Source organism: Girardinichthys multiradiatus, chromosome 6 (assembly GCF_021462225.1).
Source record: "Girardinichthys multiradiatus isolate DD_20200921_A chromosome 6, DD_fGirMul_XY1, whole genome shotgun sequence".
In the NCBI taxonomy this organism is placed as follows: domain Eukaryota; kingdom Metazoa; phylum Chordata; class Actinopteri; order Cyprinodontiformes; family Goodeidae; genus Girardinichthys; species Girardinichthys multiradiatus.
Genome location: NC_061799.1, coordinates 45,970,449 through 46,041,798, shown reverse-complemented (window position 1 = coordinate 46,041,798; position 71,350 = coordinate 45,970,449). Strand labels below are relative to the sequence as shown.

Here is a 71,350-nt window from a genome sequence, read left to right as displayed (position 1 = left end):
CTTTTCATTGGCTGTCAGCCACAGCCACTTGTAGTTGGGTCAGTGATCCCAGAGTGGGCTGTTTGACTGTGACTGAGGTTGGGTCGTGTTGGGTCGGGTGCCCTCTCTCACCTACAGAGTTTGGGGCCAACTCGCCGTGCAGACTCTGTGACAACAGAGAAATGAGCTGGGTGCGGCGCTGATAGTGTAGGGGTTAAAGCGCGCGACCATCTGCAGAGGCCGCAGTCCTCGAAGCGGCTGTCCTGGGTTTGAGTCCCGGGTTCGAGTCCCGGACGCAGTGACATTTTCTGAATGTCTCCCCCTCTCTCTACCCCTCTTTTCTGTCTGCCTACTGTCAAAAAAGAAATAAAAAAGGGCACTAGTGCTGAAGAAATATCTTTAAAAAAAGAAGAAACGAGCTGCACCAGATTTACTGAATGAGCAACTAATAAGATTTGATAAAGAACTGATTTGTTCTTAGCAGTAACAGGGTCAGGAGGTTCTGCCTGTTGCCTTTTCCTCAACTTCTACTTTATTCTGTAACAGAGAAGAAAAATGCAGTTTTTCCTCCAGGTGACAGATTTTCCTGATGAGAAGCAGTCAGTGGGACCCTGGATCAGACTGCTCCAATCTCTGCCAGCAGCATAGAAATATTGTCAGACACATAATCAGGTTTTATTATTGATAATAACAAACTTTATTTTTATTATAATCTTGGATACAATAAAATGTTGGCAACTGGACAGGTGTGTTTTTTGCGTTTCTCATTTCGTTGCGGATGTATTTATAATCACGCTGCGCGTGTTTCTGCGGACGCTGTCAGGTTTCAAGAGACACAAACGTTTGTTTGTGACTCTGTCTCTAGACAGCGAGAGATCCGTCACAGCCTCTCAGCGCAATCGGGTCAAGCCCACGTAAATTTTTGTTGGGACCAGATCACGGCCTGCCAGGGCCATAAAGTGAGGGGCCAATGGCCCCCTGCCCCCCCCCTATTCCAGCGCCACTGTGACAGACACTTCAAATAATCACAGCTGGCTGATGATACAACTATATTTATTTCTAATGTACATGAGTTGAGTAATGCTATTGATTGTATCCAAAAATTCTCCGCAGTGTCCGGCTTAAAAATGAACATTAAGAAGTCTGTTTTATTCCCACTTAAAGATTCCATTCTGACTGAAGTTAATGGCATCAAAAATGTACTAACTTAGGAGTGATTATTGAAGAAAAAGAAGATTTACGTAGCACTTCAAATTTTGACCCCATTATAGAACAAATAACTAAATTGAACATGTGGCTGATGAGAGACCTGTCATTAAATGGTAGAATACTACTGTCCAAAGCTGAGGGAATCTCCAGATCTGTATATACATCCTTATCATTAGAAATGCCATGGGAAGTGTGCAAAAAGTTAGATAAAATTCTATTTGACTTTATATGGAAACATAAATGTCATTACTTAAAAAGAGATATTCTTTGCAATGACAAATTTTTTGGTGGATTAGATGTTCAGAAATTTGAAATGCAAAATAATTCCTTTAAAATTAAATGGTTAACCAACCTACTTAAAAGGGATTGATATGGTTTTGGAATATTTTCCCCAACTATATTTTTAATCAGGAGGGTGGACTCCAATTCTTATGAAAATGTGATTATAAAACTGAAAAGTTACCTGTTAAGTTATCCAGGTTTCACCAACAAGCTCTCCTTGCTTGGAAACTCGCTTACAAGCATAACTTCTCACCAACTACTTATTACATTTGGAACAATGGGAATATTTTGTATAAGAACAAGTCACTTTACTATAAAAACTGGATGGGTAATGGAATTGCGCTTGTCCAACAACTCTTAAATGATAATGGAACGTTTTTGTCATACACTGAATTTCTGACCAGATTTAATATACCCACAACAGCTAAAGAGTACGCTGTAGTTTTTGATGCGCTACCCAACACTTTGAAACAGCTATTTAAAGGAACCAAACCTGTTGTTTTAGCTGGAGATAAACTTAGAAACCTTATAATGGCTTGGTAACGTAGAGGTCAGTAAAAAGGTTTGATCCAACAAACCAATAAGAACATGTTTACAGAAGGTTACTTTACCTCTTGGTAGATTTTTTTGGTCTTCTGTATTTGGGGAAATTAACTGGAAGCAAATTTGGTTAAATGGAGAGAAATGTTGCATAACTAATAAAGTTAAGGAGGTTACATATAGAATTCATAATATATATTCACTGGAAAAATTTAAACTTAATATTGACTACTCTTGTACATTCTGTGAACAACATATGGAGACAATTTCTCATTTATTTTATCAATGTACTCATGCAATGACGTTCTGGGTAGAGGTACAACAACTGAAAACTGGACAAACAATTCAACGTACAGAAAAATACATTATACTATGTTTTGATGATAAGGACATGGATCAAGATTTGATCTACTTCACGCAACTTCTACAGGAAAATTCCTCATTCACAAGAAGAAACTGACAAACTCCAAACCAAACATATACCACTTCAACAAGGAGCTCCATTCATACTACACCACAATTGAAGTACTTCTCGATTCTAGATAAACCTAATGTGAATTTCTGTAAGTAACCTATACACTGATCAGTTTACTTTCTTTTCTGTGCTTGATCATTTGATTCTGTACTCAGCTGTTATACCCCTGGTAGACAAATGTTTTATATGTTATGGTTATGGAAATTAATTAAAAAAAATTAAAAATTAAAAAAAGGCTTTAAAGGGTAGTGCCATCATAGAGGAACCAGCAGAGGTTTCGCCTCCGTTGTAGCACCCCCTTCAGGTGAGTCGCTTTCTGTCAGTCTGGTCGACCCAGTCAGCAGGTTCCTGCGGGCGGGGTCAGACTGCTCCACGGTCACCTCAGAGGACAGCCGCCGGTTGATGGCTGTTGATCCAGCACTGGAGCCATCAGCTTCGCTCTCTGTCCAGCAGGAGTCGCTGTCGGAAGCTGAGGACAACCGGCTCTTACTCCACCGTCCGTTGACCTGGACACCAGAACCCAACCGGACCCCTGGCGAGCTGCTTAGCGTGGCGCGGCGAGATGAGGCACTGCTGGAGCTGAGAGAGGTGTGAAGGTCCTTGTCCTGCAGTCGAAGCACAGCACGCAGGAGCGGGAAGTGGCGGCCAATAGCAGCACGGTACTTTGGGTGTGTGATGGCATAGATGATGGGGTTGTGGATGGCAGAGGCCTTGGCGATGATTGCAGGTACCGAGTTCATGTAAGGAGTGAGCAGGTGGGCATAGCCAGCGGTGGCAGTCAAAGCAACGGCAGCGTAAGGGGACCAAGACACGATGAAGAGCAGAATCACTCCCAGAGCCACTCTGGCCATCCGCCACTCGCTGCGCAGGCGCTCATACGCCTTGTTGGTCTCTCCACAGTTTAGCTTCTCCACTTCCTGAGCCGCCTGCCGCACCGCCCTGAAGATGGACAAGTAGCAGATGGCGATGACAGCGAGGGGGATGAAGAAGACAAAGACAAAAAGCAGGAGAGTGTAGGTGCGCACCGTGACTGTGAAGCTCATATAGTCCCAGCTGCAGGATGTCTGCAGTCCCTCAGGGATGTAGGCACTCCACCCAAAGAACGGTGGCAGACTCCAGCCCAGCGAGTACACCCACACCCCCACAATCACCAGACAGAGCCTCTGCCGACTGACTCCGCCCAGCAAAGCTAGCGGCCGCGTGATGGCCAGGCAGCGGTCCAGTGAGATGGCTGTGAGTGTCATCATGGAGGAGATGCCGAACAGAGCACCGCAGAAGGCGTACAGCTCGCAGGCAAACTCCCCGAACACCCAGCGGCGATGCAGGCTGGCCACAAAGAAGACCGGAGATTGCGTCACTGACATCAGGAAGTCGGCCACCGCCAGGTTGACCACCAGGAGGTTGCTGGGTGACTGCAGCGTCTCACTGCGACAGAACACGTAGATGACCAGAGCATTTCCCAGCATTCCTGTCACTCCCACCAACAGTATCACAGAACCGATGATGTAATGGGCATGCACAGGAACGTCCACGGTTGGGAACAGGCGAGGCTGCAGAAGAACGCTGTGAGTTGGGATGGGACCAGGGAGGTGGAAAACATTCAGCATCCCAATACGTTTCTGGTGACCTGAGCAGTTTTTCGCCAGGGGGCAGTCAGATGCCATCCCACTCCTGTGGAGGCAACTTCTCACTGGGCGGATGGGTACTGACGGGTCTGTTGGTCAGAGGTTGACTGGATTTCTGTACGCCAATTTAGTTGGATATATGACAGATTCTGAAACACTTTGTAGGATCCTGACTGGATGCTGTCTGAACTCCTGCTGGATGTTGGTGTGATTCCAGGTTGGGTTCTGGTTTGATATCTGGATGATTTTGTCTGGATGATGTTTCTGGCAGCTTGGTGTCGAGGCTGTTGATGGAGGCTGTCTGGAGCCCTGTGGGATGCCAGTTCAGTGTCCCTCGGTTCTCTGTGGCTGGATATCTGCAGGATTCAGCGTGGATCTTTCCTCTGATCTGTCAGCCGTCACCGTGCTGCAGCTCTTTATGTCAGACTGATCGATTGATGACAGGGGATATTTGAGTGGACCATGGAGCGATCCAATAACGCTCAGAGGCTAAATTAACATCTGGAGCCGAGGTAACCTAATTATTTCCCTTTAACGAGGGTTACTTTGGCACTAATGATGTTAGAACCCCTGGCGCTGCTGACAAAGAGGTCACATACTCTGAAACAAACTAACCAAATGTCCTGAACCCTGCTTCGTTCTTCCATTGAACAAGTTTAGATTTAACAGCTTCTCAGCTGTTGGTACCAGACCCATTAGACCCACAGGAGGAACCTTTGAGAGTTAAAACAGATCTCTGATATGAAGGTCTGCAGGTCTGGACCTGACAGAAGCAGAGAGACACTGAGATGACCTGGCTCTGGATCTTATGGGATCCATAAGATTGACTGATAAAATATCAATACTTATTTATATTTAGCAGAATTCCCAAGAATCACAGGAAAGGATGGGACTTGTAAAACTCGACCCAGGGTTGGACTCTGGTTAGAGGGACTGGTTTGGACAGATGTTTTGAAAGAGTTGGCAGATGGTGGGATTTCTGCAGCTTCTCCATCAAAACGTCCACACAGCAGGAGTCCATCCGCCTGAGGAGCTTTCCATCCCATCAGAACATCAATCAGTCGATCAGCTGATGGATCAGAGAGCAACATGGACCTTTTCTCCAGGGGAATGGAGGAGGACCTGATGACCCAAACTGTGCCTAGAGGGAATTGACACATTTAGGACTGAATCAGATGTATTGGTCAAAATTGATTTTGGCTCCAAAAGATCTGAAAACCAATGAAATCATGAAACTATTCTTTTTTTTTTTTATAATTATTTTGGCAGATGAAACTGAGCTCTTTAATGTCTCCTGACCGTTGGAGGCTGAACCTGGTGCTCAGTGTCACATTGTGGGATTTGTTATGTGTTTGTCTGAGTCTGTCTGTCATGAGTAGAGTCACTTATGAGCGGTGATGTGCTTAATGCAGCACATCTGGGAGAAATCCAGACGGAGGCGCTTATAAGGAGCTGCAGGACATGCATTCATCCCCTGATGATCCCACATGAGAGGTAACCTCAAGCCTCCACGTCATTCGTTTTGAGAAACCTGTCTAGTGACCAGTTAAGCTCTGTTCAGTCTGTCCTAAGTTTACCTCTGCTGCAAACCCCAGGTCCTGTAAGCTGTCTGCATTCTGGAGACCATCTTCATTCTTCAAAGAACATAACCAACCGAACAAACCAAGCCCTGCAGTTCACTCTGAAGCTCCTGCCTGTGCCCGACGCCCTGATCGCTTCCCACGGACTCCCCTTCTCGGACAAGTTGTGCTCGCCAGCCCGCTCGCTCTCCGACGCTGCCCACGGACTTACCGACTTGGGCCCCCGGAGTAAACCTTCCCAGAACAAACCTCTGCATCGACGACCGTACCTCACAGCCTTTCTCTCTGACCAGCACCGTAAGCCCTCTCCTTTTCCTCCACACAGTCAATGATCTGCACAACTCCTCATCTTCCCTTGCTAATCCTGACTGTCCTTCACAGAGCTCCAGGTTCCAGCCCCGACCAGTACCAATCCCGGACTCGCCCCAGCGTATTAAATAGACAAGTTACAAACTGTTTTGGTTGTCTGCTCGTGGTTCTGCATGTGGGTCAGAAAGTTGCCTCCCAATATGTCACAGAGCAGCCGTGTTTCAAAGCATCAGATTAAGATGATGAGAAGAGATACGGACCCAGAGTCCATTCATACGCCACTGTTGACCCAACATCTCGCAGAAGGTGGAACCAAAACTGCCAACGCAGAGGGGTGAAGCAAGGAGGCCTCGCTGACGGCAGCAGAGTTTCTGTGGTAAAGTTCTGGGTACTGAAACACATGACGTGCAACAGGTTCTACTCGGTGTTGTCCGAACCGCTCAGACAAGCTGTGAGGCTAATTGAAATACACGGACACAAGATCTTTCAGTTGCTGCAACAAAATAATTCAGTCTCATCTACTATTTCTGACAATTATTCATTGTCCTATTTATAAATCCCACACAGACCATTGAGGCACTAAACTGCTTCAGTTTGAGCAGAGATTCAAGAAGAACTCCAGAACTTCTGTAGTGAACACATGATTTTATTCAACCCTATAAATACTTTTAAATGTGATTTCTTTTTGCATAATGAAGCATAAATACACCTGAGTCTGAGGACCTTCAACTGAAACCATCACACACTCATCCTTCACTGAGGTAGAGGTTCTCAGTGGTTCCTCATGTGAACAAGCGACAGAATTCAAGCCACCAAGAACAGAACCAGCTGTGAGCACGGTTCTTAACTGCCCTGCTCTGCAGAAAGGTCTCCTGTTTGGACCTACGGTCTGCAGAATCTAGAACCATCAAAGCCTGAGATTAAACTGTCAGTTGGAGGCATAGAAGAACGATTTCAGGTATCTCAGGTATTTCAGGAGTCCCAGGTGCTCCAGGTGACTCAATTGTAAAAAATAAAGAAACATCTACAAACTAAGTTTTCACTGTATTTATATTTTAGTGTTTTTCTGTGAATTTTCCCATACCTACAGGTCAGTGAACACAACGTATTGAATCTGTTGCTGCGCATGCTCAGTTCTCCTGTTTTGACTCTGAAGATGAATCAGATCCCAGCATAAGTCCAAAAAATACCCACGGTTCAGTTTTCATTATATTTTTCATCATAAACTAATTAAACTCTCCGTTGAAAACAGGTAATGGACCAAAAATCCATGAACAGCACTAGCGCCCCCTGTAGGCTTCCTATATAAAGCACTTCAACCCCCCTGATAATACTAGCTTACTAATATCCTGTTCTAGCAATAAATTAGACATTTGTGAACTCCTGCAGCTTTTAACTCCTAACATAACCAGTATTTCACATTTCTTACTCTTTTATAAAGCAGACAAATGAAATCCTTACTTTGTTTGCATCTACTTCAGGTTTCAAGCGGACCACCTCCTCCCTGTGAGCTTCCTGGGGAGCTCACTGCTAACTATAGTCCTTTAACTAAGCAGGAGCCATTCTGGAATCTCCTCACGTCTGGTTCCTCTGCTGCCAGTGAGGTACCAGTCGCTCCAGTCTGTGTCTTCTCACCACTTGTCCATTTCCCAGCATGACCTGGAATGAAACGGGGCCAGTCTTTGCTAACGGTTATCCAGGTATCCATGATGGACCTGGGATGAAGTTCCTTGTAAAGAGCAAAGCCTCTTCTTCCAAACTTTTGGATGGGAGATAAAAGTCTTGCTGTTTGTTTTTCTCCTGTTTGGTGAAATGCCTCAGTGGTGAAACAGCTACAGCTATTTCAGGAATTCCTTGGTGACTGTAAGTCTGCCTGAGACTCTCGATGGTCACACGTGATGTGGATCACTCCATGGCTTCTATCTATTTGGACTAAGCAGCCACCTGGATCAGGAACATCTTACTTCCTTCTCCATGGCTTGTCTGTGATTTTCCTATGGATGTAAAGGACCTACAGCAGGAATGTCCTTAAAGGAAACGGCCATCACATTTAGCTGCACGCTAACTCCTTCACCCCATTTCCTGGATGGGCTTCATGAAACTGCTAGATGTAAAAGCTGTATGACTATGGAGGGACGACCACTCTTCCTCCGTTGCGATGAGCTCCTCCCACCCTCTCAGTACATACCCTCCGACTCCAGGGGTCAGAGGGTCTCCGACTCCAAGGGTCAGAGGGCCTCTGACTCCAAGGGTCAGAGGGTCTCTGACTCCAAGGGTCAGAGGGTCTCTGACTCCAGGGGTCAGAGGGTCTCCGACTCCAAGGGTCAGAGGGCCTCTGACTCCAAGGGTCAGAGGGTCTCTGACTCCAAGGGTCAGAGGGTCTCCGACTCCAAGGGTCAGAGGGTCTCCGACTCCAGGGGTCAGAGGGTCTCCGACTCCAGGGGTCAGAGGGTCTCCGACTCCTGCCAGCAGAGGTTCTGTGACTCCAGAGGTCAGAGGGTCTGTAAATCCAGCCAACAGAGGGTCTCAGACTGCCCAGAGATGAATTTGCTGCGCAGTCACCCCTGGTTTATCACAGTCTTCAAACAGAAACCCGCCTGCTTTGCTTAAGCCACTGTCTCCTCCTTTCTTCCAAAGATGTGTAAATTGTTCTTCGTTCAGTAATTTTACTCTACAGCTTGTGTCAGTAATAAATGTCACCTCCAGTCATCTTATCTTCACTGCGATGGTTGCCACTGGTTAGGTCATGTGACATGTTAGAGATCATGGTTGTCCAGCACCAGTCCTCAAGAGGGCCGGTGTTAGATGTGATGCAAACGGTCCAAATACCCCCTCAGCGTGCCATAAAGTTCTGCAGAGGCCTGCTAATGGACCATCGTTTGATTCAGGTGTGTTGAACCAGGGAAAGATTAAAACCTGCAGGACACCGTCCATTGAGGACTGGAGCTGGACACCGCTGGTCTAGATCATGTTAACATCATTACTGTCCTCTGTATCACTCTCGTCCTTGAAGCAGAAGCATCCTTCCCCGTTTGCCAAGCTTGCATATGAAACCGTTCTGGCTCTTTTGGCCCTCTTTTGTCTCATAAAATCCCCATTCAGACCTGCAGGCTCTCCTAATGTGACCTTTTTCCCACATTCCTGACATAAATCAGATGCAAACTTGCATTCAGCCACGACATGGCGTCCTTTACACCAGTAACAACTCAGCACTTTATGCTGGACACTTTCTGCAGTTTGTGAACAGCCTCCTGACCCGTCGCCATGAGGAAGGTTCTGCTTGTGTTTTCCTCTCCTCTGTCACTTTGTGCATGTTAAATATGAGTATTGGTGCAAAGTGATTGGATGCATTTGAATAACATACTGAACTTGACTGCATTGTTTGACAACTAGGATTAATCTGGAAAGGGTGCAATGAACTTGGAATCTTACTGACTGGATTAGATCTTTCATACGTTTCTGTATATAAATTGGAAAGTGCCTTGAGACGACATTTGTTGGAGATCAGTGCTGAATTCAGACCAATAAACTGAACTGAATTAAAGGTGTTGCGAATTTTAATGTCATCAAATGATCTGTTTTATCATATTTTTATTTTCATGTAAAATGAACATTTGAATATTTTCTGCCTATGTTGTAAACATGTGACCAGCACACTGGGTGACATCAGCAGCAGCTCACAGTCCAATCAGAGCACTTGGAGCTGGGATGGGGCGTGGCGTCTTCGAATGTGTTTCAGCAGCAGCTGGCGGTCCGGGCTGGAGTACTCACACTGTTGGCAAGGAAACACCTCGCCTGTGTGATGTCGGCGAGCATGGAGATCCAAACTCTTCTTCTGGATGCTAAAAAACATTTTAAGTTGGTCACCACCAGCTAGAATATTCATCCTCACAGCGACAGCATAACAGGTGTGTTACCTGCTGTAGTTACACAGCGGACAGCTGTACGGTTTCTCCTGGCTGTGAGTTCGGCTGTGTCTCAGCAGAGAGCTGCGATCAATGGAAGCATACGGACACTCGGAACACCTAAACGGTTTCTCACCTGTGCACACACACACATACACAGGTCATTTTACCTGACCCAGGGTCACTCCTCAAGTGTGTTGCCTAAGTGAGTCTCTGGTGTGTTACCTGTGTGAGTCCTCAGGTGTTGCATCAGTGAGGCCTTCAGTCTGCTGCTGTAGGGACAGTGAGGACAGGTAAACGGTTTTTCTGCTCCATGGACGCCCAGGTGACGTTTCAGTGTCAACTTAGAGGAGAACTTCCTGTAAAGACGAAGCATCTTGGTATTCAGGCGTCTTACAGCCAGTGAACACAGCCATTCTTCAAATGTTCTGTGATTGGTTGATGTGTGAACTGAAGAGCTGTGGGTAACGTAGTCACCTGTGGCACAATGAGCATGTGAGGCCTGTCCGCTTGCTCTCAACCTCCTGCTGCTCCTTTTTCTTGAGTACTGAGACAGTCTGTGATGAACAGGTCTGGAGTGAACTGGTCTGACTGGGAACAGAACTGCTGAAATCACATGCTGGTTTCTGATTGGCTGTTTGGGAACTTCTGTAAAAGATGGCATTGACAGCATTTAGAGGTAAACTGAAACGGGAGTTTCCAACTGCCGATAGCAATATTTAAAATTCAGGGCGGCCTACTGCCGTTATGTTGGGCCGATACAGTTGATCATATTTTGCCTACATAATTTATTTTGGTTCTCAATTATTTTGACCTGGAATAATAATTTTTTCCATTTTCTTTACCATGAAAGCTGAGCAGGAGGAGGCTGAATAGAACTGGCTGGAGCTGTAGCTTTGCTTTCCTGTTTTCTAATAATCTGGAGATGGAGGCATTAAAGACGGCTACAGATTAGGGGAAAGGTGAGACGTGTTCTGCTTCATCCAGGTAACATGGAACATCCCATGTCAGAAAGCAAACAAAGCAAGTGCAGCTTCTCTGTCTGGCTTTGGGTCGACTCACCCTTGGTACAGAAGCAGTTCAGATGATTTATTCACCGTAAACAACGCCATAAAGTCAGATTTAAACTTGACAGCATTTAAATCTCTGCTATAAAAACTGTGGTTTACATTGAAGGTTTTCATGATTTAGCTAATTAGCATGGTTTAGACCTGATGCTAGCTGAAGGCCTCTTACCAAGCTGAAGATCAAACATGTTTTCCTTCAAAAGCAAAATCTTTAATAAAGGCCATTTATAGACAATGACAAATGCTGATAATCAATCATTTTCCCTGTTTTCACTGCTAGTTAAATTTATTGAGAAGTTAGCAACTGCTAGCTCTGACGCTGCAGTCGCCATCAGGGACCAGGACAGGCTGCAGCGTATCATTCACTCTGCAGGGACTGTCATTGGCTCCTTCTCTTTAGGAGCTCCATATCTCCAGGGCTCGGAGGTGAGCAGGAAAGTGTCAGGATCTGGGTTTGTGTGTGTTTTTTGCTACATGTGTTCATTCTCAGGTGTGCAGGGTGACAGGTGCGACTTGTTCCACTGATTACTAGGAGGAGTACATAAGCAGGAGGCTGCCAGCACTTCAATGCGAGAGTGTTTTGCCACCAGTGGTACAAACTCAAGCCACACTCTAAGTCGATGCTTCGTTCTTCGACCTTCGATTAACTTTGTTTTTGCTCTTCTGCAGATTTTAAAAGCCTATACTTTGGATCTATGTCACTGAGTTTCTGACTTTGTTTTTTGGAAGCTATTCTGGATGATCAAGCCTGTCTATGTTTTGAGGATTGCATATCCTATCTTCTGTCTTCGTATCAAGCTGGCAGCTTTCCTGCTCTCTACGTCTCCTGAGCCAAGCCACAAGCGTACCCTGTCCACCCTCCAACGTAAGCCACCACACATCAAACTAATACCTTTGCTCCAAGCTCATACTGAACAGCACCAAGTGAACTCTCTACGGATATTCCTGCCTAATACCTGGATCCTGAATCTCATTCCTCCTGGCGACCTGACCACCATTACTCAATAAGCCGATCTCTGCATCTTGTTAATCATTTATTCTTAGTTTCGTTACCCGTACTCATCCATTCTCTTCACCTCTTTCCCTACAGTTAAGATTCTCATCAGTTTTGTTCCTGTTTATGTTTTTTCAATAAAACAGTCTTTATTTTACCTTCTTCTCCTGAGTGTTCTCTGTATGTGGGTCAGAGCTATCTCAAATATAATGACAGAAATGTTACAGCTGACCACTCCCACCCTGGACACAAACTGTGTCAGACTCTCCCTTCTGTCAGGAGGCTGCGGTCCATCAGGACCAGAACCTTTCGCCACAAAAACAGCTTCTTCTCATCTGCAGCTAGCCTCATTGACAAGGTCCCCCACTGACACTTGCTATGGTATGAATATCTCAGCCCATGTAAATACTATTTCATTCTATATTGTTGTATATTTCTAATATTTGCCGGTGCTCCATTTCTCTCATAACATTCATACACAATTTATTTTTACTACATATTTCCAAATGTATTTGTCAGCTGTATGTTTGTCTATCTATAGCACCTCACCACCGAAGCAGATTCCTTGTACGTGGGAAACATTACGGGGCAATAAAGTTTGTTTGGATTCGGGTTCTGACAGACAGGAGGGGGTTTGGCACCTCACTGTGGAAACAGAGCAGCTGTGGTGCTTAAAGATGTGCACCATCAGGATCCAGTGGGCCGGTAATATCGGTCGACCTCTTGTGGCATTTTACTGTTTTTTTTCGGAGAACTTCAAAAAAAAAAATCACCTGGGTGATGACTCACCTGTCAGAAAGCTCCGCCTTCTTTGTTTCTGCTTGTTCAATCTGCTGGGCCCTCCATCTGTCTGAAATGAGCCAATCAGAACCATCATTAGCAGCAGATTATTATTAATTCTTGATTGTTCCTCATGATCTGAAGCACACCTGTGCTGTGGAGTCCTCCTATCGCTGACCTCCTGAGACAGCTCCTCTTCTTGCCTTGATGCTCCTCCCTCCATTGCTTCTCCTTGTGATGTTCCTGTTCTTCCCTCCTCTTTGGCTCCTTTCCCCTTACCCTCCTCTTCCTCCTCCTCCCCCTCCTGCAGTGATTCCTCCAGTGAGGCTCCAGCGCCTCCCAGCTGTCGGTGGTCCAGTTGCAGCGGATGCAGCCAAAGCCACCGACCGCTCTGTGGGACCGGACATGGACATCCAGCAGCCGCCTGGACGGGAGTGTCACAGGACAGAGGAGACACAGCAGCCTGCGGTGGCCGGGGGACAACATTTCTGTCCGTCTCTCTGTCCTGCTCTGCTGCAGGCAGGAGGCGTCAGAAGGAGCAGCAGCAGGAGGTCTGACAGCGGAGATCCGGCACAGTCCGAGAGTCATTAGATGGGCAGACTGGTCCATCTCCTCCTGGGTGGAGGAGGGGTTGATGGGACAGGACATATCCACTGCACTTCCTTTCAGTGGGAAGACAGAGGACTCTTCCTCCTCCTCAAACAGAGTGCTGACCTGGAGCAGTTCACAGGGAAGAACAAGAAGATTCAGAAAAATCAGAACCAGAACACCCTTTATTGTCATTGTCACGAGTACAACTAAATGTTATTTCATTTGATGGAAAATAGAAACATAGAAGCAGTTTGTTAAAATGATTAAATAAAACCAGATGTTCACTCATTCATACTGAAGCTCATTCCCATCACTGCATCTCCTTCACATTCTGGCTGAGTTGAGTTCAGCTGCTGCTGGACAGAAACTCTTGAATCTGCTGGTCCTTGCTTTATTGGATCCGTAGCGTCTGCCTGACGGTTCTAACAGAGCCTGACCTGGGTGAGAAGTGTCCTTTATGATGTTCTGGGCTTTTTGGAGACAGCAGGAACTGTGAAGTTCTTCCAGTGTGGGAAGAGGGTCGAGAACAATCTTTTGGACCACGTTAATGACCCTCTGGAGATCTTTCCTGTGAGCCACTGTGCAGCTGGTGGACCACACACAGATGCAGTAGGTGAGTATGCTCTCAATAGAGTGGCAATAAGAAAACACCAGCAGTTTCTGTGGGATGTTATTTCTCCCTCAGGAAGAGCAACCTCTGCTGGATCTTCTTCAGCAGCTCAGAGGTATTAACACTCCAGGTCAGGTTCTGTTCGATCTGGACTCCCAGGAAGTGGAGGTCAGCCGCCCTCTCAACACACTGATGATCAGTGTTGAAATGTCCATCCTCTTTTTCCTTTGGCCCACTATTTTCTCCTAGGTCTTGGAGATGTTGAGCATCCATCCCATCCCTGTCTATAGTCCTAATAAAGCAGCCACATGTAGCTCCCCCTACTGTTGTAGATGGGACGGTACAGCATGGAGGACTGTGGCAACAGCATCAGTGGATCTATTAGCCGTGTAGGCAAAGTGGTGGGGGTCAACATTTTTGAGGAGTAGTGATGTGAGCCCTGAGCAGATGTTCAAATCATTTCATGACCACTGGTGTCAACCAACTGGCTGGTAGTCATTAAGGCTGGAAATGTGGGGCTTCTTGGGCAGGGAGACGATGATGGAGGACTTCAGACAGAGAGGGATGGTGAATTAGGACAGGGAAAGGTTAGAAATCCTGGTGAGGATTCCTGCCAGTTGGTCAGCGCAGTCCCTCCGCACCAATCCTGGGACACCGTCAGGTCCAGCAGCCTTCCTCAGCTTGACAGCCTGCAGCATGCTCCCCCACAGGAAGGGTGAAGCTGATGTTGGCTGCAGGGTGTAGTGAAGCTGCCTGTGGTGGGACCACCTCAAAGCAGGCAAAGAAGAGGTTCAGCTCCTCTGCCAGCAAGGCGTCATCTATAGCAGCACTGAAGTTGGTCTTGTAGTTGTTAAGCTGCTAGATCCCCTGCAACACCTCCCAGCTGTTGTTGGTGTCCAGGTGGTCCTCGATCTTCCTCCTGTAATCCAATTTGTCTTTCTGATGCTTCTCATCGGGTTTGTGCTGTTAAGACCCTGAGCTGAAGGGTCAGGCAAGAAGAGTCTCTCTTTCGCATCTGCTGGACCTCCCTGATCATCCAGGGCTTCTTGTCGGGGTAGACCCTGGTATGTTTTTCCACAGTAACAGTGTTTGTGCAGGTCTTGATGTAACATAGAACACTCTCTGCGAACACCTCCATGTTTGGGTCTTCACAATTCCCCCAGTTGGTCCTGTCAAAGCCGTCCTGGAGCACTGCCTTTAAGTGCGCATGACTGAAGTCCCCCGCTATAATGTGTACAGCGTCAGGATGCTTGCTCTACCGGTCGCTGATGCTGCTATGTAGGAGTCCAACAGCCGAGCTAGCATTAGCATCCGGAGAGATACAAGCAGCAGTTACCAAGACTACGGTGAACCCTCAGGAGATAGATGGGCCTGCATTGCACAGTAACATACTCCAGGTCTGAGGAGCCGTGAACATCTACAGTCACCGTGTTAGTGGCCCAGGTGTTATTAATGAACACACAGACTCCTCCTCCTCTGCTCTCACTGGAGTCCCGCGTTCTGTCCTGGTGCTGTGCAGTGCAGCCTGCTAGCTCAATAGCAGAATCCAAGATGGATGAGTGTAGCCAGGTCTATGTGAGCAGCAGAATGCAACTGGCCCTCCCGGTGTTGTTTGTGGCTACCTGTAGCCTCAGTTCATACATTTTGTTGGCAGGGGATCTGGGGTTGGCAAATAAAAGGCTGGAAAGCAGTGGTCTGTGTGGCTGTTTCCATAGCCTTGCTAGTGCTCCAGCTCTATGGCCTCGCTTCTGCTTTTGTCTCCTTCCCCCAGGCAAGGTAATCCACGGAGATCCGGGACTCCTAGCTATGTCCACCGGGATCTTGTGTGTGTTAACAAACTCAGCTGTAACACACCGTTCAAAACAAACTCTTGTTTTAAGCAGATCTAGCCGACTGTAAATGTTGGTTGCTCCTCAACAAGAAACAAAGCGTATAATAACAACGAAAGCACCAACCTGAAATACCTAGAGCTGCTGCAACAGTGTGCACCACCATACTGCTCACTCTAATAGGCCAACACCAAGCAGGGTAGGACTGGTCAATCTGACAAGCATATACCAGAGGTCACATCCTACTGCGATACCTTCAGGACCAGGTCTGAACAAACCAGACCTTCAGAAACAGTTTAGATACTCTGACTTCAGCAGATGGTATTTATACGGACACAAACCTGATGCTGCTGGATCCACCTCTTTAAACGTCTTGTGACACAGAACCATGTTTCCAAACCCTTGGAACAATCACATGATCTTCAGAGAACCATCAGAAACCCACATGAACATACATGAGTAAATGATGAGGAAATGACCACGGATCATTATCATTTCATTTTTGAGAACCATCAGGTGATTTTCAGCAAATCCAACCGCTAAACCTCAGTACATGATCAGAAACAAACCAGGGACCCATCAGGTGATGTTCAGAGAACCATTGAGAGAACCATTCAAGATTCAGGATTCTTTGTTGTCATCATGTCAATCGGCTCAGTTATGGTTGAGGTCCAAACACACCCTCCATTTCTGCTACCTGTATGACCCCTTCTCTTTTCCAATGGTTATAATCAGTCTGACAGAGAGAGGTATCCCAATCCTTGTGGTTTTTAGTATAACAATGACCATCAGTGGCTCTAGATGGACAAACTGTCTACTTTTAAGGCTTAAAACTTTCCTTTTTGATAAAGCTTATAGTTAGAGTGGCTTAGTTTATCCTGAGCTATCTCTGTAGTTATGCTGCTATAGGCTTAGGCTGCTGGAGGACATAATGACCACTTTCACCCTCTTCGCTACATTCTCACACTACTCTCCAATTTTGCATTATTTGCTGTTATTTCAGCTTTTAACTTTGTTCTCTCTTTTCTCTTCCTAGAAGCTACACCTGGCCTGACTCTGTGTCTACCTCTGACACCTTTCTGGAGAGGGGCATCGTCCAAGCTTCTGCTGGCAACAAATTAATGCTCACCTTCTACAGATGATCCACATAGCCCTGTCTTTCAGTGTTTAACCCTTTCTCTCTCCTAGACATGGCTACTGACTGAGCTTCTACTGTAACTAACTCTATGTTCTCTCTTTCAGACTCTAACCTTGAAAACTGGCTCAGAGTTTATCTGTTCTTTCTTTCTAGATGAAACGACTAAAGGAGCTACATCCATTAACATTTACTTTTCCTTCCCATAGAAAGTACTCCTGGATCAGTGCTTCTTTGTTCTCTTTGTGTCTCTGCTCTGTTCTCTCTAACCCCCAGTCGGTCGTGGCAGATGGCCGCTCACACTGAGCCTGGTTCTGGTTCTGCTGGAGGTTTCTTCCTGTTAAAAGGGAGTTTTTCCTCTCCACTGTCGCTACATGCATGCTCAGTATGAGGGATTGCTGCAAAGTCAACACCAGTGACTGTCCACTGTCTCTATATGCTCATCCAGGAGGAGTGAATGCTGCCAAGTCACTGACTGGATGCAATCTGCTGGGTTTCCTTAGATAGAAAAACTTTTTATCCAATTTGAATAAAAAACTGAATCTGACTGAACTGTTCAATGGTTACGATTAATTGGAATGTATGAACCTGACTTTGTGAAGAACCTTGAGACGACATGTGTTGTGAATTGGCGCTATATAAATAAACTGAATTGAACTGAAACTGAATCATATCACATAATGAAATTTAGTTGAGACCCGGCTCAAAAGATAGACAGACATGTAGGCTAACAAAATGTAACAACACTTCTAGAAAAGAGGAAGTGATCAGGAATGACAGCAACTCAGCCAGGAAGTGGTAAACCAACGGAGCGGGGGCAGTGGAAGCTGCTGCACATATTGGACAGAGGTCACAGACTTTCTGTAGACACTATCGCTGCAGACCTCCAAACGTCATGTGGCCTTCAGATTGGCGCAAGAACAGGGAACAGAGAGCCTTATGGAATAGGTTTCCATAGCTGAGCAGCTACATCCAAGATGGTCTAGTGCAATGCAAAGCGTTGGATACAGTGGTGTAAAGCATGCCACCACTGGACTCTAGAGGAGTGGATGTTGATGGAGTCTGGGTTTGTCCGACATAGTGAAAAGGAACTCTGAATGATTCAGCATACCAAGAGCTTTTGGACAACTCCATGCTCCCAACTTTGTGAGAACAGTTTGGAGATAGCCTCTTCCAACATGACTGTGCACCAGTGCACAAAGCAAGGTCCATAAAGGCTCATAAAGGATGAGAGAGGTTGGTGTGGATGGGCTTGACTGGCCTGCACAGAGTCCTATGCCAAAACTCTTTAAAGAAATCATCTTGGACAAGCTGGAAAATGCATCATGACAAGACTGAAAACAGCCTGCATGACACAGGAAAGACTAGTGACGCTACAAATATATGCCAACTGCTTAAACTGCCCAACAGTAAATTCATTTAAAATTAGCTCGACCTTTAGCATCTACAGCAGTAAATGATAAAACGAATTAAAGCACAAAAAAAAAATTGCTAAATTATTGATTTCTCAACAAGCAAAATTTGAAGCTTACTTCAAAATGACCCATAAGCTTTCCCGTCTTCAATGGGATAAAGAAATACTTAATATAGGGGGGAAAAACCTCCCCTTTGATACGTTTGATAGTCACTAGTTGTTCATCTCTACACGATGAACAGGCGTCGACATCTTTGTCGGTTTTAGCGAAAAGATTTTAATCAAAAACGTAATTAATGTGTGCAAATAAGTAATAACTGTAGTAACCATACGTGTATGAGGAGTTTTATGGGGCCCTCAGGAACATGGGCCCATAGGCAACCGCCTAGTTTTGGTAAGCCGCCCCTGGGTAGAGGGAAGGTCAGCCCTGATGATTCTCTCCACAGACCTGATTATTCGTTGCAGTCTGGACCGGTCCTGTTTGGTGGACCAAACGACACTGAGATGGATGAAGACAGGACAGATTGAATGATGGCAGTGTAGAAGATGACCAGCAGCTCCTGGGGAAGGTTGTACTTCTTGAGTTGCCTCAGGAAGTACAGTCTCTGCTGGACCTTCTTCTGAACATTGTCTATGTGTGAAGACCATCTCAGGTTCAGAGAGAGTGGTTCCCAAGAACTGGGAGTGATCCACAGTAGTGTTGAGGATGGTGAGGGGAGGCAGTATGGCTGGAGTTAATCGGAAGTACATCGTCATTTCCACAGTCTTGAGCGGGATAAGCTCCAAGTGGTTCACCAGCCGATCCTCCCTTGCAGGGGAGAGTCTGCAGGCTTGTCACTGTCCTAGATTAGAACAACAGTGGTGACATCTGGAAACTTCAAGAGTTTCACAGTTGATGGAGCTGAAGGCTGAGCTGAAGTCCACAAACAGGATCCTGGCGTACATCCAGTGTGGTCGGGGTGAAGGATGAAGTGTAGTCCCAAGCTGACTGCATCATCTGCTGACATGTTTTCCTGGTAAGCAAACTGCAGGGGGGCCTGTGATGTCCTTCAGATGCTTCAACACAAGTCGCCAATCAGGTTCCATGACCACAGACATCAGGGTGACAGGCCTGTAGTCATCTAACCCCATGATGATGCGTTTGATGATGGTGTAGTGTTTAAAGCAGGCGGGAACCTCAAGCAGCTCTAGAGACTTGTTACAGATATGACGGAAGATGGGGGCTAGCTGGTTGCTTCAGGCTCTCATTTATGAGCAAGATACATTGTCTAGTCTTGAAGCTTTCCTGGTCTTCTGATGCTGAAAGAGTCTATTTCCATCTTCTTCAGAGATCTTGAATCCAGGGAGAGGGGGGTGGTTGGGGCATGGGGAGATTTTATGTTTGAACGTGATGTGGATGAGTTGGTAGGAATGAATGGCTGCTTTTCAAACCTGCAGTAGAAGCCGTTCAGGCCGTCTGCCAGATGAGGGTTCTGTTCAAGGTGCCAGATGGGCTCCTATAGGCAGTGGGGTTTCTCAGACAATTCCAAACTGCACCTGGGTCTTAATCTTTGAAGCTTATCTTAACTACCCTGCTGCCCTTTGTCAGTTTGTTCCTGGCATGCTTACACAGTGTCTGGTCTCCTCCACTGTAATCCTCTTCCTTGCTCCTACGTAGCTTTCCCAAATGTGAAGTAAACCATGGTTTATTGTTGCTGTACCTGTGAAGGGTCATGGTCTGCACACACATCCTCACAAAACCTGCTTCAGTAAACTGGAGAATGATGCTTCAAAAACACTACAATTAGTGCAGTCCAAGCAGGCATGTAAAATCTGCCTTGATTCATGAGTCCACTTCCTATCATTCCAAACCACAGGCTTAGAAGTGTTTAATTTCTGCCTATTTTAGGGATGAGATGAAGCAGACAGTGATCAGAGTCCTAAAGCTGGCCAGGTGAGAGGGTGGGCGCGGTCCCCACTGCTGAAGCTTCATGAGCATGACTGCCCATTTACCTCATCTTCTTCTCCATTATATCCCATGCAGAGTTGTTGCACTGCCAGCCAAGATTTCAGTGGGGTTGATGAAAAACGGAGACAAAAATACCTAGAGAGGATTGTCTGATGTTTAGGAGTTCCTCTCCAGTGAAAGTGACCCGAGAATGGTGGCAGAAAGCAGAATAAACGCTCAAAAACAAGCAAAGTGATGTCATGTTTGAACCGGGTCAAACAAACAAACATTCAAAATATTCGATAGTCATTTAAATCGCTCAGAAATATGTCATTTCCTTTATGTCCAATATGTGAATTGCTTTACTTTATTATTTAATGTATTTTAGTCTAAATATCCGAGCAGCTCTCTGTTGTTGCCGTTTTTTTATTTATTGGGCAACACTAAGTGTGGATTGGCTTTAGCAACCATTAATAATTGTAATTAATAATTATTAACAAAATCATTAACAATGTTTAAATATTTAAGCACTCTGTCACGGACATTTCCAACTCCCATCCTCCGGGAGAACTTTTCGCAGATGCCGAGGGAGGTTGGAGACATAGAGTATGAGTGGACCATGACATCCACCTCTATTGTCAATGCTGCCACCCGTAAATGTGGCCATAAAACATTATCAGGCGATGGAAGGACTTATTTGAGGATTCGGGATTCTCTGGTGGAAGCAGAAACTGGGGACTCGGAATTGGACTCGTTCATCATCCAGGCTGCAGTCACAGAGGTGGTCAAAAAGCTCAGAGGTGGCAAGGCTTCGAGGTGGATGCCTTTGGCACTTATTCATATGTATTCATGGCCCAACCAAACCTACTGTTGCAAAACCACAGGTTTCCCAGGTTTACACACCGCCAGCAGAAACTACAACATGGAATCGAGAAGATCAGGTAAATCTCACCGGATACCGGCCCTAACCCCATAATCAGCATTGAAGGGCAGCTCAGTCCCGAGCCTCCGATCCTGTTGGATTTGAACTAGTCATCGATGGAAATGTCTAGGTCTGGTATCAATAATATGACATCAGGCTTCACCCGCTGATTCTGACCCAGCTCTGGAGCCGACACACTTCTGGTCTGTTCTGCCCAGATTCTAGCAGCATTTAAGATGTTCCACCAGAGGAGGAAACACTTTAAACACCAACATAAAGCATGCATGCAGAACCATACACCTCACAAACCTGTGCCAGTCTGACCACCTTTCTACCATACATACATACATCTCCCTGGAAAGAATCACAACTTCTCTGACCATGACCACCGTAGGATGGCCCCAGGTGGACCTTCACCAACCACTGGATTGTTCCTCTCACACTGAGTGTAGTGTCTTTGTCACACAGAGACTATCATGGTCTACATCATTGTAGCTGAAAAACAATCCATGTGCTTCTAAATCAGAAGCTATGGATACAAAATACTTCTCAAAAGGAAGTCTAGAGAGCTGCTAGAGCTGACCTAAAGAGAAGATCAGGAAGGCAAAACTGGATCACAAATAAGACAAAAGAGCACCTTAACAACCCTTGGCAGGTGTGGCAGGAAATCTAGATTATTAACAACTTTAGTAGGACGACAAACACAGTAGCAGACCCAAATATCACACTAGCAGAGGGAACCATCAGCAACCTTCTGGGGACCCATCAGCAACCCGCTGAGGGATCATCAGGGTAAGATCGTGATGCTTCATGCAGCTTCCAAGAAATAATCAAGGAACACTGATATGTTTCATATAGCTAGTTTAAAAGTGTGTGTACATCAAGAGTGTTACCTCACAGGTGTGTGCCACCTGAAGCCCCTCCTCAGTGCTCATGTCGCAGGTGGGAGGGCTCATATTGTCCAGCATGTTGTAGAGCAGAAACTCATCATCTTCATCGCTCTGCTTCGAGTCCCCGTTCAGATCCAGCTGGTAGGGTGACTCCATCTGCTGCATCCCTGGCTCCGCCCCATCCTGGGCCACCTCTCTTCCATCAGGTCCAGTCAGGCAGGTGAGGGTGGGTGGGTCATGGCGAAGCAGAAGGTGGCTGCTGATGGCGGTTTTCAGACCACAAGTAAACTGACAGATTTTGCAACGATAAAGCTCCACCAGGAAGGACTCCACCTGCGACAGACCCTCCACCTCTTCGCAGTAGAGACTGGAGCTTATGGCCCCACCCACCACCTGCAGAGTCACGGGGCTGATGTCATTGTATCGCTGCTCCACCCACGACATAACAGCCACCACTAGTGCTTTTGTCTGATGGGTTGCCTGCAGTCATCTGACACCAACACCTGGAAACAGATCCAAACACAGACATCATGACAAACTCTCAAAGCTCCAGGAAGCTTCAGCCTAAAACAGAACCTGCTGCTGAACTGGGTCTATGTTTTGTTTCATAATAATGTGACACATATAGGAACTTTTCATAACCATAAACCAGCTCCAACTGCAGGGCTATAGTTCTCAGAACTGATTAATAGGATAGAGATGAAGCTATTATAGGCTGAAGGTACCTTTTGACCACACTGTGAGTGGTCACAACATGATCTCACAGTAGTGGTTTGACACTCATCACCAGTCTTGGTCCTGGTCCAAAGACCCCCATTTTAGACCAGGATCTGTTCTTTTTTCTTAAGAGCACTAAAGACCAGTCAAAATCACATCTTGTTTTTAGTTAACCTAAAGCTAGAACCACACTACAGAACTTCTAGTGTTCCCAGATTTTTGAAAACTTCCCACAAACAGTTTGGTTTCACTGAGGATTCCAGACTGAACAGCTGTACCTGCAGAGGATCTGCCAAGTAATGTTTGATTATCATTATGTGGGACCACCACCTGCAGGGGGAACCATGAGGGACTGGTGCTAAGAGGATCGGGCAGTGGACGAAGGTAGAGACCTCAACGACCCGATCTCCGGATGCTTGGAATGTCATCTTGCTGGGGGGGAAGGAGCCTGAGCTTGTGCAGGAGGTCAAGAAATATCGACTAGAAATGCACAGCGTGGGCTCTGGAACCCAGCTCCTTGAGAGAGGTTGAACTCTCTTCTACTCTGGAAGGGTCAGCGGGGAGAGGCGGCGGGCTGGGGTGGGTTTGGTTGTTGCTCCCCAGCTCAGCCGTCTTGTGTTGGGGTTTACCCCAGTGGATGAGAGGGTCGCATCCCTGCGCCTTCGGGTCGGGGACAGGTCTCTGACTATCGTTTCGGCCCCCGCCACGCGCTGAATGATAGTGCGGAGTACCCAGCCTTCTTGGCGTCCCTGTCGGGGGTGCTACAAGTGACCTTCCCGGGCACTCCATTATTCTGCTGGGGGACTTCAACGCCCACATGGGAAATGACAGTGACACCTGGAGAGGCATGATTGAGAGGAACGGTCTCCCAGATCTGAATCCGAGTGGTGTTTTGTTATTGGACTTCTGTGCTAGTCACGGAGTGTCCATAACGAACACCATGTTCAAACATAAGGGTGTTCATCAGTGCACTTGACACCCTAGGCAGGAGGTCAATGATCGACTTTGTTGTCGTATCATCAGACCTTCGGCCGCATGTTTTGGACACTCTGATGAAGAGAGGGGCTGAGCTGTCCACTGATCACCACCTGGTGGTGAGTTGGATCCGCTGGAAGAGGAGAAAGCCGGACAGACTTGGCAGGGCCAAGCGCGTAGTGAGGGTCTACTGGGAACGTCTGGCGGAGCCCTCGGCCAGGGATGTATTCAATTCCCATCTCCGGGAGAGCTTTGACCAGATCCCGGGGGATGTTGGAGACATAGAGTCTGAGTGGACCATGTTCTCCACATCTATTGTCGATGCTGCTGCCCGTAGCTGCGGCCATAAGGTCTGCGGTGCCTGTCATGGTGGCAATCCCCGAACCTGGTGATGGACACCAGCAGTAAGGGATGCTGTCAAGCTGAAGAAGGAGTCCTATCGGCTGTGGTTGTCTTGTGGGACTCCTGAGGCGGCTGATGGATACCGTGAAGCCAAGCGTGCCCCAGCCCGGGCTGTGGCAGAGGCCAGGGAGGAGTTTGGTGAGGCCATGGACTACCGGTTGGCCTTGAAGTGATCCTGGCAAATCATTTGGCACCTCAGGAGGGGTAAGCAGTGCTTCACCAACACAGTTAACACAGTGGGGGTGGGAGGCTGCTGACCTCGCTTGGGGACATTATCAGGTGGTTGAAGGAGTACTTCAAGGATCACCTCAATCCTGACATCACGCATTCCCTGGTGGAAGCAGGTGACAGGGCTCCGGGGGTGGATGAGATCCGCCCTGAGTACCTCAAGTCTCTGGATGTTGTAGGGATGTCATGGTTGACATGCATCTTTAACATTGCGTGGCGGTCGGGGACAGTGCCTAGGGACTGTGACTTTGCAAGTTCTCCCACTTAGAAATCGTGGAGGTCTTTGAGCTCCCTCCAAAGATTTTCTGTAGGATTCAGGTCTGGAGACTGATTAGGCCACTTCAGAACCTTGATATGCTTCTTAAGGAGCCACTCCTTGGTTATCCTGGCTGTGTGCTTCGGGTCATTGTCATGTTGGAAGACCCAGCCACGACCATGATCTTCAATGCTCTAACTAAGGGAAGGAGGTTGTTCCCCAAAATCTGGCAACACATGGCCCCAGTCATCCTCTCCTTAATACAGTGCAGTCGTCTTGTTCCATGTGCAGAAAAACACTCCCAAAGCATGATGCTTCCACCCCCATGCTTCACAGTAGGGATGGTGTTTTTGGGATGGTACTCATCATTCTTCGTCCTCCAAACATGGCGAGTGGAATTAAGACCAAAAAGTTCTAGTTTGGTCTCATCTGACCACAGAACTTTCTCCCATGACTCCTCTGGATCATCCAAATGGTCACGGGGAAACTTAAGACAGGCCTGGACGGGTGCTGATTTAAGCAGGGGAACCTTTAAACTATAACGTCTTAGTGTATTACCCACAGTAACCTTGGAAACAGTGGTGCCAGCTCTCTTCAGGTCATTGACCAGCTCCTCCCTGTAGTTCTGGGCTGATTCTTCACCTTTCTTAGGATCATTGATTCGCCACGAGGTGAGATCTTTCATGGAGCCCCAGTCCGAGGGAGATTGATAGTCATGTTTAGCTTCTTCCATTTTCTAATAATTGCTCCAACAGTTGTTCTGTTTTCTCCAAGCTGCTTGGCAATTGCTCCGTAGCCTTTTCCAACCTTGTGCAGGTCTACAATTTAGTCTCTGGTGTCTTTGGACAAATCTTTGGTCTTAGCCACGTTAGTAGTTAGTCTTACTGGTTGTGTGGGGTGGACAGGTGTCTTCATGCAGCTAACGACCTCAAACAGGTGCTTCTAATTTAGAATAATAAGTGGAGTGGAGGTGGACTTTTTAGAGGAGGACTAACAGATCTTTGAGGGCCAGAACTTTGCTGATTGGCAGGTGTTCAAATAGTTATTTGCAGCCATAAAACACAAATAAATTATTTTAAAAATCATACATTGTGATTTTTGGATATTTTTGTAGAGTATGTCTCTAACAGTGGACCTAAGATGATTTCTCAGTGGGAGAACTTGCAAAGTCGTAGAGTGTTCAAATACTTATTTTCCTCACTCCAGGGATAATTTCACCTCCGACAGCCAAGCCGGGTCAGAACCGTTTATTGGGTGGTGACTGGACTTTCAGGGGAAGGACATGAAACACTTGGGCTATGTTGTGTACTTGAACCTTCGCCATATGAACCAGGTGTAGAGAGTTAGACCTGCTGCTGCTCGCAGGAGAGGAAGTGCTGCCATCAGAACTAAATTTGGTGCTTTTAAAAACCTGATATCCTTGCCTGCTTTCTAGGTTTTAGCGGCATGTTTTTTCTGTGCGCTGTCAGGAGCTTGTGTTCACCTGCGTGCGAGCGTAGTAACTCAGTGTTTCAGCGTCAACGTTGGTGACGCAGCGTATGAGTTGAGTCTGGTTACGCTGCAGGTGCTTCCTCAGATTGGAATTATTATTCCCGGCGCCGTTCTTGCACATTGCATCATAAATATTGGAGCGAGCGTAATCTGCATCGCATTTTGAAAAGTGGAGCCATACTTTGGAGCGCTTTCTATCAGCCATGCTTGCTTTGTCACAATGATGCATTTAGGTAATGAAACATGGTACCGTTTGACTTTACGTGAATGGGTACTAAGTAGTACCGACGGAATTTGGGTTAGGGTTAGCCGAGTGAGAAGCGGTCTGAACGCAGTCTGTCCTGCTGGGACCCAACTCAGCACAGGTGTTCTCTGAATGGTTCCCACAGAACTTGGCTAACCTGCTATCTGACCTGAACATCTCCTCTGGCCCAGCTCAGGATCATGCTGGACTCTCAGCTAGGTGCTGGACCTGCTGCTGTCACCATGGAGACAAACATTAATACAACATTCATCCACACTCTACTGTGTTCTGGTCCTGACTGAGTTTATTGCAGACTCATAGTCCACATTACATAAAAAACAGACAATAATGAATAAAAAAAACAAATCATAACAAGAATATAAAAACAATTTATAAAATTACTTAAAAGAAATCAATGTATACACAGACACGTCAACCAGTGCTTCCTCAGACTGGATCGGTAAGGAGAACTACTCACTGTCGGGTCTCTGAGTGCTACAATTATACTGGTACCAGAATCATCCAGTCGTTCTCTAAAAGTGAGCATTAACTTCCTTAAAAGTGCTTTAAAGGTGCAAACACCCACTGCTACAAACATCTGACTGGCACTTCCTGCTCTGGGCATCCCACAAAGGATTCTCGTTGCATCGTTGTGTGCAACATGCAACTTCTGCTACATTGCCTGTAGGATGCCCACAAGGGGGCAGTATATAGCGGTGTGCAATAAGCTTTAAACTCCTGGAAATGAACAGAAGCTGAACTTTAATGAAGTGGTATTAGTCTTCACAGACAGCTCACACCGTTGTCTATATATATCATCATCATTCATGTGATCAGTAATAAAATGACCAAATAATAAATGGCCGAGTGATAAAATCACCTTAAGAACATTGTTGGACAGTTTAAAATCAGGGACATTTAGCTGTTTATCCCGCTTGGTTCTACATTGTGGCAGCATTGTATTGTATTTGATTTTCACACCATATTCAGTAGAGATATTAAGAAGTTGCTGTAAAGCAGCACTACTTGGACTGATTAGCACAAGGTCGTCTGCATGCATACGATGCTTTCCCCTAGTGGTTACACCCAGTATAACAGGCTCTCAGCTGTATGGACAGATCACAGCAGGGCTGAGCTCAATTTGTGGCAGTGGCAGACAGAACTGGCATCTCCGGTGGCAGCTCCACAGCCTGCCGCAGGGTGGCAGGGGATTCTGCCAGGATGCCAGAAGGTGCCAGACCGGACTCTCATGTCCGTTGCCGCTGTTTTTGTGGAAGCTGATGCTGATTATCGGCCAACGGGATGTCATTGTTGTTATAGCCTGTTACTTTTAAATAATGATGTCATTATTGATTATTATTTAATAAACAGCTTTAGACCCATAACATAAGGTGATTGTATTTATTGGAGATTTAAAATAAATAGCACTATGTGTGACACGAAGATTTATTGCACAAACAGCCGGTTTACTATAGAGCACGAGCGGCTATTCTGAATTATCACTCAGAAAATTATAAATAAATGCTTAAAAACACGCTGGATGTCCCAGGCCATAAGGCTGCCAGAGAGACAAGACTGATAGGTCATTCTCCATGTATTGTTTGAAGCGCTAACCTGTTACTCAGTTGTTAGCTGCAGACAATGATGCAGTTATTGGTTGTTAACCAACATTCTTAAACCTAAATTCAAAGTCACTTCTATTTTTAATAGAAAAATATTGACAGACATACTTTTTTGATCTCTTTAACTCAATAGTCCATAGCTCTGTTTCATTCTGCTTAGTTTGTCTTTGGCACTTGAATTACTTCTTCTCTGTTTGTGTTCATGCTTTATGATTTGTTTTAGATCAGTTCGCGAAATACAATATAACCACATATTTCATGAAAGGATAAATTAACAGTAAGATACGAACTTATGATAGTCACATTTTCTGTATGTCATTTTTGGTCTAGGCTACAAAGAGTTGCTGCAGTTAATAGTGTACTAAGAACACATGATGCACCCTAGACAACGACCCCCATGCCAGTGTGTAGGGTGTCTGTAAATTAAGGTGTGCGAGCGCAACTGCAAAACATAGAAACAGATAAAAGATGTTTTTTGACTGACAGAATAAAGTGCATTTATTTGGCAAATGAGTTAAGGTTTTATTTCTGGATATGCTGGTGGGATCAATTTGAAATGGTTGCCAGATATGTGTTTGAATGCTGAACCCTGTTTAAAGTTTCAGTGAAAAGCTTACTATGCGGTATGACGCTCGTTTACACAAGGAAGGTAAGAAAAAGTTGTAATAGACACAAAATGTAATATATACTGCTCCAAAAAATAAAGGGAACATTTAAATAACACATCCTAGATCTGAATGAATGAAATATTCTCATTTAATACTTTGTTCTGTACAAAGTTGAATGTGCTGACAACAAAATCACACAAAAATCATCTGGTGCAACGTGACATTGGTGGATGGAGCGAGACATGATGTCCCAGATGTGCTCCATCAGATTCAGGTCTGGGGAACGGGCGGGCTAGTCCATAGCTTCAATGTCTTCATCTTGCAGGAACTGCTGACACACTCCAGCCACATGAGGTCTAGCATTGTCCTGCATTAGGAGGAACCCAGGACCAACCGCACCAGCATATGGTCTCACAAGCGGTCTGAGGATCTCATCTCAGTACCTAATGGCAGTCAGGTTACCTCTGGCGAGCTCATGGAAAGAAATGCCACCCCACACCATTACTGACCCACTACCAAACCAGTCATGCTGAAGGATGTTGCAGGCAGCAGATCTCTCTCCACGGTGTCTCCAGACTCTGTCACGTCTGTCACATGTTCTCAGTGTGAACCTGCTTTCATCTGTGAAGACCACAGAGCACCAGTGGTGAATTTACTAATCCTGTTGTTCTCTGGCAAATGCCAAGCGTCCTGCACGGTGTTGGGCTGTGAGCACAACCCCCATTTGTGGACGTTGGGCCCTCATACCATCCTCATGGAGTCGGTTTCTAACCGTTTGTGCAGACACATGCACATTTGTGGCCAGCTGGAGGTCATTTTGCAGGGCTCTGGCAGTACTCCTCCTGTTCCTCCTCTTGCACAAAGGTGGAGGTAGTGGTCCTGCTGCTGGGTTGTTGCCCTCCTACAGCCTCCTCCACGTCTCCTGGTGTACTGGCCTGTCTCCTGGTAGCACCTCCAGGCTCTGGACACTACGCTGACAGACACAGCAAACCTTCTTGCCACAGCTGGCATTGATGTGCCATCCTGGATGAGCTGCACTACCTGAGCCACTTGTGTGGGTTGTAGAGTCCGTCTCATGCTACCACGAGTGTGAAAGCACCACCAACATTCAAAAGTGACCAAAACATCATCCAGAAAGCATCGGTACTGAGAAGTGGTCTGTGGTCCCCACCTGCAGAACCACTCCTTTATTGAGTGTCTTGATAATCACCAAAGATTTCCCCCTGTTGTCTTTTTCATTTGAACAACAAGATGTGAAACTGATTGTCAATCAGTGTTGCTTCCTAAATGGACAGTTTAATTTCACAGAAGTTTGATTTACTTGGAGTTATATTATGTTGTTTAAGTCTTCCCTTTATTTTTTTCAGCAGTATATAAAGGGCTATGTCAAGAATTTATTGTCCAATAACAACTACAAATAAGTTAGATAGCTTAACTGAAAACTGCGTATGTTGTTCCCATCACTGTAAAAGCAGAGGTTTGATTTGTGGATTTTATGCCCCAGAAAGTTGATAAAAACTAACTGGTCTGTGAACATAAATGTAGCAACAGTTTTTAAAACCTGAAAGCCAAATGTTTGTATATTTACATTTTCATTTAGTTGTATTGACATATTTAGTTCACATTTATATGTGAGTAGAGTTATTCTGTTGATTCATTTCTGGTCTGTGCTGCTGCTCAGTGCATCTTCTATGAAAAAAAGCAACTTGGAAACAGTGGTTACCTTTCCAGAAAGCACCTGAGAGAAGCATTTTATTTTTCTGACAACAATCAAGATATGATTTTATTGAATGTTATTTAAGTCTCTTATGGGATGTTATTATGTAGAGGATTCAATGTTTTTTTAACAATTCTGTATCTATTTTTAAGAGAAATTCGTGGTGGCCTGCTTCTGTAAGGAAGGCAGACAAGCATTCAGGAGTCACTAGCATCGCACAAAGTGCAACTCTCTTGTAATCACATGGTCCTCGAACTTCATCCAATAATATGGGATTGATAGAGCTTTGATTATGTACAGCAAATATGGTAGAATAAAATATAGGCTAATTTAACAAGTAACAGCATTTACATACTAATACCCTCAACAAACCGTCTTTTATCGCAGGGAAGCAACATGTTGACTGACAGTCAGACTGCAGCTGATTGGTGCTAAAAACAACATTTGAGGGTAGAGTCGTACTTCCTAAAGTACTTGACATGGACAACACTGAACAAACTGAAACCCTGGGAGAAGAACTGGGAGGATGAACATGATGACAGCTCTCCAACTGAACTTTAGGAGGACTACGAAAAATTCTGCTCAGAAATTATTGATGTAGAAAATCTAAACAATTTTGCCAGGTTTCAGGAAAACTAATTAGTCTTTGTGGACACTAAAGAGTATAGCCAAAGTAAATGTACAACAGTGACCCCTGGCAGCCTTATGGCCTGGGACATCCAGCGTGTTTTTAAGCATTTATTTATAATTTTCTGAGTGATAATTCAGAATAGCCGCTCGTGCTCTATAGTAAACCAGCTGTTTGTGCAATAAATCTTCGTGTCACACATAGTGCTATTTATTTTAAATCTCCAATAAATACAATCACCTTATGTTATGGGTCTAAAGCTGTTTATTAAATAATAATCAATAATGACATCATTATAGTTCAAACATAAGGGTGTCCATCAGTGCACTTGGCACCAGGACACCCTAGGCAGGAGGTCGATGATCGACTTTGTTGTCGTATCATCAGACCTTCGGCCGCATGTTTTGGACACTCGGGTGAAGAGAGGGGCTGAGCTGTCCACTGATCACCACCTGGTGGTGAGTTGGATCCGCTGGAGGAGGAGAAAGCCGGACAGACTTGGCAGGCCCAAGCGCATAGTGATGGTCTGCTGGGAACGCCTGGCGGAGCCCTCGGCCAGGGATGTATTCAACTCCCACCTCAGGGAGAGCTTCAACCAGATCCCGGGGGATGTTGGAGACATAGAGTCCGAGTGGACCATGTTCTCTGCATCTATTGTCGATGCTGCTGCCCATAGCTGCGGCCGTAAGGTCTGCGGTGCCTGTCGTGGCGGCAATCCCAGAACCCGGTGGTGGACACCGGCAGTAAGGGATGCAGTTAAGCTGAAGAAGGAGTCCTATCGGCTGTGGTTGGCTTGTGGGACTCCTGAGGCGGCTGACGGGTACCGTGAGGCCAAGCGTGCTGCGGCCCGGGCTGTGGCAGAGGCAAAAACTCGGGCCTGGGAAGAGTTCGGTGAGGCCATGGAGAAGGACTACCGGTTGGCCTCGAAGCGATTCTGGCAAACCGTCCGGCGCCTCAGGAGGGGGAAGCAGTGCTTTGCCAACACTGTTTATAGTGGGGGCGGGAGACTGCTGACCTCGGGCGGTGGAAGGAGTACTTCGAGGATCTCCTCAATCCTGCCATCACGCATTCCCTGGTGGAAACAGAGGCTGGGGACTCGGGGTTGGACTCTTTCATCACCCAGGCTGAAGTCACCGAGGTGGTTAAAAAGCTCCACGGTGGCAAGGCTTCGGGGGTGGATGAGATCCGCCCTGAGTACCTCAAGTGTCTGGATGTTGTAGGGCTGTCATGGTTGACAAGCCTCTTCAACATTGCGTGGCGGTCGGGGACAGTGCCTCTGGACTGGCAGACTGGGGTGGTTCATAAGAAGGGGGACCGGAGGGTGTGTTCCAACTACAGGGGGATCACACTCCTCAGCCTCCCTGGTAAGGCCTACGCCAGGGTATTGGAGAGGAGAGTCCGACCGATAGTCGAACCTCAGCTTCAGGAGGAACAGTGTTGTTTTCGTCCCAGCCGTGGAACACTGGACCAGCTCTATACCCTCTACAGGGTGCTCGAGGGTTCATGGGAGTTTGCCCAACCGGTTCACATGTGTTTTGTGGACCTGGAGAAGGCATTCGACTGTGTCCCTCGTGATGCCCTGTGGGGGGTGCTCCAGGAGTATGGAATCGGGGGCCTTTATTAGGGGCCATCCGGTCCCTGTACGAGCGGAGCAGGAGTTTGGTCCGCATTGCCGGCACTAAGTCGGACCTGTTCCCAGTGCATGTTGGACCGGCAGGGCTGCCCTTTGTCGCCGGTCCTGTTCATAACTTTTATGGACAGGATTTTTAGGCGCAGTCAAGGGCCGGAGGGGGTCTGGTTTGGGGACCAGTGGATTTCGTCTCTTCTTTTTGCGGATGACGTGGTCCTGCTGGCCCCCTCTAGCCAAGACCTACAGCATGCGCTGTGGCGGTTCGCAGCCGAGTGTGAAGCGGCTGGGATGAGGATCAGCTCCTCCAAGTCCGAGGCCATGGTACTCAACCAGAAAATGGTGGCTTGTCCTCTTCAGGTTGGAGGGGAGTTCCTGCCTCAAGAGGAGGAGTTTAAGTATCTCGGGGTCTTGTTCACGAGTGAGGGAAGAATGGAGCGGGAGATCGACAGACGGATCGGTGCAGCTGCCACAGTAATGGGGGCACTGTGCCGGTCCATTGTGGTGAAGAGAGAGCTGAGCCGAAAAGCAAAGCTCTCAATTTACTGGTCGGTCTACGTTCCTACCCTCACCTATGGCCATGAACTTTGGGTCATGACCGAAAGAACGAGATCACGGATACAAGCGGCTGAAATGAGCTTCCTCCGTAGGGTGGCCGGGCACTCCCTTAGAGATAGGGTGAGGAGCTCGGCCATCCGGGAGGAGTTCGGAGTAGAGCCGCTGCTCCTCCACATTGAGAGGAGCCAGTTGAGGTGGCTCGGGCATCTATACCTGATGCCTCCTGGACGCCTTCCTCGGGAGGTGTTCCAGGCACGTCCCACCGGGAGGAGGCCCAGGGGACGGCCCAGGACACGCTGGAGGGACTATGTCTCTCGGCTGGCCTGGGAACGCCTTGGGCTCCCCCTGGAGGAGCTGGAGGAGGTGTCTGGAGAGAGGGACGTCTGGGCGTCTCTGCTGAGTCTGCTGCCCCCGCGACCCGGTCCTGGATAAGCGGAAGACGACGAACGAACGAACGAACGACATCATTATTTAAAAGTAACAGGCTATAACAATAATCAGCATTAGCTTCCAGCTCCTCTGCCACCGGAAGTGCCACAGCCTGCAACCGGAAGTGCCAGTTTTGCCTGCCACAAATTGAGCTTGCTGTCTCTCACAGATCATCAACATATAAATTAAATAAAGCTGCAGATAAAATCCCACCTTGTCTAACACTATTCTTAGCTCCAAAGGGGCAGAAATACCGCTTCCCTATTTAACCTCCATCCTCTGATGAGCAGAACCTTAACCATCTATCCAGAACCTCCCCTTCTCTGTAATGGATCACAAAGATTGACGGATCAGAAGCTTTTCAAGCATGAGGAGAGGGGAGTTTTGGGCCATATATATATGCTCATGTCAGCGCTTTGGGTTAAAGCCGAACGGAACATCCGGGGAAGCAATGAACACACTGACTCTGCCGAACAGGATGGCCCGGGTCATGACCCAGATAAACAAACTAGCATGTTTGATGGACCACTGAATCACTACTGTTACCATGGAGACACCGCCGAGGCCCGGTCAACTTACCTGCTGCAGTCTGACTCTGGTTCCATCCGGTTCTGATCCGGTAACAGAGGAACGAGTTCGATTAGCTTATTCTGATTCCTGAGAGAAGCCGGATGTTTACCATATCAGAATCCGGAAGTTGCGCGATGAGGAATAGATTTTTTTCAAACAAAACTTTATTGAGTAGACGTGACCCAACAGAACCGCAGCGACCTGCTAACACCCGCTAAATGAACCGCGGTGAAGTTAGCTTGAGGTTGGATGTTGGGCTCCGCAGAGTCAGCGGCGCAACCCGCCCTGTTTGAGCCGATGATGGCAGCCTGATTACGGGCAGCAGGTCTCTGCCTGCTCCCTCCTTCCACGGAGCTTCGCTTAATAAATATCCGAACCAAACACTCGAGAAACAACAATTAACTTGACCCAGTGGGCCAAAACTAATGGTAAACCATTCTACTAGACTGAACAAGGGAGACAGTCATTTTCATCTGATTGAAATGAATTTTCTATTTTTAAAGAATTTCTGTAATCACATTTGATCATTTTGATTTAACAGGATTATAATACATACTGAGATCAGTTGCAAGTTCATTTTCAAAGCTTACAAGCTTCAGTCAATGCAAAACTTTGATAATAGCAGATCACACTCACTTTTTTGAAATTGTCCAGCGTCACTGAATAAGTCTTCAATGCATGAACAGGCTTCTTGATTTATCTGATTGAGAGGTGACCTTACTCTGGAAAAAGATGGACACAGACGTAGCAGTCGTCCCTTGATAAATCGAGGGTCGCAGCTTGTCTGTCCATCATTCAGAGCTGTGCTCCTTCCGTCCACACCAGCAGTTGACAGGAGAGGTTAGGGTTAGAGGTGATTGTATTTTTTAAGTTCATGTTTCACTTATTTGTCAACATTTACTTCATCATTTTCATATCAACAAATGTTCAGATTTGCTGGAAAAGACCGTTTTAGGCACTTTAGAGATTTGCAACTTATTATGTTGCTTATGCAGAATATTGCATGCCTGTTTGATGTGAGTTTATGAGTATAAAGTGGTGGACACCAGTTGCCTCCTAAATCCCTCCACTAGCTGGTGTGATTCTGTTTGTTAACAGAACAGAACTTCCTCCTCACAGTTAACCAAAGGTAACACATATGTTTGTTTATTGTGCAAATTGAAGAAGTAGAACTTATCACACATCAGCTTCACTGAGGTCTTTTTCATTCTTCCATATGCGCAGGTCGAGAATTAATAACAGCAAAGTCACCTGTGACCTACCAGTGACTTAAGTGAGTCTATATGGAGTTTACACGAAAATTCAGAATGAAAGACTCACCTTCACCGCCTCCACCTTCCAGTGACTCTTTGGTGCGTCTCCCAGCCTTCCAATCAGCATCCTGTCCGTCTGATTCTCCATCCAATCACCTTCCGACGCCTTGCTTTTAAAGGAGCTTCTACCGTGTTCCTCCTCGCTTGTCAGCTGAGCTCATCCCTCCTCCACCCCACCTCCACCATCTTCCTTCACATCTCCCCCTGGCTTCCTCGCTCCCTGGCCACCAATCCACTACCAGTGTCGGATCAGGGGGAAGACATATTTAAATCTAAGCCTTATAAAGGATCATCTTAGCTCATGTCATTCTCAGCATTCGTGTCTTCCTCCCAGGTCCAAGTGCCAAAGAAATAACCATGTAATTTCTCATCATTAAAACCTTTTGAATTGCCATCCCTCTCTTTGTGAGTCTTTTCAGATTGAAATGTTGATTGAGTACAACGCCTCTTTTTCAAAGGTTGCTGGATCTGGGGCAATCCCCTTCCACCTTAAGGGTGTATGTGGCAGCCATTTCCCGTTGGCATGTTGGGTTTGGTGGTTGCTATGCCACTCCACTAGAAACCTGGCCACCTCGTGGGCTGCCATTATCTGGGTGCCGCTGGAGGCCATTTGTGAGGCAGCTTCCTGGACGGCGGCGAGCACCTTTGCCAGAATCTACAGAGTGAACGTGGCCACGCTCCATCCCCTACAGGGTGTCCTGGAGCAGTCACCATCTGCTTCCCACTGAGGTGGGTGCTGTTGCTGTGTTCCTGTGGGTTTCTTTTTTGGATCCCTCGGGACCTTGTTGGTATATGTCATCCAGTGCTTGAAGCACCGCCTTTGGTGGCCAGTAGGGATGAAATAGAATGAGGGTTATGACTAACTATGGTTCTATGGATCCTCTCTGCGTGCTCTCGAGAGGCTCCCTGTGATACATGACTATATAGACTAACGTGAGTCACCGATAGGTCAGAGGTGACTTTGTTGTTATTAATTCTCGACCTGGGCATGTGCAAGAATGATCCTTCAGTGCTTGAAGCACCACCTCTGGGGGTCAAACATGACCGGAAATCAATATGAACCAGCATCCATTAGTTAAGATTTTTAATAATATGTCTTTGTCAAAAGTTGTACTTGTCACTAAAATAAATGACTTACATACAGTGCATGCGAAAAGTATTCACAGCGCTTTCACTTTTTCAGTCTTATTCCAAATCAATTTAATTTCTTTCCTCTTAAGTTCTACACACAATCCCCATTATGACCATGTGACAAAAGTTTGTTTGAGATTGTTGCAAAGTTATTAAAAATGAAAAACTAAAAAATCACTTTTACATAAGTTTTCGCATCCTTTGCTTAATACTTTGTTGATGCACCTTCGGCAGCAGTAACAGCCTCAAGTCTTTTTGAATATAATGTCACAAGCTGAGCTCACCTATCGTCATACAGTTTCACTCATTCTTCTTTGCAGAACATCTCAAGCTCCATCATGTTGGATGGGATGCGTCTGTATGCAGCCATGTTCAGATCTCTCCTGATGTTCAATCGGATTCACGTCTGAACTCTGGCTGGGCGACTCCAGGACATTCACGGAGTGATTCTGAAGCCTCTCCTTTAAGATCTTGGTTGTGTTCTTTGTGTTGTTGTCCTGCTGAAAAATAAACAGTCGCCCCAGTCTGAGGTCAAAAACGCTCTGGATCAGGTTTTCATCCAAGATGTCTCTGTCCATCCATCAATTTTCGACCGTCGGGTCACGGGGGCAGCAGCCTAAACAGAGAGACCCAGACTTCCCTCTCCCCAGCCACTTGGGCCAGCTCATCTGGGGGAATCGCAAGGCGTTCTCAGGCCTGCAAAGAAACATAGTCCCTCCAGCATGTTGTTGGAAAATATTTTAAATATTCATTAGGTCTGCATTGCTATGCTCAAGTTAGGTTTAATAATGTATGAAATGAAATGTACTGTGGAACTTAGTGGATTGCTCAAAACAAGTGTGTGTGTGTCTGACTTGGCTGTGGTCAGCCCGGCACCAGTGAAGATATTTCTGTACGTCTCAGATAACAGCCAAAAGTAGAATAACAGGAATGTTGTGAAGGTTGAACAGACAGCTGAATGCCAGGTGTAAGAGTTCAACCAGACACTCAGCTAAAAATATGTGTTTTTCTTTGTAATTGTACACGCCTTGTTTTTGAATAAAAACCCTGTCTTTGGGGAGGAAAAGTCAGAAGTGCTCTAGTGACTCAGCTGACACGTCTCCTCGGCTGGGCAAAAGAAACTGTGTTTCCTTTTATTATTTAAGTTTTACTAAAACAGTATAGCATAGGACTTAGCTTTACCAAAACAAACGAGCACGCAGGAGTTTCTGGGAACAACTCCATCAATGTCCTGGGTCTTCCCCTGGGCCTCTTCCCGGTGGGACGGGCCTGGAACACCTCACCAGTGAGGCGTCCAGGAAGCATCCTGACCAGATGCCCGAGCCACCTCCACTGTCTCCTCTCGACGTGGAGAAGCAGCGGCTCTACTCTGAGTCTCTCCCGGATGACCAAGCTTCTCCCCTATCTCTAAGCACTAATCCGTCTATAGATCTCCTGCTCCATTTTTCCCTCATTCATGAACAAGACCCCAAGATACTTGAACTCCTCCACTTGAGGCAGGACCTCCCCCGCGACCTGGAGAAGGAACTCTACCCTTTTCCAGCTCAAGACCATGGCCTCGGACTTGGAGGCACTGATTCTCATCCCGGCCGCTTCACACCCGGCTGTAAACTGCTACAGTGAGAGCTGTAGATCACGAGCTGATGAAGCCAATAGGACCACATCATCCGCAAAAAGCAGAGACGTAATCCTAAGGCCACCAAAACAGATCCCCTCAACACCTTGGCTTCACCTAGAAATTCTGTCCATAAAAGTTATGAACACATCCTGGCAATGTGGACCCAGCCCGTATCAAAGGGGCTGGTACCCCATACTCCCGGGGTAACCCTCACTGGATTCCCTGAGGGACACGGTTGAACGCCTTCTCTAAGTCCACAAAGCACATGTATCTTCTCCCGCAGCAGATCAATAAGTACTGGTGCCCCCCAGGGATGTGTTCTATCCCCACTCCTCTTCTCTCTGTACACAAATGACTGCACCTCATCGGACTCGTCCATGAAACTCCTTAAGTTTGCAGACGACACCACTGTCATTGGACTGATCCAGGACGGTGATGAGTCTGCATACAAACAGCAGGTGGATCGGCTGATACACTGGTGCTGTCAGAACTACCTTTAACTCAACCCACTCAAGACTGTTGAAATGGTGGTGGACTTTCGGAGAACACCACCCCCATACACCCCCCTCACCATCCTAAACAACACCGTGTCGGCTGTGGACCACTTCAGGTTCTTAGGAACCACCATCTCTGAGGACCTGAGATGGTCTTCACACATAGACACTGTTCGAAAGAAGGCCCAGCTGAGACTGTACTTCCTGAGGCAACTCAAGAAGTTCAACCTTCCACAGGAGCTGCTGGTCATCTTCTCCACTGCTATCATTCAGTCTGTCCTGTCTTCATCCATCTCAGTGTGGTTTGGATCATCCACAAAACAGGACAGGTCCAGACTGCAACGAACAATTAGGTCTGCAGAGAGAATCATCAGGGCTGACCTTCCCACCATCCAGGACTTATACAGGTCAAGGGTCAGGAAAAGAACTGCTAAAATCTTTGCAGACCCACCATGGAGTACGTCACCCAACCAAAGGAAAGCTCCGTGTTGTATTTGACTGTGCATGCACGTATAAAGGAACATTGCTTAAGAGTCAACTTCTGCAGGGCCCAGATTTAGCCAACTCAGTCATTGGGGTCCTCCTCAGGTTTAGAGAAGAGCCTGTTGCTGTTTTGGCTGACATCCACGCCATGTTCCACCAGGTGTGGGTTCCACACAAACATGTCAACTTTCTGCATGTCAACTTTCATCTGGTGGCCAAATGGAGATGCAAACAATGAACCACAATACAGGATGAGAGCACACTTGTTAGGAAATAATAAAGGAAATGGATTTGGACAGGAACCAGCTTCCCCTAGAAAGATTGCTTGCAATGGAGTGGTGTGTTGAAGGCGACACGCTCATCTTCAGAACTGCAGTGCAGGATTGCCCACACATGGAAGAGGCATCTTATCTGTGCTCCACTTGAGTTTTTGTTCCCTTTTGTTATCCCAGCTAAGTTGTTGTTGCAGGAGCTAAGCGGGATGAACTTAAAGTGGGATGAGCCAATGCCATTAATGCTCTCTAAACACTGGTCCAAGTGCTGCTGCTGTGCTTGCTGTTCGTGTGGATAAGATGTTGAGAGAGCGAGCTCCAATTAAAACTGGAAAGGTCACTGTTTTGGACTGATAGCACTACTGTAATCAAGAACATCTTAAACGAAACAAGATTCAATTCAATTCAGTTTTATTTATATAGCGCCAATTCACAACACATGTCGTCTCAAGGTTCTTCACAACAGTCAGGTTCATACGTTCTAATGAATCGTAACCATTAAACAGTTCAGTCAGATTCAGTTATTTATTCAAATCTGATAAAAAGTTTTTCTATCTAAGGAAACCCAGCAGATTGCATCCAGTCAGTGACTTGCAGCATTCACTCCTCCTGGATGAGCATGTAGAGACAGTGGACAGTCACTGGTGTTGACTTTGCAGCAATCCCTCATACTGAGCATGCATGTAGCGACAGTGGAGAGGAAAAACTCCCTTTTAACAGGAAGAAACCTCCAGCAGAACCAGAACCAGGCTCAGTGTGAGCGGCCATCTGCCACGACCGACTGGGGGTTTGAGAGAACAGAGCAGAGACACAAAGAGAACAAAGAATCACTGATCCAGGAGTCCTTTCTATGGGAAGGGAAAGTAAATGTTAATGGATGTAGCTCCTTTAGTCGTTTCATCTAGAAAGAAAGAACAGATAAACTCTGAGCCAGTTTTCAAGGTTAGAGTCTGAAAGAGATCACATAGAGTTAGTCACAGTAGAAGCTCAGTCAGTAGCCATGTCTAGGAGAGAGAAAGGGTTAAACACTAAAAGACAGGGCCATGTGGATCATCTGTAGAAGGTGAGCATTAAGTTGTTGCCAGCAGAAGCTCGGACGATGCCCCTCTCCAGAAAGGTGTCACAGGTAAACACAGAGTCAGGCCAGGTGTAGCTTGGACTAGTTTTTCAGCGTCACTCCTGGACAATTGGTTTTGGATCAAGTGGAGCAAAAGCTGCGTCATCGTGCATGATTCAGCAGCTAATTGGTTTCCTCCTCCACCTGAGCAGCTGTTGACCTGCTCTGCTCATTGTTAGGCTGTCACCTAATCTCCGCCCTAAACAGAGATTATTCTCTTCTCTGTTGCTCAGTGGGAGCCGATTACTCTGTCTGAGCATAATTTACACAAACTGGGCTGGACCCCAGCCCAGGTGGGCCCAGCCTAGCTGGGGATGGGGCCCAGCAAGCAGGTGGACGTGGACTAATGTATTCAATGCTGCGCTGCAGTTGAAGGGATAAACCCACTAGCCTTAAAGGGCTGCACTCATAGAATCAAAAAGTTCCTGTCTGAGTTTAAACACTCATTAAACTTAATTAATTCAGGATCGTTAATCTGTTCTGATCATATGTCTGGGCTCTCCTCCTTTCTGTCTCTGTCCCTCTTAGCTTTGCTGCCCCCTGCTGGTTACGATTGCTCCTGCAGTGTTCCTGTTGGTGCTCAATGATGAATAAAGTTGGATTGGATTGAACCTGTTAATCTGTGGGATTAGTCGGGCGTTCAGACTGTCAGCAGATTATCTGTTAATCCCACTTCAGTCGAGATGTCGGTCCAAAGGAACACGGTTCTGCTCTCAGGTAAGTCCTCCACACAACTCTGCTCACTTTACAGGTTCTGTAGAGTAAGGCTGAGCCAGAACCAGGAGAAACAAAACCCAAGAGAGACACTGAACCTCATAGAACTGCAAGGGTCACAGGGTAACAGGTAAAACCTGAGAAGACATACAGGATTAGGAGCAGACAACAATAGAACCAAACAGGAACAGAACCAGACAACAATAGAACCAAACAGGAAGAAAACCAGACAACAATAGAACCAAACAGGAACAGAACCAGACAACAATAGAACCACACAGGAAGAAAACCAGACAACAATAGAACCAGACAGGAACAGAACCAGACAACAATAGAACCAAACAGGAACAGAACCAGACAACAATAGAACCAAACAGGGAGAAAACCAGACAACAATAGAACCAAACAGGAAGAAAACCAGACAACAATAGAACCAGACCGGAACAGAACCAGACAACAATAGAACCAGACAGGAACAGAACCAGACAACAATAGAACCAGACAGGAACAGAACCAGACAACAATAGAACCAGACAGGAACAGAACCAGACAACAATAGAACCAAACAGGAAGAAAACCAGACAACAATAGAACCAGACAGGAACAGAACCAGACAACAATAGAACCAAACAGGAAGAAAACCAGACAACAATAGAACCAAACAGGAAGAAAACCAGACAACAATAGAACCAGACAGGAACAGAACCAGACAACAATAGAACCAAACAGGAAGAAAACCAGACAACAATAGAACCAAACAGGAAGAAAACCAGACAACAATAGAACCAGACAGGAACAGAACCAGACAACAATAGAACCAAACAGGAAGAAAACCAGACAACAATAGAACCAGACAGGAACAGAACCAGACAACAACAGAACCAGACAGGAACAGAACCAGACAACAATAGAACCAAACAGGAAGAAAACCAGACAACAATAGAACCAAACAGGAAGAAAACCAGACAATAATAGAACCAGACAGGAACAGAACCAGACAACAATAGAACCAAACAGGAAGAAAACCAGACAACAATAGAACCAGACAGGAACAGAACCAGACAACAATAGAACCAGACAGGAACAGAACCAGACAACAATAGAACCAGACAGGAACAGAACCAGACAACAATAGAACCAAACAGGAAGAAAACCAGACAACAATAGAACCAGACAGGAACAGAACCTGACAACAATAGAACCAGACAGGGACAGAACCAGACAACAATAGAACCAGACAGGAACAGAACCAGACAACAATAGAACCAAACAAGAAGAAAACCAGACAACAATAGAACCAAACAGGAAGAAAACCAGACAACAATAGAACCAGACAGGAACAGAACCAGACAACAATAGAACCAGACAGGAACAGAACCTGACAACAATAGAACCAGACAGGGACAGAACCAGACAACAATAGAACCAGACAGGAACAGAACCAGACAACAATAGAACCAAACAAGAAGAAAACCAGACAACAATAGAACCAAACAGGAAGAAAACCAGACAACAATAGAACCAGACAGGAACAGAACCAGACAACAATAGAACCAGACAGGAACAGAACCAGACAACAATAGAACCAAACAGGAAGAAAACCAGACAACAATAGAACCAGACAGGAACAGAACCAGACAACAATAGAACCAAACAGGAACAGAACCAGACAACAATAGAACCAAACAGGAAGAAAACCAGACAACAATAGAACCAGACCGGAACAGAACCAGACAACAATAGAACCAGACCGGAACAGAACCAGACAACAATAGAACCAAACAGGAAGAAAACCAGACAACAATAGAACCAAACAGGAAGAAAACCAGACAACAATAGAACCAAACAGGAACAGAACCAGACAACAATAGAACCAAACAGGAAGAAAACCACACAACAATAGAACCAAACAGGAAGAAAACCAGACAACAATAGAACCAAACAGGAAGAAAACCAGACAACAATAGAACCAGACCGGAACAGAACCAGACAACAATAGAACCAGACAGGAACAGAACCAGACAACAATAGAACCAGACAGGAACAGAACCAGACAACAATAGAACCAAACAGGATCAGGAGCAGACAACAATAGAACCAGACAGGAACAGAACCAGACAACAATAGAACCAAACAGGAAGAAAACCAGACAACAATAGAACCAAACAGGAAGAAAACCACACAACAATAGAACCAGACAGGAACAGAACCAAACAACAATAGAACCAAACAGGTAGAAAACCAGACAACAATAGAACCAAACAGGAACAGAACCAGACAACAATAGAACCAGACAGGAACAGAACCAGACAACAATAGAACCAAACAGGAAGAAAACCAGACAACAATAGAACCAAACAGGAAGAAAACCACACAACAATAGAACCAGACAGGAACAGAACCAAACAACAATAGAACCAAACAGGTAGAAAACCAGACAACAATAGAACCAGACAGGAACAGAACCAGACAACAATAGAACCAAACAGGATCAGGAGCAGACAACAATAGAACCAGACAGGAACAGAACCAGACAACAATAGAACCAAACAGGAAGAAAACCAGACAACAATAGAACCAAACAGGAAGAAAACCACACAACAATAGAACCAGACAGGAACAGAACCAAACAACAATAGAACCAAACAGGTAGAAAACCAGACAACAATAGAACCAAACAGGAACAGAACCAGACAACAATAGAACCAGACAGGAACAGAACCAGACAACAATAGAACCAAACAGGAAGAAAACCAGACAACAATAGAACCAAACAGGAACAGAACCAGACAACAATAGAACCAGACAGGAACAAAACCAGACAACAATAGAACCAAACAGGAAGAAAACCAGACAACAATAGAACCAAACAGGAAGAAAACCAGACAACAATAGAACCAGACCGGAACAGAACCAGACAACAATAGAACCAGACAGGAACAGAACCAGACAACAATAGAACCAGACAGGAACAGAACCAGACAACAATAGAACCAGACAGGAACAGAACCAGACAACAATAGAACCAAACAGGATCAGGAGCAGACAACAATAGAACCAGACCGGAACAGAACCAGACAACAATAGTACCAAACAGGAAGAAAACCAGACAACAATAGAACCAAACAGGAAGAAAACCAGACAACAATAGAACCAAACAGGAACAGAACCAGACAACAATAGAACCAAACAGGAAGAAAACCAGACAACAATAGAACCAAACAGGAAGAAAACCAGACAACAATAGAACCAGACCGGAACAGAACCAGACAACAATAGAACCAGACAGGAACAGAACCAGACAACAATAGAACCAGACAGGAACAGAACCAGACAACAATAGAACCAGACAGGAACAGAACCAGACAACAATAGAACCAAACAGGATCAGGAGCAGACAACAATAGAACCAGACCGGAACAGAACCAGACAACAATAGAACCAGACAGGAACAGAACCAGACAACAATAGAACCAAACAGGAACAGAACCAGACAACAATAGAACCAAACAGGAAGAAAACCAGACAACAATAGAACCAAACAGGAAGAAAACCAGACAACAATAGAACCAGACCGGAACAGAACCAGACAACAATAGAACCAGACAGGAACAGAACCAGACAACAATAGAACCAGACAGGAACAGAACCAGACAACAATAGAACCAAACAGGATCAGGAGCAGACAACAATAGAACCAGACAGGAACAGAACCAGACAACAATAGAACCAAACAGGAAGAAAACCAGACAACAATAGAACCAAACAGGAAGAAAACCACACAACAATAGAACCAGACAGGAACAGAACCAAACAACAATAGAACCAAACAGGTAGAAAACCAGACAACAATAGAACCAAACAGGAACAGAACCAGACAACAATAGAACCAGACAGGAACAGAACCAGACAACAATAGAACCAAACAGGAAGAAAACCAGACAACAATAGAACCAGACAGGAACAGAACCAGACAACAATAGAACCAGACAGAAACAGAACCAGACAACAATAGAACCAGACAGAAACAGAACCAGACAACAATAGAACCAGACAGAAACAGAACCAGACAACAATAGAACCAGACAGGAACAGAACCAGACAACAATAGAAGGTGGTGCCGGTTCTGTTAACATTTGTTCTCTGTGTCTTCAGTTCTGCTCCTGGTGTCGATCACATCAGGGTCAGCATTCGTGGAGGAACTAGATGACACGTAAGTCAGATCAAAAAATTGACTTGTCAGAGTTCTAGACGGTGGACCAGGAACAGATCAGTCCAGCCAGAGGTTTTGTGTGTAGAACCTGCTCTAACACAAGACAGGATTGATCACACTGGTTTGGACCAGCAGGTTCTCCTGTTGAACACAGAATTGGTTAAAACTTGTCCTGTTCATACATACACTGTTTATATTCACTGAAAATATGTTTAACATGTGGGAAACATGATGACAGGGTCCAACAGAACATCAGAACAGAACAAGACTACAATATGTAGACTACAGTTCAGTTGGACAGTGCCAATTCACAACACATCAACTCAAGGCAGCAACAATCTACTCAATGTAATCATGAAGTCAGATTCCAAGTTAAACACATTCAGTTGATCCAAATTATCACTTTATTGTTCAAATTGGATAAAAAGTTTTTCTATCTAAGGAAACCCAGCAGATTGCATCCAGTCAGTGACTTGCAGCATTCACTCCTCCTGGATGAGCATGTAGAGACAGTGGACAGTCACTGGTGTTGACTTTGCAGCAATCCCTCATACTGAGCATGCATGTAGCGACAGTGGAGAGGAAAAACTCCCTTTTAACAGGAAGAAACCTCCAGCAGAACCAGAACCAGGTTCAGTGTGAACGGCCATCTGCCACGACCCACTGGAGGTTTGAGAGAACAGAGCAGAGACACAAAGAGAACAAAGAAGCACTGATCCAGGAGTACTTTCTATGGGAAGGAAAAGTAAATGTTAATGGATGTAGCTCCTTTAGTCGTTTCATCTAGAAAGAAAGAACAGATAAACTCTGATCCAGTTTTCAAGGTTAGAGTCTGAAAGAGAGAACATAGAGTTAGTTACAGTAGAAGCTCAGCCTAACTCTATGTGCTCTATAGCTACTGGCTGAACTTCTACTGTGATTGACTCTATGTGTTCAGTAAATCGGCTGAGCGTTTAGTGCTTCATTTGTCCTGCTTTGTGCCGTTAAAATGCTTATTTGTGCGGAGATATTCTGATTTTTTATTTTGTCACTCTCCTTCTCTGGCCGCACTGACAGGTGTATTCTCCCTCTTCGTCCCTAGTCTGGTTTAATGGCCTTACATGCCACCTTCATTTATTTTTGCGCGTTCCAAAGCAAGTTTGCTCCTCCTCCTCGTTCCATGGCGCCATGGCAGAAAGCGTGAGAAATGTAGGAATTTGGTAGGCTATATTTCTATCTCTGTGTGAAGCTGTTGGCTTTTATGTGCCTTTCACTTTCCTGCTGGTACACTTAGATTTCCCCACTGTGGGACAATAAAGGATATTTCTATTCTATTCTATTTTATTCTATTCATCCCCACTGAGTCAGAACTCTGTTGAAACACCTTTGTCTGCAAGTCCAGCTCCAGGTGTTTCAAGGTTTGTTGCCACCAACTTTGAACATCTACAGACAGAACTTTTTGTTGATTCTTCTTTGCTGAACAGCTCAAGCTCAGTCAAATTGGGGGGGAAACATCTGTGGTAAATTTTCAAGTCTTGGCACAGCACTCAGTTGGATGCAGGTCTAGACTTTTACTAGGCCATTCTAACCCACAAATGACACCATCCCATTTTATGGATGGTTAACCTGCTGGAAGGTGAACCTCCACCCGAGTCTCAGGTGTTCTGCAGCATCTAACAGGGTTTCTTTTAAAGATTGTAATGAATTTAGCTCCTTCCATTTTCCCTTCAACTCTGACCAGCTTCCCTGTCCCATAGCATGATGCTGCCACCACCTTGTTTCACTTTGGAAAGGGTGTGTTCAGGGTGATGCGCAATGTATGTGTTGTGGTAGGAAGGGGACAACATGTGGAGACGTTTTAGGGGTATGTATACTTTCTGAAGCTCTGTACTTCTCATGACTTTGGCCAACCGAGGATCCAAACTAACAGATTCTGATCTGAGCAGGTTCTCTCACCATCATTCTTCTGACGGTGATCCAGTTTCCTCCTGCCGCCCCACAGCTGACCCAGTTCTCTCCTCTGGAGCTCAGACCACCTGGCTGAGCCTGCTTCACAGATCACCTTTCACCATCACCTGTCCCATGAATGTTTATTACTAAGTCTGACACTTATCATCTGTTTTCAGCTTCATGGAAACAAAAGAACCAGATGAGATCTGGCTCATCCAGGTACTTTTACTCTTTCTGACTTATTAGTGTACTCTGATTACCCTGTCAGTAGTCTCATTACTCTGATTTCCTGTGTCCTCAGTTTTACGCCCCCTGGTGTTCCTTCTGCAAACAGCTGGATCCTGTATGGCACAAGATTGGATCAGAACTCCGGAGTCTTGGTTCACCGATTCGCGTTGGCAAATCAGATGCTACAGCCAACACTGGTCTGTACCTTTAAAATAAAAATATGCACTAAATCCTAGTTGGAGATTCTGTCATCTGTTTTATGATCTGTCTCGGTTCTCCCACAGCTTTGGCCAAAGAGTTCAAAGTCCGAAATTATCCTGCCATCCTCATGTAAGTTCCCATTCTGACATCACTCTGTGTCAGCCAGTTACATGCGTTTTTCATTTTCCTTGGGTTTTGTGTAGAAATGCTCTTTGTTTACATACAGGTCCTTCTCAAAAAATTAGCATATTGTGATAAAGTTCATTATTTTCCATAATGTCATGATGAAAATGTAACATTCATATATTTTAGATTCATTGCACACTAACTGAAATATTTCAGGTCTTTTATTGTCTTAATACGGATGATTTTGGCATACAGCTCATGAAAACCCAAAATTCCTATCTCACAAAATTAGCATATCATTAAAAGGGTCTCTAAACGAGCTATGAACCTAATCATCTGAATCAACGAGTTAACTCTAAACACCTGAAAAAGATTCCTGAGGCCTTTAAAACTCCCAGCCTGGTTCATCACTCAAAACCCCAATCATGGGTAAGACTGCCGACCTGACTGCTGTCCAGAAGGCCACTATTGACACCCTCAAGCAAGAGGGTAAGACACAGAAAGAAATTTCTGAACGAATAGGCTGTTCCCAGAGTGCTGTATCAAGGCACCTCAGTGGGAAGTCTGTGGGAAGGAAAAAGTGTGGCAGAAAACGCTGCACAACGAGAAGAGGTGACCGGACCCTGAGGAAGATTGTGGAGAAGGGCCGATTCCAGACCTTGGAGGACCTGCGGAAGCAGTGGACTGAGTCTGGAGTAGAAACATCCAGAGCCACCGTGCACAGGCGTGTGCAGGAAATGGGCTACAGGTGCCGCATTCCCCAGGTCAAGCCACTTTTGAACCAGAAACAGCAGCAGAAGCGCCTGACCTGGGCTACAGAGAAGCAGCACTGGACTGTTGCTCAGTGGTCCAAAGTACTTTTTTCGGATGAAAGCAAATTCTGCATGTCATTCAGAAATCAAGGTGCCAGAGTCTGGAGGAAGACTGGGGAGAAGGAAATGCCAAAATGCCAGAAGTCCAGTGTCAAGTACCCACAGTCAGTGATGGTCTGGGGTGCCGTGTCAGCTGCTGGTGTTGGTCCACTGTGTTTTATCAAGGGCAGGGTCAATGCAGCTAGCTATCAGGAGATTTTGGAGCACTTCATGCTTCCATCTGCTGAAAAGCTTTATGGAGATGAAGATTTCATTTTTCAGCACGACCTGGCACCTGCTCACAGTGCCAAAACCACTGGTAAATGGTTTACTGACCATGGTATCACTGTGCTCAATTGGCCTGCCAACTCTCCTGACCTGAACCCCATAGAGAATCTGTGGGATATTGTGAAGAGAACGTTGAGAGACTCAAGACCCAACACTCTGGATGAGTTAAAGGCCGCTATCGAAGCATCCTGGGCCTCCATAAGACCTCAGCAGTGCCACAGGCTGATTGCCTCCATGCCACGCCGCATTGAAGCAGTCATTTCTGCAAAAGGATTCCCGACCAAGTATTGAGTGCATAACTCTACATGATTATTTGAAGGTTGACGTTTTTTGTATTAAAAACACTTTTCTTTTATTGGTCGGATGAAATATGCTAATTTTGTGAGATAGGAATTTTGGGTTTTCATGAGCTGTATGCCAAAATCATCCGTATTAAGACAATAAAAGACCTGAAATATTTCAGTTAGTGTGCAATGAATCTAAAATATATGAATGTTAAATTTTCATCATGACATTATGGAAAATAATGAACTTTATCACAATATGCTAATATTTTGAGAGGGACCTGTACTGTGATCGTGGATTTCCTCAGAAGCTCTGCTGTCCACAGGTCAACCGTCTGTTCACTTCATTTCTACAGCATTTCACACTCCAACTGGGTCCTACTTATGAAAAACTGTGGTCAAGTTCATTTTGTCATTCCGATTGGTAAAGAGTGTTGTATCTCAGGAGACTCCGCTGATTGCATAGAATCACTGAGTTTACAGCAATCCATTTGGACCAGAACATCCAGTGTCAACTCACAGATACTCTGCATCCCACCTGTTTTACAACCCTACTGTTCAGGGAGATGGTAGCTAAAAGTCAGTGGCCATGCTGAGCAGTAGGAGGGAGTGGCTGTGGTGCATTATGGAATATGTAGTTGGACTAAACCCTGCTTCATCATAGTAATAATAATAATATTATTTTCTTGCAGTCCTGATACAACAGTAACTGAGTCAGTCTGAATGTGGCCTGAGAGCCTTAACCTATAGGTGATTATTTAATCGCTGACACTCAGGACTCAAATTAAAAACATAGTCCAGGTGTCTCTGGTGTCTCTGTCCACGCTGTAGCTCAAGAATCTATTGCTGACCGTATGTGCTCACACAAAATGAAGTGTCTTTGGGTGACTCCCGGCTTCATGAACGCCACACATCAGAAAGGCCAGCAAGCTAACTCTAGACCAGACTTAACATCTGTTGTGTTGTTTATGAGGGGGTGGGGTTCGGTCTGTGGCTGACAGGTGTCAACAGGTAGGCAGGGATGGTGGGCTGGGTGGATTTTGCAGCTCTAAAGAGGAATTCATCTCTCAGTCTGGTGGTGCAGACTGAGAGATGGAGCAGTATAAAAAGTCCATTGCCTAGAAAGGTGTGGTCATCAGCGATACATCTTGTCTTCTTCTGGATCTGTCCCATATACCAAGTCTAGATTTGGAAGTGGACTTTCTACAATCTCCTGTGCTGTTTTTACCACCAGGGCCAAGTTATTTCTTGTACTGTTCATCTGCTGTACCACACTGTCATGCTAAGACAGAGAATGCTATCTACTGTCGGTCTGCAGGGGTTCAGAGGCAGCCGAGACGCAAGTGCAGTCCATTTTAGCTTCCTGAGGAAGAAAAGCCTTTGTTGGGCTTACCTGACCAAGTGTGATGTGTTCAGAGACCAGGTCAGGTCAGATTTCACTGGATGTTATATGCACAATCTACCGCCTCCACATGTATGAAGAGAAGCGTGTGTTCTGTCTTCCTGGACCTCCTATAGTTCACAATGACTTCTTTGTTCTTGCTGGTGTCCAAGGTGAGGTTATTCTCTAAACACTATTGTGTCAAGTGCTGGATCTCCTATTCTGTAGAGAGTCTCATCACTGTCCAATATAAGCCCCGCCATGGTGGTGTCGTCCATAAACTTCATGACGTGAATGACAGAGCAGTCATGTTAGTAAAGAGAGTGAACAAGGCAGGCCGATCACACAGCCCTGCGGTGTGCCCATGTTCAGAACCTGTATGGGACTTGTCCAGCTCCCCATTTTCACCAACTGAGGCCAGTTGCAGAGAAAGTCCCTAATCTTTCCTGTTATCCTGTTATTTTAAATGATAAGACTATTGAAAATACTTGTAGGCTGGTAAACTTTAAATAAATTCTGGTCAGTCTGAAATATAAATCTGTAAAAACAAAACAAAAGACAAATGGTTTATTATAGTTCCTATTATATAGCAATAGTACAATATCACTTCCACATATTTTGTGGGTTGTTCTTGTCAAAGTCCTCCTTAATGCGCTGCAGGGTCACTTTGTTTTCACACTTACTTGCTTACATAAAAACATACCTGGAAGTGGTCATACCTTGCAGGAAGCCCGTATGATCTCATTGTTTCTACAGCTCTGTTCTCTCTCCAGGTTGAAGAACAATGTGAAGTATAACTATCCAGGATCAAGGACCAAAGATGGAATTTTGGACTTTGCTGACCGGGTTTCAGGGTGAGTTTGGAACATGATCATGACAATCTTTCGATAAAAATAATAACTATTAGCATGCAGTGATGTCACAGTGACGTTAGTAAGATGCCAGTCTGTGATGTCGTTTAGGCCGCTGGTTCGTTCTCTAAGCAGTACGCGCCTCTTCCAACATGCCATCAACCGCCATGATGTCATTGTTGTTTACGTAGGAGCAACATCAGAGCTCAAGGTGCTCACACACACATATACTACACACACTACGCACACACACTACACACACCAAAGTGTGTGTGTCCTGAACCAACATACACACCAAGACAGGAAACAGGGCCAGCAGCTTAAGATTGACCACAGACCTCTGTTCTTGTAGAAGGTTTCTGTTTGTTCCCACTAGAACCATTTAAACCCATTCAGAACCCCATTTTGGAGCCATAACTGATGTGTGTTTGCAGGGAAATTTGACAGCTGCAGCGGAGGAACTAATTGTCCACACATACTTCTTCTCTGCCAGTAGAGAGGTTCTACCAAAGGTGGGACACCCTGAGGAACGTTGGTTTGTTTGGTTATCAGATGTTTTCAGAGACTGCTGTTGACCTCTGACCTTGTTTCAGGAGCTGACCCTGACTTCTCTGCCAGCTGTGCTGCTTTTTAAGGATGGGACCCACTTCATTTATGACAGTAAGACATGTTGGTCAAGCTGTGAATCTAACACCAGTGATGTGACTGATCCACATTTGAAGAGGTGTTACCTGATTAGATGACATCACCTTAGATTCCTCCAGGTGTGAGTTTGTGAGTGATCCTCAGGTGGACTCAGACCCACCGGAGTCTTCTGTGTTTCAGAGGAACAAGACGGAGAACTTAAGTCATGGATCAAAAGAGAACGCTTCCCGAACGTCTTTCTGATTGACAGCTACACTCTGTATGCCATGGGGGAGTCAGGTAACAGCAGCACACCTCTAACAGCATGATGTCATCTCACACAGGAAGACTCAATGTTTTAGAGCTGAGGCTGTTTCTGACCGGATTCTGTGTTGGTCACTCAGTCCAGATGCCTGATTCTCCACATGCTCAGCTTGTCTTATAACCCTGTTAGGTTGGTGCTGAACTCACAAGGACCTCCAGATATTCTGGAAGGTTCCCTGAGCATGTAGCCACACAGTGTTGAACATCTGACATCCTCTGTCAGATGTTTTAGTCAGCTTAAGTAGACGTCTGACACCAGGTTTAACTCAACAAATAAAAAACTAAGAGGAAGAAAAAATCCTGCTACCCAAAGCCTGCTATTATATCCAAGCTTCTGCTGGCAACAACTTAATGCTCACCTTCTACAGATGATCCACATGGCCCTGTCTTTCAGTGTTTAACCCTTTCGCTCTCCTAGACATGGCTACTGACTGAGCTTCTACTGTAACTAACTCTATGTGCTCTCTTTCAGACTCTAACCTTGAAAACTGGATCAGAGTTTATCTGTTCTTTCTTTCTAGATGAAACGACTAAAGGAGCTACATCCATTAACATTTACTTTTCCTTCCCATAGAAAGTACTCCTGGATCAGTGCTTCTTTGTTCTCTTTGTGTCTCTGCTCTGTTCTCTCTAACCTCCAGTCGGTCGTGGCAGATGGCCGCTCACACTGAGCCTGGTTCTGGTTCTGCTGGAGGTTTCTTCCTGTTAAAAGGGAGTTTTTCCTCTCCACTGTCGCTACATGCATGCTCAGTATGAGGGATTGCTGCAAAGTCAACACCAGTGACTGTCCACTGTCTCTACATGCTCATCCAGGAGGAGTGAATGCTGCAAGTCACTGACTGGATGCAATCTGCTGGGTTTCCTTAGATAGAAAAACTTTTTATCTATATAAATAAAACTGAATTGAATGGAGCTCAGAGGGTTGACATGATTCAGGCTCAGAGCAAATATTAATTCGTCAGTTTTTAAGAAGGAAATGTTTTCTGTGAGGTTAATAGAACATAATCTGTCAGTATGTTAATTCATTTAAATTCAATTTAGTTTATTTATATAGCGCCAATTCACAACACATGTTGTCTCAAGGTTCTTCACAACAGTCAGGTTCATACATTCCAATTAATCGTAACTATTGAACAGTTCAGTCAGATTCAGTTATTTATTCAAATCTGATAAAAAGTTTTTCTATCTAAGGAAACCCAGCAGATTGCATCCAGTCAGTGACTTGCAGCATTCACTCCTCCTGGATGAGCATGTAGAGACAGTGGACAGTCACTGGTGTTGACTTTGCAGCAATCCCTCATACTGAGCATGCATGTAGCGACAGTGGAGAGGAAAAACTCCCTTTTAACAGGAAGAAACCTCCAGCAGAACCAGAACCAGGCTCAGTGTGAGCGGCCATCTGCCACGACCGACTGGGGGTTTGAGAGAACAGAGCAGAGACACAAAAAGAACACAGAAGCACTGATCCAGGAGTACTTTCTATGGGAAGGAAAAGTAAATGTTAATGGATGTAGCTCCTTTAGTCGTTTCGTTTCATCTAGAAAGAAAGAACAGATAAACTCTGAGCCAGTTTTCAAGGTTAGAGTCTGAAAGAGAGAACATAGAGTTAGTCACAGTAGAAGCTCAGTCAGTAGCCATGTCTAGGAGAGAGAAAGGGTTAAACACTAAAAGACAGGGCTATGTGGATCATCTGTAGAAGGTGAGCATTAAGTTGTTGCCAGCAGAAGCTTGGTCGATTCCCCTCTCCAGAAAGGTGTCACAGGTAGATACAGAGTCAGGCCAGGTGTAGCTTCTAGGAAGAGAATAGAGAGAACAAAGTTAAAAGCTGAAATAACAGCAAATAATGCAGAATTAGAGAGCAGTATGAGAATGTAGCAAAGAGAGTGAAAGTGGTCATTATGTCCTCCAGCAGCCTAAGCCTATAGCAGCATAACTACAGAGATAGCTCAGGATAAACTAAGCCACTCTAACTATAAGCTTTATCAAAAAGGAAAGTTTTAAGCCTAGCCTTAAAAGTAGACAGGGTGTCTGCCTCACGGACTAAAACTGGGAGCTGGTTCCACAGGAGAGGAGCCTGATAACTAAAGGAGCAGCATTTTGAATCAGCTGAAGGCTTTTAACTGCATTTTGTGGACATCCTGATAGTAAAGAATTAGAATAGTCCAGCCTTGAAGTAACAAATGCATGGACTAGTTTTTCAGCGTCACTCCTGGACAGGATATTTCTAATTTTGGCAATGTTCTGGAGGTGAAAGAAGGAAATCCTAGAAACCTGTTTAATATGGGATTTAAATGACATGTCCTAGTCAAAGATTACACCAAGGTTTTTACTTTATTACTGGAGGTCAATTTAATGCCATCCAGGTTAAGTGATTGACTAAGCAGTTTCTTTTATAAAGACTCCGGTCCAAAGACGACAACTTCTGTCTTGTCTGAATTTAGAAGCAAAAAATTTAAAGTCATCCAAGTTTTTAATCTTCAAGACATGCTTGTAGTCTATCTAACTGGTTGGGTTCATCAGGATTTATGGATAAGTAAAGCTGAGTATCATCAGCGTAACAGTGAAAATTTATCCCATGCTGCCTAATAATTTGACCTATTGGAAGCATATATATAGTAAAGAGAATTGGCCCAAGTACTGAACCCTGTGGTACTCCACAATTAACCCTGGAGTTTAAAGATGATTTATCATTTACATGAACAAACTGGAATCTGTCAGACAGATAAGATTTAAACCAGCCTAGTGCTGTTCCCCTGATCCCTACAGCATATTCCAGCCTTTCTAAGAGAATATTATGGTCGACTGGATCAAATGCAGCACTGAGATCTAACAGAACCAGAACAGACACAAGTCCATTATCTGAGGCCATAAGAATATCATTAGTGACTTTCAGCAGAGCTGTTTCAGTGCTATGATGAGCTCTGAAACCTGACTGAAACTCTTCAAACAGGTCATTGCTGTATAAATGTTCACACATTTGATTAGCAACTATTTTCTCAAGAATTTTAGATAAGAATGGAAGATTGGATATAGGTCTGTAATTTATTAAGTCATCTCGATCAAGCGAAAGTTTCTTAAGTAAAGGTTTAATTACAGCTACCTTAAAAGGCTGTGGTTCTGATCCATTTACTAAAGATAGATTAATCATATCTAAAATGGGGCTGGTAATCAGAGGGAACACTTCCTTAAATAATTTGGTTGGGATTGGGTCTAACATACAAGTTGAAGGTTTAGATGAAGCTAATATTTCTGATAACTCAGGAAGCTCCACAGGATCAGAACAGTCCAAACACAAATCAGGTTCTGCAGTTATTTCCAATGTTGTCTCACTTGCTGAGGATGAAGTAATTATCTTCGGGAGTATGTCAAAGATTTTATTTTTAATAGAATCAATTTTATTTAAGAAGAATCCCATAAAGTCATGACTGCTAAGAGCTAAGGGAATGGATGGCTCAACAGAGCTATGACTCTGTGTAAGTTTAGCAACTGTACTAAAGAGAAACCTAGGATTATTCTTGTTCTCTTCTATTATTGATGAGAAATAAGCTGTTCTAGCTTGGTGAAGTGTCTTTTTATACAACAGTAGGCTATTTTTCCAGATTAAGTAGGAATCCTCTAGGTGTGTAGAGCGCCATTTTCTCTCCAATTTTCTAACATTGTGCTTTAAAGTACGCTGCTCTGAATTAAACCATGGAGCTAGCCTCCTATGAATAATTACCTTCTTTTTCAAGGGGGCTGCATTGTCTAATGCATCACGCAATGATGAAGAAACACTATGAACAAGAGAATCAATTTGTGAAGGGGAAGAAACAAAATTATTGCCCTCCACTGTGTTTTTCTGTGACAATGAGGAAATCAAAAGTGGAACAGATTCTTTAAAGGTTGTTACAGCATCTGATAATGATCTACTACAATGAAATTTAATTTCAGGTGTGGAGTACTCGGTTAAATTGAACTCAAAGGTTATTAAGAAATGGTCAGACAGGACAGGGTTACGAGAGAATATTGTTATGTCTTTACACTCAATGCCATATGTCAACACAAGGTCCAGAGAATGAAGACAAAGGTGGGTAGGTTTGTTAATGTTTTGATCAAAGCCAATTGAGTCTAAGATAGCATTAAATGCTATATTTAGGCTATCACTTTCAGCGTCTACATGAATGTTAAAATCCCCAACTATAATAACTTTATCTGTATTTAACACTAAATCAGATAAAAGGTCTGAAAACTGATCTAAAAATTGAGAGTAAGGGCCTGGTGGACGGTACAAAACAACAAACAGAAGAGGTTTTAGTGCTTTGCAATTTGGATGAGGAAAACTAAGGATTAAATATTCAAAAGAGTTGTAGCTATTGATTGGTCTGGGGCTAATCAATAAATCAGACTGAAAGATGGTTGCTACTCCTCCTCCTCACCCAGTATTTCAAGGAATGTGAAAATTTAAATAATTAGTAGGAGTTGACTCATTTATAGTAACATAATCCTCTTGCTGCAGCCAGGTTTCTGTGAGGCAAAATAAATCAATCTGATTGTCACAAATCAGGTCACTAACTAGCAAAGTCTTTGAAGAGAGAGATCTTATGTTCAGTAAGCCACATTTAATTGTTTTATTTTTAGTCTGAGTTGTGTTTATTTTTATGAGATTTTCCTGATTTCCTCCTTTTAGATTATATTTTAATCTATTACATTTTGGCCGTGGGCGAGACACTGTCTTAATAGGGTAATGGGTGGGTAGCAGTACAGAAGCTGCAGAGAGGAGTGTTAAACTATGACCCTGCTTCCTGGTCTGAACCCTGGGTTGTCAGAGTTCTGGAGAACTAATAAATTCGGCCAGATTCCTAGAAAGAAGAGCAGCTCCATCCAAAGTGGGATGGATGCCGTCTCTCCGGATCAAACCAGGTTTTCCCCAAAATGTTCGCCAATTATCAATGTAGCCCACATTGTTAGTCCATTGTTTTGAACCCTGGTCTTCAAGGTGCACTGTCTGCAAGTTTTAGATGTTTCCCTGCTTTAACACACCTGATTCAGGTGACTGACATTCAGCAAAAGCCTGTTAATCACTCATCAACTAAAATCAGGTGTGCTGAAGCAGGAAAACATCTAAAACATACACGACAGTGTGCCTGGAGGACCAGGGTTAAATAACATTGTAAATCATATCCAATGGTCAGGTAAAGCAGCCTCAGAGTTTTTCCTCAGGCGGTCCCAGTACACGGTACTGTTGGGTCTTCTGGTATGATGGCTCCTGTGTATGGTCCTGCCGCTGCTGGTTGCCAGCATATATCTGCACTGTAAAATGTTCTTCCAGTAATTAATAAATGATTATTGCTGAACCACTATCCACAATCCAGAAACCTGGACTTCTGTTTCTGACCAAGACCTAGAAGCCAGACTTGGACTTTGCATCTCTCGGTGAGCCGTGTCCTAGTGGGTTCTCTTTCCTTGGCCGAGCCATGGATGAGGTCTCACTATAAGACCAGAACCAGACCAGAACTTGATGAGTCAGGTGATGGAAGGAGAAGGAAGAGTGATGAATCAATTAATCTTAACGACTCAGCCAGCAAACAAAATAATAGTGGGCAACACAGCTGTGAATGGGATCAAAAACTTCTGCAACAAGAAAAACACAGAAATTATGATTGGTACCAGTAACGTGGTGTCCGATATCTCAGAGAATATTCTGGCAATCACACAAACCCCTCCTGATCCTCGAAAACATTGTCGTACACTTTGGACCCATGAATGACATAGCTAAGAAAACATCAGAAGTATTGAAGAAGGAGGATTTTATTCGTCTGCTGAATAAAGTTGGAGGTCTCAGTATCAAGGTGTTTCTCAGCGGACACTTTGCACCGATCTTCTGTGGAGATTAGATTTTTTCCAGACTTCTGATGATTAATAAATGGTTGAAAAAAACATGTGCCACCACACATGTGAACTTCATCGACAACTTTAATATTGTTTGGGAAAAAAGACAACTCTTCAAGCAGGATGGTTTCTGCTAGAACAAGCCGGGAGTCAGACGTCTCACATCTGATCTCTTCTATTCAGTAAATAATCCGCCAGCAGCTTCGACCTTCAGCAGAGAACATGGAGTATCAACAACAATGATAACGCTGCCTCCAACAGCTCCAGCAGAAACAATCAACCAGTGGGCTGAGAAAGAGAGGTCATCACAGAAGGTCTCCCCGTCGAAATCCACAGGAGAAGTGGACCCCCCTCCGTTAAACACCCTCACCCCAGACCCCAACCTCACAGAACTCTACCATCTCTCTACTGAACCCAGTTCTTGCTTTTCTGGATTTCACTGACAACATGGAAGACGTTTTTAAGATCGGGTCCCAAATGGCGCTGACATCTTCTCCATTCAACACCCCCCGTGGCCGAGGCCCTGCTACTAAACCAACATCTTCCAAATGCCGCAGACCTCCACCACCTCTTAATCTATCTCCTCCTAATCAGGACCATCAAATCACTTCTCTGTGATACAGTCTGGGCCCCAGTGGTAACTCTATCAGAAATGATCATGTCCAGGAAAAACTTGGGCCCCTAATAGGAGATAGTTGTAAAATCTCTGTGCTTATATGTGACAGAAAGAACAAAGCTAAAAGGATAAGAGACAGTAATAAACAATCAATGAAAGCCATAAACTGTCAGATACAACCAGACACAGAGTTAATATCAGCAACTAAGTCATATAAACTGACTTTATTGAACATTAGATCTCTGTCAGGAAAATCATTTTTAATCAATGACTTCATTACTGACCATGATCTTGATGTTCTGTTTTTAACAGAAACATGTTTACATGAATTTAATGAAGCTCCCATTCTGATAGAGGCGACGCCTCCAAACTACTATTTTCTTTGTGAGAGCAGACAGCAAAGAAAAGGTGGAGGGGCCACTTTGTTTAAAGATTTATTAGAGTGTAAAAAAGTATTTCTGGGCAAATTTGACTCTTTTGAATATTTGGCTCTCTGGGTAAAGAGCCCGGTCCGAACCATGTTCTTGAATACAGGTCCTTCTCAAAATATTAGCATATTGTGATAAAGTTCATTATTTTCCATAATGTAATGATGAAAATTTAACATTCATATATTTTAGATTCATTGCACACTAACTGAAATATTTCAGGTCTTTTATTGTCTTAATACGGATGATTTTGGCATACAGCTCATGAAAACCCAAAATTCCTATCTCACAAAATTAGCATATCATTAAAAGGGTCTCTAAACGAGCTATGAACCTAATCATCTGAATCAACGAGTTAACTCTAAACACCTGCAAAAGATTCCTGAGGCCTTTAAAACTCCCAGCCTGGTTCATCACTCAAAACCCCAATCATGGGTAAGACTGCCGACCTGACTGCTGTCCAGAAGGCCACTATTGACACCCTCAAGCAAGAGGGTAAGACACAGAAAGACATTTCTGAACGAATAGGCTGTTCCCAGAGTGCTGTATCAAGGCACCTCAGTGGGAAGTCTGTGGGAAGGAAAAAGTGTGGCAGAAAACGCTGCACAACGAGAAGAGGTGACCGGACCCTGAGGAAGATTGTGGAGAAGGGCCGATTCCAGACCTTGGGGGACCTGCGGAAGCAGTGGACTGAGTCTGGAGTAGAAATATCCAGAGCCACCGTGCACAGGCGTGTGCAGGAAATGGGCTACAGGTGCCGCATTCCCCAGGTCAAGCAACTTTTGAACCAGAAACAGCGGCAGAAGCGCCTGACCTGGGCTACAGAGAAGCAGCACTGGACTGTTGCTCAGTGGTCCAAAGTACTTTTTTCGGATGAAAGCAAATTCTGCATGTCATTCGGAAATCAAGGTGCCAGAGTCTGGAGGAAGACTGGGGAGAAGGAAATGCCAAAATGCCAGAAGTCCAGTGTCAAGTACCCACAGTCAGTGATGGTCTGGGGTGCCGTGTCAGCTGCTGGTGTTGGTCCACTGTGTTTTATCAAGGGCAGGGTCAATGCAGCTAGCTATCAGGAGATTTTGGAGCACTTCATGCTTCCATCTGCTGAAAAGCTTTACGGAGATGAAGATTTCATTTTTCAGCACGACCTGGCACCTGCTCACAGTGCCAAAACCACTGGTAAATGGTTTACTGACCATGGTATCACTGTGCTCAATTGGCCTGCCAACTCTCCTGACCTGAACCCCATAGAGAATCTGTGGGATATTGTGAAGAGAACGTTGAGAGACTCAAGACCCAACACTCTGGATGAGCTAAAGGCCGCTATCGAAGCATCCTGGGCCTCCATAAGACCTCAGCAGTGCCACCGGCTGATTGCCTCCATGCCACGCCGCATTGAAGCAGTCATTTCTGCAAAAGGATTCCCGACCAAGTATTGAGTGCATAACTGTACATGATTATTTGAAGGTTGACGTTTTTTGTATTAAAAACACTTTTCTTTTATTGGTCGGATGAAATATGCTAATTTTGTGAGATAGGAATTTTGGGTTTTCATGAGCTGTATGCCAAAATCATCCTTATTAAGACAATAAAAGACCTGAAATATTTCAGTTAGTGTGCAATGAATCTAAAATATATGAATGTTAAATTTTCATCATGACATTATGGAAAATAATGAACTTTATCACAATATGCTAATATTTTGAGAAGCATTTACAGGCCTCCTAAGTCCAAAACAAACTTTATCAGTGATTTTAATGAACTTTTATCTGTGATATGTGTTGATTATGACTGTTTAATTATGGTGGGAGACTTCAACGTTCACATGGACAATCCTGAAGACAGAAGTACAATAGATTTATGTGACACTCTTAGAAATGTTGGTTTGACTCAACATGTTAAACAGCAACACACAAACAGGGACATATTTTAGACTTGATCATCACTAAGGGTCTAAACATTTCCAAGGTGTCTGTAACTGATGTTGTTCTATCTGACCACTTTTCTGTTATTTTTGAAAGCATCATCTGCAATGACTCAGTTTGCCAAAGAGACTTGATAAGAAACCGCATCTTTAAGGACGGTGCTGCTGAAACCTTTAACCAGATTTACTCTTGTACCTCCACTTTGCCCTGTAACACTGTAGATGAGCTGGTAGATTACTTTCACTCTAAAATCTTGGACATCATTGATTCAATTGCTCCAATTAAAGTGAGAATTGTTTCTGGGAAGAAAATGTCTCCATGGAGAAGTTCTCCACCAGTCAGAAGTGAAAGAAAGGAGTGTTGAAAAGCTGAACGCAGGTGGCGAAAGACTGGACTCCAGGTTCACTATATTATCTATAAAGAGAGACTATACAGATATAACCTACAACTGAAAAATGCAAGAGAATCTTTCTTTTCTGAGATCATCAGTAAAAACATTAACAATGCTGGTGCATTATTTGTCACGGTCGACAGGTTAACAAACCCTCCTGTAACTGTAGCATCTGAACTCCACTCTACCAGGACCTGCAATGAATTTGTTAACTTCTTTACTGAAAAAACCCAAAAGATCAGAGAGGCAGTCAGAACATCCACATCAACTCCAGTACCAAAGTTGTCTCCAACTAGAACTGATTTTGACAACATTTCCCAATTTCACCAAATAAACTACAAAATCTTAGAAGAAATTGTACAGCAACTAAGTTCTTCTTCCTGCTGTCTTGATCTTTTACCCACAGCTTTCCTTTAGAAAGCTTTGCCTGTCTTATGCTCCACTAATCTGGAATAAACTCCCAGAAAACTGTAAAAGTGCTGAAACCCTAAGTTGCTTTAAATCAAGGTTAAAAACTAATTTGTTTAGAGCGGCCTTTGACTATGCCATCTAAACATTATTAGTTAAGTTTTCAGTCCAACTTTTCTTTCATTTTCTTATCAATCATTTTATCATAAAGTTTTCCTTTTTTATCTTTTTTATTATCATCTTATCATTTTAATTATTCATTTTTATTCTCCTTAATTATTTGTGTTCGTTAGTTATTTAATTACCTTTATGCCACTGTAGTGTCCTTTTACTATTATGTCTTATATTTTCATGTACAGCACTTTGAATCGTCTTGCTACTGAAATGTCCTATAAATAAATTTGCCTTGCCTAATCAGAACCTCCACATATGATCCGTAACACCGTGGTATGGTATTTATGACAGAATGTGGTTCACACATTTTCAATGACAAACTTAATCACAGCACCCTCTGTGGCTGCTGGGGAGACTGCAGTTGCAGAGTAGTGCAGGTCTTTGGGGTCCCCTGTCTTGCAGACCTTTCCCTGCTGAGCACAGTGGAGGTTAATGAATGGGTCAGCAGGTTCCTGAAGAACCTGGGTATTGGGGCAGTGAAAGATCTAAAACCTGCAAAATTTGAGTTTTTAGGATTGAGTGAAGTGGCTCCACCTTTCTTCTACAGGTAAACTGGTGTTATTGGCTCTGCTGGAGGAGAGTCACCTGTGTGAAGAAAGTCTCAGGTGAGACCTCACTGTCTGTCATCCACGCGTCAGTTAAACTTCATGCTGTGATGCGTTTCCTGTCACCTGTTTAGGTATAAGCATCTGTTGGAGAAGGTGGCCACAGAGCACAAAGAGACTTACAACAGGTTAGGTTTTATTCTGAAAGCTCCTGAGAGCACACAGGAAGCGGAAGGTTAATGCTGACTATGTCTGTCTATTCAGGAAGTTCTACTTTGGCTTCATGGAGGGCAGCGGGTACATTGATGGACTCATCATGGGGTTAGTTCTCCACCTCCACCTTTTGAGGCTTGCTAAGCTCGTTAACAGTGTCTGTTCCTGCTCTTACCAGGGAGGCTGTTGTCCCCTCCTTCATTGTGGTTAACCTGTCCAATGATGGTTACTTCCTGCCGCCAGGCCCCATAGAAACAGAGCGTCACCTGCTGCACTTCCTTGATGGTGTTCTGGATGGCAGGGTAGAGGTGAGCTGGAGTAGTTTTCAGGAGACACTGGAGAGTCTCTAATTTCTATGTGATCTGCTCCTCAGGGTCAGGGAGGAAATGACTTCACTCAGCGTGTCAGACGCTTCGTTTACGAGACCAGAATGACACTAACGGTAAGAGTCATCATCAGCCCACTTCCTACTTCCTGTCTCTGCCCACACTCACTGCCCATCCTTTGTGCCAGCCGGTGTTCAGGGAAGCTCCGGTGCTCGGCTACTTTCTGATTGGCTTCCCGCTCACTGTTGGCTGCATCTTCTGTTACCTTTGCATCAAGAACCGACCCACTTCAGCTGATGACTACGAGGATGCTCCTCTGCTGGCGCCGTCGCTGCAACGCAAGAAAAAACTGGCAGAAAAGAAGTGTGACTGAGTGACCACACCAATATGTAATGTAACCAGAGTTTAGGTTCTGTTCCAGCACTGGTCTGTGTTTATGTCAAAACCTGTATCTGTCCTTAGACCTGCAAGAAAATGTTCTGATTAAACCCAGATGTGATTACAACCAGGAACTTTCATGAGTCAGTTTCCTTTTAGTAACAAATAAAAATTAACATTTGTGAAATGTCTCTGAGAGTCCAGTCAGGTCCTTGCAGAACAATTGCAGCTTCAGTTCTGTTTTCTCACTGGTTTTTTTCTCTCAGGTGTTCTTGGCTTCAGGTCGCTCTTGGTCTGCTGCACCTGCCAATAAAAGAGCAGGTGATGGGAGCGATAAATCAGGAGATCCCTCATATGGTACATATCTTGTTGGTGTGTTGAACTTTGATGTTTCTCCTGTTCACCAAATTCAAAAATGTCCTTTTCCCCCAGAGGTTCATCCTACATACAGGTCCAACAAACTGATCATTAGCTGACACTATGACGAGTCCTAAAGGACCGTTGTAGAAGCCTAAATTCAGTTTAAGTTTATTTAGACTTTTATTTAGGATAGAGGAAGTGTATATTTCTGACAATAATTCAAGTTTATTAGAATTAAATGAATATTTACTGGTTAAGAACCGTCATGCATAAGGAATTGTTTATTAGACAGTTAAGGAGTTTCGAGGTGTGGCTATTCAGTTGTGAGTCAGATAGTTGGAGTGGAGCCACACAGTTTTTTGACCTCATTCATATTATTTTCTTTACTCTATACTGTTTATAGATAAGTTACATTTGTATTGTTTTTATTCTTTGAGTAATACAGTTAGACTTTATCAAGAGGATCCAGTCTGTTATTTTTTTTTATTTGTAGTGGAGACGTGGATAAAAGAGGAAACATGGAGAGCGTCAAGCTTATGGCTTCATTAATTAGAAAATAACATTTGTCAAAAAACTGGCTCTATGTGGACCGCATTGACTTGGAACAATCCGACTTATGAGGAATTATTTCAGCCACAGACGGCACTTTGGAAAAGGACTTGATGGATAACGAATGACACTTCGTGGTGGAAACGGTTCGTTAATAGATGCGGTGGAAAGAGGACGGCAGCAGCTGGAGTACATGAGTAAAGAATAAACAAGGCAGCCTATTTGTTGCTCTGTGGAATTACAAAGTGGAACGCTACGTGCTGTTGACATTATCATCTATGAGACGTGGAAGTTTAGCTTGTTATGAATGAACGAGATAGTGAAAAACGTACGGTAAAAATGACCAAGAAGGCTGCAGAAGAACACAAGGCTAGAGTTATCCAAGGACGCAGGGCTAAGCTAGCCCAGTTGTCAAGCCTGAAGAATCAAATTGAGCAATTAATGGAAAATGACGCAAATGATAACACTGTTAAAAATAAGCTTCATGTTGATTTTAGTGGCTTGCAAGAAGAGTTTCAAGAGCTGAACTCTGGTCTGCAAAAGGTCATGGATGAGGAAGATTATGTGATTGATCAAAAGAACTGATTCAAAGTAAAGCATGATGCTATGGATGACTTCTTTTGGAGTTGTGAGGGATGGATGAAAGATGTTTTGAATCATGCTGAGCAGGCTGAGGACTTTGACAAACAGGTAGCACCTGCAGATAGTAGGTCCTTGTCATCAAGGCTGACTATCAGACAGAAAAGTAGATCCTCATCACAATGTGGAAGCTCAGTCTCATCCTCTTCTTCTGTAAGATTAAAGGCAGAAATGGAGCGGGCTTCTTTAAAGGCAAAGGCCGCAGCTTTGCAGGAAAGGCTGGAATTGGAAAAGGAAGAAGCGGAGAGACATGCAGAAAAGTTTTCAGAAGGGTTCAACTAGAGGCTGAAGAAAAGCAACGAAAAGCAGAGTTTGAAGCTCAACAAAAGAGGTTTGAAGCTGCTTTAAAGACAAGAAAGGAAATGCATGCAATGCAAACCGCATTAGCTGAATCTGATGCTAAAATGAAGATTTTGCAGAAATACGACAATTCTCGAGAAGACAACAGCATTTTTCAAGCTGATCAGGACAGTATAGCACATATAAAACCTATAGCTCAGTCATAGAACACCTTTAAAGCAGCCAGCTTTAAACACAATGTTCCAGCTGCACATGTTCAAATGGCCACATCAGCACCAGAGGTTGACCAAAGAGACCAGCAAAAGCCAGTGCTGGATGGACTATGCCAGGTTATCGCACAACAAGCCTGTGTCACGGAATATCTGGTGAAGAACCATAAGGCATCACTTCTTCCAGATCTCAACATACCAATATTTAATGGATACCCATTGGAATACAAATCTTTTATTGGTGCCATTGTACATGGAATCGAAAGTCGCGCTGATAACAATCGTGATCGACTTCAGTTTTTGCTACAATATACAAATGGACAACCACATGAGTTGGTTAAGAGCTGCATTCATGTGGAATCTTCAGCAGGGTATAATAAAGCTAAACCGATGTTAAAGGAGTTCTTTGGAGATGACTTCAAGATCTCGGACGCTTACATTAAAGAGGCTTCGGATAGGCCAACAATTAAACCAGAAGATGGAGTTGCTCTTCAATCCTTTGCATAATTCCTCACTGGGTGCTCCAACACAATGACAGATATTAGCTATCTGGAAGATTAGGACAACACAGCTAATATAAAGTCTTATAAAGCAAATAAACTGCCATAAAAGCTTAAAGAATCGTGGAGAAAGTCTGCCTGTGACCTGCTAGAAAGGACCAAGAAAAGAGCTAAATTTAAGGACTTTGTTGACTTTCTGAACCAGCAGGTTAAGTACCTTTTACACCCACTCTACGGAAACTTAAAGAACACCACCATAGCCACGAAAGAAACCACAAAACCCAAATTTAAGCAACAATGTACGGAATCATTCAAACCAAAGAAGGTGTTTACAACAGCTGTTGTGTCCCAAAGGACAGAAGATAACAAACATGTCTCTTCAAAAACACAACTGACATTGGCAGAGAGTACCACCAAACCTTGTGTTTATTGTGGTGGAGAGCAACACAGCCTCACAGTTTGCAAAAAATTCAAGAGCAAGCTCCATAAAGACAAAATTTAATTCTTGAGGAGCAAAGGTTTGTGTTTTGCATGTTTGAAGCATGGACATATGTGTAGCAGCTGCAAACAGAAGCTTCAGTGTCAAGAATGATGCCACCCCACAACTTTACATATTGCAACCAAGGACAAACAAGAACCAGTGAAGGAAAAAAAGACATCAAGTTTCATGGGGAGTATGTTGGATTTATTGATGATCTTCTCAAGAAAGGCTATGCAGTGAAACTTGACAGTGATACACGTGGAACAGAGGGGAGAACGTGGTATCTGCCTCAACATCAGAATCAGAATCAGCTTTATTGCCAAGTTTGTACATATAAACAAGGAATTTGACTCCGGTACACTTTGCTCTTTGGTTTTATTTTTGCATTACAGAATATACATATTTACAATGTACAATATACACATATATAATAAAAAGGTGCATTTGCAACATCTGTATGATGTTGTTTTGTACTCTATTAAATGTTCAACAGAGAAACAGCCTGGGGGAAGAAACTGTCTCTGTGGCGGCTGGTTTTAGTAAACAGTGCTCTGTATCACCACCTGAAGGTAAAACTCTAAACAGTTTATGTGCAGGGTGTGTGGGGTCTGCAGAGATTTTAGCAGCTCTTTTCCTGACCCTAGACCTGTATAAGTCCTGAATGGAGGGAAGGTCAGCTCTGATTATTCTCTCTGCATTCCTGATTATTTGTTGCAGTCTGGACCTGTCATGTTTGGTGGATGATCCAAACCACACTGAGATGGATGAAGACAGGACAGACTGAATGATGGCAGTGTAGAAGATGACCAGCAGCTCCTGTGGAAGGTTGAACTTCTTGAGTTGCCTCAGGAAGTACAGTCTCTGCTGGACCTTCTTTCGAACAGTGTCGATGTGTGAAGACCATCTCAGGTCCTCAGAGATGGTGGTTCCTAAGAACCTGAAGTGGTCCATGGCCAATACAGTGTTGTTGAGGATGGTGAGGGGGGTGTATGGGGGTGGTGTTCTCCGAAAGTCCACCACCATTTCCACAGTCTTGAGTGGGTTCAGTTCAAGGTAGTTCTGACCGCACCAGTGGACCAGCCGATCCGCCTGCTGTCTGTATGCAGACTCATCACCGTCCTGGATCAATCCAATGACAGTGGTGTCATCTGCAAACTTCAGGAGTTTCACGGACAAGTCCTCTGAGGGAAACACCATGGAGTTAGACATCCAACCAAACAGAAACTGTGAGTCGTCTTTGACTGTGGAGCAAGTTTTTATGAAACAGCATTGAACCAACAACTCCTGCAGGGCCCAGACCTTACAAGCTCTCTCGTGGGTGTTCTCATGAGGTTCCGTCAGGAACCCGTGGCAGTTATGGCTGATGTTGAGGCCATGTTCCACCAGGTCAGAGTTCACAATGAAGACACAGATCTCCTTAAGTTTCTCTGGTGGCCCGAGGGGAACTATAACATGGACCTTGTTGAACACAAGATGTTAGTGCACATTTTTGGTGCAACATCATCACCAAGTGTTGCTTCTTATCCACTTCAAAGGCTCAAGAGACGGTCAAAACAGTCAAGAAATATTTTTATGTAGACGACTGTCTTAAGTCGGATTCTGATGAAGATGCAGCCATCACGCTATGTGCTGAATTAAGAAGCATGTTGGGAAAAGGCGGATTTCGACTTACCAAATGGTCAAGTAACAGCAGGAGGGTGCTCAGTTCAATTCCAGATGAAGAAAGGGCACAAGGATTTCAGAACTTGGACTTAGATGAAAACCACCTTCCTATGGAAAGGACATTGGGCATCCAGTGGTGCACTGAATCAGATCAGTTCAGATTCAAGATCAACCTCCAGGATCAACCACACAAAAGGAGAGGTAATTGTGCCCTGGTAAGCTCAATCTTCGATCCTTTGGGGTTTCTTGCTCCAATAGAACTTCCAGCAAAAAGAATTCTACAGGATTTATGTTGGCAGAAGTATAGCTGGGACAAAGATCTACCAGACAGTATTGGAAAAATTTGGAAAAATTGGATTTTAAGTGTATCTCAGCTTGAGAGATTTGGAATCAATCGATGCGTCAAGTCAAAGCAGTTTGGGATGCCAGTCTACGCACAGCTTCAGCACTTTGCTGATGCGATCTGAAAATGGCAAAGCCAAATGTACCTTGATAATGGCAAAGACCAGGGTTGCACCTTTAAAGCCTCCAACCATCCCAGGAATGGAATTGCCACAGTTGCAACAAAGATGGACATACTTCTAAGAAGAGAACTGGAGCTGAAGCTCGCTAAATCTGTTTTTTGGACTGACAGCACTGCTGTGCTGAAGTACAGGGGTTGGACAATGAAACTGAAACACCTGTCATTTTAGTGTGGGAGGTTTCATGGCTAAATTGGACCAGCCTGGTAGCCAGTCTTCATTGATTGCACATTGCACCAGTAAGAGCAGAGTGTGAAGGTTCAATTAGCAGGGTAAGAGCACAGTTTTGCTCAAAATATTGAAATGCTCACAACATTATGGGTGACATACCAGAGTTCAAAAGAGGACAAATTCTTAGTGCACGTTTTGCTGGCGCATCTGTGACCAAGACAGCAAGTCTTTGTGATGTATCAAGAGCCACGGTATCCAGGGTAATGTCAGCATACCACCAAGAAGGACGAACCACATCCAACAGGATTAACTGTGGACGCAAGAGGAAGCTGTCTGAAAGGGATGTTCGGGTGCTAACCCGGATTGTATCCAAAAAACATAAAACCGCGGCTGCCCAAATCACGGCAGAATTAAATGTGCACCTCAACTCTCCTGTTTCCACCAGAACTGTCCGTCGGGAGCTCCACAGGGTCAATATACACGGCCGGGCTGCTATAGCCAAACCTTTGGTCAATCATGCCAATGCCAAACGTTGGTTTCAATGGAGCAAGGAGCACAAATCTTGGGCTGTGGACAATGTGAAACATGTATTGTTCTCTGATGAGTCCACCTTTACTGTTTTCCCCACATCCGGGAGAGTTACGGTGTGGAGAAGCCCCAAAGAAGCGTACCACCCAGACTGTTTCATGCCCAGAGTGAAGCATGGGGGTGGATCAGTGATGGTTTGGGCTGCCATATCATGACATTCCCTTGGCTCAATACTTGTGCTAGATGGGCGCGTCACTGCCAAGGACTACCGAACCATTCTTGAGGACCATGTGCATCCAATGGTTCAAACATTGTATCCTGAAGGCGGTGCCGTGTATCAGGATGACAATGCACCAATACACACAGCAAGACTGGTGAAAGATTGGTTTGATGAACATGAAAGTGAAGTTGAACATCTCCCATGGCCTGCACAGTCACCAGATCTAAATATTATTGAGCCACTTTGGGGTGTTTTGGAGGAGCGAGTCAGGAAACGTTTTCCTCCACCAGTATCACGTAGTGACCTGGCCACTATCCTGCAAGAAGAATGGCTTAAAATCCCTCTGACCACTGTGCAGGACTTGTATATGTCATTCCCAAGATGAATTGATGCTGTATTGGCCGCAAAAGGAGGTCCTACACCATACTAATAAATTATTGTGGTCTAAAACCAGGTGTTTCAGTTTCATTGTCCAACCCCTGTACCTTAACAGTGAAAGCGCCAGATTCAAGACTTCCGTCGCCAATAGGATCTCGACCATCCTGGAACACTCTCAGACATCACAGTGGACATACATCAATACCAATCTGAATCCAGCTGATTATGTCTCAAGAGGATAAACGGTGGAAGCATTTTTGAAGAACAAAGTTTGGTTGTCCGGACCCAATTTCATACTTAGTTCACAGAACCAGTGGCCCAAAAATGCAGACCCCAGAATACCAGATATTGATGACCCAGAGATCAAGAGAACGACTCAAGTGCACCTAATTTGGGCACAAGAAGCAAAGGATTGCATTGATCTGTTGATGAGCCATTTCTCTTCTTGGACCGCGCTGAAGCCTGCTGTAGCCTGGTTCTTAAAGCTGAAAGAGTTGCTGAAGGTGATTAAAGAAAAGAGGAAGGAACTAAAGGCTTAAGGAAAGGAAAATAAGATGATTGAGTTCAAGAATACTCTTGAAGGAAAGAATCTGACACAGGACAACTTGGTTGAAGCAGAAACAGAAATTGTTAAGCATTATCAAAGGCAAAGTTTCAAAGACGATTTGGCTATGCTGAAAGAACATCGTAGTTCGCACTCCTGTGTCCCACCAGGAATTAGGAGACCAGGGCTCACTAGAAGAGCTCTGTTCTTCTGTTTTAGAAGGATTACTTAATTTTTCTTGCTTACTTATAGGAGTTTTAGGAACTGCTATAGTTCCTTCTATCTCTCCTCCAATTTGCTGTGCTCCAGCCTCCTGTCCTGCTTCCTGCACGGCAGGGGACTGAACACCTCGCTGTCTGGATGCGACCACTGTTTCCTCATGTGGGCGCACCAAGACTGCAGCTGTCAGCTTCTCCTGTCAGCTTCTCCTCCTTATCTTGCC

General features: G+C 44.7%; 3 protein-coding genes across 6 annotated transcripts; 1 reads left to right on the top strand and 2 right to left on the bottom strand.

Moving 5' to 3' along the window:
- Positions 1–664: 664 nt before the first annotated feature.
- opn4.1 (opsin 4.1) lies at positions 665–6,156 on the bottom strand. The gene has a single exon (XM_047368012.1). It carries the CDS (start codon positions 4,147–4,149, stop codon positions 2,740–2,742), a length of 1,410 nt encoding a protein of 469 aa, XP_047223968.1. The 5' UTR covers positions 4,150–6,156; the 3' UTR covers positions 665–2,739.
- Positions 6,157–9,573: 3,417 nt separating this feature from the next.
- si:dkey-154p10.3 (oocyte zinc finger protein XlCOF6) lies at positions 9,574–34,902 on the bottom strand. 2 transcript variants are annotated; one of them, XM_047368721.1, is made up of 8 exons: positions 34,772–34,902; positions 22,067–22,566; positions 12,895–13,459; positions 12,755–12,815; positions 10,382–10,552; positions 10,130–10,263; positions 9,917–10,040; positions 9,574–9,841 (listed from the first exon to the last, which is right to left on the bottom strand). In XM_047368721.1, exons 2-8 carry the CDS (start codon positions 22,505–22,507, stop codon positions 9,688–9,690), a joined length of 1,650 nt encoding a protein of 549 aa, XP_047224677.1. In that variant the 5' UTR covers positions 22,508–22,566; positions 34,772–34,902; the 3' UTR covers positions 9,574–9,687. The 2 variants fall into 2 exon arrangements, with proteins under 2 accessions (XP_047224677.1, XP_047224676.1); XM_047368720.1 differs by lacking the exon at positions 34,772–34,902 and adding an exon at positions 34,145–34,291.
- Positions 34,903–40,594: 5,692 nt separating this feature from the next.
- On the top strand, positions 40,595–64,037 carry LOC124870193 (protein disulfide-isomerase TMX3-like). Of its 3 annotated transcripts, none has more exons than XM_047368724.1 (16): positions 40,595–41,280; positions 45,433–45,490; positions 47,596–47,638; positions 47,721–47,844; positions 47,932–47,977; positions 51,552–51,632; positions 51,741–51,840; positions 52,064–52,141; positions 52,223–52,289; positions 52,455–52,553; positions 62,932–62,989; positions 63,064–63,117; positions 63,194–63,250; positions 63,321–63,450; positions 63,516–63,584; positions 63,746–64,037. In XM_047368724.1, exons 1-16 carry the CDS (start codon positions 41,247–41,249, stop codon positions 63,839–63,841), a joined length of 1,194 nt encoding a protein of 397 aa, XP_047224680.1. In that variant the 5' UTR covers positions 40,595–41,246; the 3' UTR covers positions 63,842–64,037. The 3 variants fall into 3 exon arrangements, with proteins under 3 accessions (XP_047224680.1, XP_047224679.1, XP_047224678.1); XM_047368723.1 differs by having other exon boundaries at positions 41,134–41,280; positions 63,194–63,226; positions 63,656–64,037; XM_047368722.1 differs by having other exon boundaries at positions 41,137–41,280; positions 63,656–64,037.
- Positions 64,038–71,350: the final 7,313 nt, after the last annotated feature.

What these genes read in the sequence shown, in the direction of transcription:
- opn4.1 (XM_047368012.1), bottom strand. Translation starts at nt 4,149, where the DNA reads ATGGCATCTGACTGCCCCCTGGCGAAAAACTGCTCAGGTCACCAGAAA.
- si:dkey-154p10.3 (XM_047368721.1), bottom strand. Translation starts at nt 22,507, where the DNA reads ATGTCGTGGGTGGAGCAGCGATACAATGACATCAGCCCCGTGACTCTG. An exon ending in ACATGCTCATTGTGCCACAG is followed by an intron (nt 10,264 to 10,381) that starts GTGACTACGTTA and finishes TCGTCTTTACAG; the next exon opens with GAAGTTCTCCTCTAAGTTGA. An exon ending in CCGCTGTGTAACTACAGCAG is followed by an intron (nt 9,842 to 9,916) that starts GTAACACACCTG and finishes AATGTTTTTTAG; the next exon opens with CATCCAGAAGAAGAGTTTGG.
- LOC124870193 (XM_047368722.1), top strand. Translation starts at nt 41,247, where the DNA reads ATGTCGGTCCAAAGGAACACGGTTCTGCTCTCAG. An exon ending in GAACACGGTTCTGCTCTCAG is followed by an intron (nt 41,281 to 45,432) that starts GTAAGTCCTCCA and finishes CTGTGTCTTCAG; the next exon opens with TTCTGCTCCTGGTGTCGATC. An exon ending in AGACCAGAATGACACTAACG is followed by an intron (nt 63,585 to 63,655) that starts GTAAGAGTCATC and finishes CCTTTGTGCCAG; the next exon opens with CCGGTGTTCAGGGAAGCTCC.